Genomic DNA, 61,745 nt, shown 5'->3' with positions numbered 1-61,745 from the left:
ACTAATTATCTAATTAGTTAATAGTTAAACTAATTAACTATTAACTAATTATCTAATTAACTAATTAACTAATTAACTAATTAATTAGTTAACTAGTTAAATAATTATCTAATTAACTAATTAACTAAAGCTGTTGTCTGTCCGAAACTAACAAACTATTTGCATGTTAAACTAATTAACTAATTAACTGGTTAACTAATTAACTAATTAGTTAACTAACTAATTAACAAACTATTTGCATGTTAAACTATATGCAGTACGCATTACCTATTTAAAGTATCGGGTCTTTATAGGTATTTTACTATCAAATATTTAATTTATGATAAAAACATCAATGTTTGTAAGTAAAATTCAAAAAGTGTTACAGTAATATTTTTACAAAAAGGGAGGGGCATAGGGCCATAAATTAAATGTTTGAAAGTAAAAATATTGATATTACTGTAACACTTTTTGAATTTTACTTACAAACATTGATTTTCTTATCATAAATTAAATGTTTGAAAGTAAAATACCCATAAAGAGCCGATACTTTAAATAAATAATGCGTACTGCATATAGTTTAACATGCAAATAGTTTGTTAATTAGTTAGTTAGTTAATTAGTTAATTAGTTTAACATGCAAATAGTTTGTTAGTTTCGGATAGACAACAGTTTTAGTTAATTAGTTAATTATATAAACAAAAATTAGTTAATTAGTTAATTAATTAGATAATTAGTTAGTTAATTAGTTACTTAGTTTAACATGCAAATAGTTTGTTAGTTTCGGATAGACAACAGCTTTAGTTAATTAGTTAAGCAGTTAATTAGTTAATTAGTTTAACATGCAAATAGTTTGTTAGTTTCGGATAGACAACAATTTTAGTTAATTAGATAATTAGTTAATTAGTTAATTAGATAAACAAAAATTAGTTAATTAGTTAATTAATTAGATAATTAGGTAGTTAATTAGTTAAGCAGTTAATTAGTTAATTAGTTTAACATACAAATAGTTTGTTAGTTTCGGACAGACAACAGCTTTAATTAATTAGATAAATAGAAATTAGTTAATTAGATAAATAGAAATTAATTAATTAGTTAATTAGTTAATAGTTAATTAGATAATTAGTTAATAGTTAATTAGTTTAACTATGCAGAAATAGTTTGATTAGTTAATAACTATTAACAATTAGATGATTAGTTAATTAGTTAATAGTTAATTAGATAATTAGTTATTAATTAATTAGATTATTAGTTATTCAGTTAATTAGTTAAACTATGCAGAAATAGTTAATTTAGTGTAATTTTTATTAACAAATGTTTTGTTGGGTTTGATGAAAGTACTCATCACATTCATTTGGTAAAATTAAATCATGTCAGGGGTATTTTAGTAAATTGAAGCACTTTTGCCTATTAAATTGCCTCCAACTTTTGATAGGGGAGGTCAGTGCTATTTCAAAATTGATAGGGGAGGTCAATGCTATTACTATAAAAGTCAGGGGAGGTTTCTGCAATTATCCCTTGAGTTAATGGATAAGATTTATTATCCCATCAATTCAATAGCTCATAATATTGTACAAGTCCGGCATCCCTCGACGAGGTTCCAACAATTTCACGGAACAAATCAACCACCTTGATCATACATGAATGGAGTTCTGTAGCTGAGATTTGATTCACATTCGATGGTTGTAGTTTCCGGAATTGAGTATCTATGCATATGATCATGATTGTGTGGATGATGAAGTACGTTAGAAAGATCCCAGAACCTTTTTTTTTCTAAAAAAAAACTGTATATTTTTCTTGAATAGATTTTTAAATTACTTTTTTACTTTACATATATCAAAATCGTTGCAATGTTTATTTTTTTTATAAAGGCTCCAAAAAATAACAATGCAAATGGGCTAAGCAGGTAAACCCATGAATAATCCAAAAGGTTTTGTTGAATTGTAGCCTGTATGATCCGGCATACAACGTGCGTGAATACCCAATTTGATAGTAATTTTGTATTTTGCATGTTTCGTTTATTATTGTAAGTTTTGTCTAATTTTTCAAGTATTTATCACACCAAATGTGATTTGGCTGTAATTGATGAGTCGTAAGTTGTTGTATTACTCAATCATCATGACATCTAATTTTATCAAAAAAAAATTTCTTTTTGTTTAATTGCATTTTTAACCGTCGATCTATATGAGTAACAACACTTCATAGGATTACTAAAAAGTTTATTCCGAGGCATGATTGTATCACATGTTTATGAATATTTACAATTTATTTAATTTCTCACATTTCATGTGAGATAAAAAAAAAAAGTAGTTTCTCTGGTAACCATAAACAGAAGAATTAGAAGAAGATGGTCCAATTAGTTACCAAATTTTTGTTTGGCGATGGAATGCAATTTGGATTCGTCTACTTGACATTTTAATACCATCTTGAACACTTCCGGAATTTTATTGCTTTCCACGCCCCAACTGCAAAAGACCTTATTGTTGACCTTATTGTTAGGTTTCTTTGTTTTTTCCTTCTTTTGTCAATATTTTGCGAAGATGGCTTTCTAAAGTTCAATGTTTCTGCAAAAGAAAAGTATACAATATTATCCTTTTTGACCCCTTCATGCACAATATTTGAAAAAAAGTAGTCTACTTTGAGGATTATCCAAAAAAAAAGAAAAGAATGAATAACGTATTGTTGTAAAGGGTAATCAAAACTATTACCGATGAGAAGGAATTATAAGTAGGAAGTGTTAGATTCAAGACTAACACTTATAAAAAGGGTTTGGGCGGTGCGGCGGCAGTTGGAATCCTCTATGCCATTACTCGATGCTAAATTCAGTATCAATCTCACTTATCATTTGATGGCAGAAGAAATTTAAATAAATAACACATGACAAGTTAAATAAACAGGATATTTGACATAAATATAGAAGTGGTACTGAATTGTCATTAAAAATGTGCCATTGAGGATTCCATGTGACACGGTGGGCGGGGCCAGGGGGTGCTGCCTACCTATCGGACGACCTAAAAAGGAGGAGCTGCTCTTTTTTGGCATGGTGGCAACTGGGAAGCACTAGTGTACTGTAAGGAAATGAATCTGAGCAAAGATCCAGTACCACTGCCCTAGACAAGTGACCCATCATTTTATGTGCATCACTTTGCAGGACAATTGATAGGTCATAATTTGTTGCTAAATTTATAATTATTTTTTCCTAGATTTTAGCCAAATATTATTTTAATTGATTGATTCTACTTATATTTGGTATTTGGTACTAATTGCAGGAAGGTGGAGCAAAAAGAGATAAAAAATGTGATTTTTCAAGAGTTTTCTAATTCAAAATGGAGTCTACGTGGATTATTGACGGAAGATTAGGAGGAAGTCTAATTGGTTTCAAAAAGCTAAAATTAGGAGAATCAATTCCTTCAATTTCGTGGCTACTAAAAGGAAAAAGAGGGAAGTATTAGACTCCTAGTAGGTCTGCTTGGCTTGGCATGAATTTCTGTTTGGCTTTGCTATGTGGGGACCATCGAGAGAAAGCCACGGTCGTGGACCTTTGTATTTGGGCTTTGGCTAATTTGGGAGGAAACAAAGCAAATAAGAGAAAAAGCCGGATCCCGGGTGATTAAGACTTCAACCAGCAACAAATTCGGAGTGATCTTCTTTCACGGGAGAATAAAAAGAGCACAATTGCTTTGTTCTTAGGGAAAAGTCTGAAGTAACGATAGTTATGGTAACGAAACTATTTTTACCTGATATAACAGGTAAAAATACTTTTAGCGACCATTTGATGACCTGTTGTACTGGTCATCTAAATGAAATAGTACCTAAAATGGTGGTTAGTAAGTTTTCCATAAAGAATAGTAAGTTAACTCGATATATTAGTAACTTTTATGTCTCAAAAAGTAAACTTGAATAAATATGGAACTAACTTTGTTTTTTATGAAGTAAAATATTACTCTATATCTGAAACTTAGTTTTTGGAGGGTAAGTTTAGTTCAAGTAATAGTAAGTTTTTATAGATTAATAGTAAATATTGTTGATAGATTAGTAAATTTGGTTAATCATCAAAACTTAATTGTTTGTGGCATAAATTTACTATTTTACTTAAAGAAACTTACAATTGTACCTATCATTTATAAATGTTATATGTTCGAAACATTTTAAATATACTATGAAAACTTTTTTTTTTGCATATGACCTTATAAAATATGTAAGAATAATTTGTCATATTTTAAATTTTTTATTACGGGAAAATAAACAACTAAGTTCCCAAAATATTTCACTTTTATTGTTTAAAAAATCTCAACTTGTTGGTTAAATTCACAATAATTCGATTGTCAAAAATAGTTTTTCTCAAATTAACTTTAATGATTGGATGTGAGATACAAAAATGGTAAAATATCCCTCATACATATGTCATGGATACTTCCGAATTTTAGTAAAAAAAAAATTTTGTTGTTAAAATAACATTTATCATAGTGTACTAATTATTTTAGAACCATTTTATAGGTGAACTAAATATAATTTAAATTATACAATAGATTATACATGCATGTGATTTTCATTTATAATTATTGGATCCTATTCTTATGAACAATCTCCCAAGGAAAAAAATCAAGATCATACTGATTTTCTTATATTAATTGTTATACTAATTTTGTCATTTTTATTATTATATTATTTCTCATTTTGTTTTGGCCTTAACTCTTATTATTTCTTGTGTCTCAGATGTAAATTTATTAAAACTTTATCATCTTACTATTACTTTATCAAGAGTTAATATTTATGTATAAAAACTTACTATTACTTGAATTAAGCTTACTCTCTAAAAAGTAAGTTTGGGAAATAAAGTAGTAATTTATCTATTTAAAAAGTAAGTTTAATATTTATTCCAACTTACCTTTTGAAGTATAAAAGTTACTAATTTTTTACTGTTAACTTATTATTTGAGATAGAAAACTTACTTTCTTATTTTTAAGTGTTATCCTATTTAGGTGGATAGACCGATCAAATAATCAAATGGTCGCTAAAAGCAAATAAAAAATAAATCGAAAATGGTAACGAAATTTGTTGTCCTATTTATGTCTTAAAAAGTAAAATGAAATAAAATTGAAAGTTACTTTTTAAAAAAATAAATAAATTACTGCCTTTATTCGAAACTTTCTTTTTGGAGAGTAAGTTTAGTTCAAGTAATAGTAAGTTTTCACGGATTAATAGTAAATCCTGTTGATAGAATAGTAAATTTGGTTAATCATCAAGACTTACTAGTTTGTGGCATAAATTTAATATTTTACTTAAAAAAACTTATATGAAACAAGTATTAGAAAGTTTATTTAAAATAATGCTAAGATTTTTTTGTTAAGGATTGAAAATTTATATGGTTGTATGTATCATTCATCAATGTTATGTGTTTTAAGCATTTTAATAAATGTATGTATCATTTACAAAGGTTATGTGTTCTAATAAATTTATTTTCTAGGTCACAAGCATAAAAGTTAAATTTGTACTACTGTGGCATAATCTTTGAAAACTATAGTAAATTTACCCATAGATTAAGTTTCGTGAGATTCAAATATATTTTGTATCATTTACAATATGGATTTATATGCATATATATTTTTTTTATCAAACTTACTTTTAATTGGCAAATAGTATGTAAATTATTATAAAATGTCATTTTATAATAATCATATTTTTTATTGGTGAATGGTATATAAACTGCTAAAATGGCCAATTTATAAATGCTAAAATCTAGTTACTTTATGGCATATATTAGTTTGATCAACTAAAAAATTAGCGTAATTAAGTGTACGTTGGTTGTTGATTTGAAATTTGCACCCTTGTCACTATTTCGTTATTTCTACCACAAGTTTTTGTGATCAAAGTAAAACAAAGTCAAATATTTTTACCTGATATAAGTTGTATTTATATTTAGTAAAAAATTAATAAACCATGATTACATTTCATAATTTCTAATGAAATTAGTAACATTTTGTAAATAAATTGGAATAATTTGTAAAATATGTTATTTTTTTGACAATATAATTAGGGGTGGCAATCGGATCCAAATCGGAGTGACGGGTCGAGTTGAGACCCAGGTATAATAGATAACTGGCTGACCCGAACTTTGACCCCCCAACCCGAAACGGGCCAGGATATCCGACCCGAATCTGAAAATTCCAGGTTGTCAGGTTGGCGGGACGACCCGAATGACCCAAAACTTAATTTTAATTTATTAATTTACCACTGTAATTTGTAATTCACACAAGACTAATTACATAATCAAGTAATAAAAATTTAAATAAATAATCCCAAACCAAATCTAAAATAAATTAAAAACATCGTAAAAGTGTTTTGTTCCAAACCAAATATAAAATAAATATAAGCAGTATAAAAGTAAAAAATAATATAATACATTATTTGTCCAAATATAATAATTTCAACTTCAAATAAGTTAAATAAATTCATTTAGGATTAAGTGATTAATGCCTTTGAAACAAAAAGAATAACGTAGGTTAGTTAGGTAAAAAAAATTTTCATTCATAAACAGGTGATCGGGTCGTATCGGATCACACATGGTTTGACCCGAATTCGACCCATTTTCATTTCGGGTTCGTCGCATGCGACTCGATTCTGACCCAAACCCGCGAAACCTCAATCCGAATCAATTAATTTCGTGCTAGGTTCATATCATTTTTTCAGGTCGACATTTTATAATTGCGACCCCTAAATATAATCAAAAGAAATTTGCAGCATAAAGAAAGGATGATGGCATACGTATAAATGTGAGCAACTATATACATATCACACCATAAGTTTTCGTTTGATTTGTTCAAAACATAGGTAATATATTCGTTAGTAGATATAAAATGCATATTAATTTTCTACAAATGGAAAATACAATTTCATATATACTAACTATTAACAGAATGTGTAGTTTGAACACGATCAATTGAACGCATATTTCGTTTGTTTAGCTATTATTTATTTTGTTACTTAGGTTGAATATTTACATTTGAATAGAGTATTGATATTTACATATTTCAATTATTCTTAATGAACTTCAATTAAGTGTCAATGACAACAATTATTAAAATATAGTTTTCTTAAATTTTTTGATGCTGTTAATCATTTGATGCTGTTAATGTTAATATGTTGGATTACTTCTGTTAAATTTGTAGGGGGGTGGACGAGGTCTTGATTTCGTTTATACAGAGCTAAAAGAGCTATTTCTAAAGAACGATGGGATCAGGAAACCAGAAATCGTCTGGTTTGTTCTGGGATTAGGCGATAATCCTCTCTCTTGTAGGATTTTAGTTTTGAAAGTTTCCAAATTATCCATTCGATAACAGAAGAAGCGGAGTCGGTGAGGATCCTTCCTGGAACGCGGATAAACATAACCCAAAGCAGGGTTTGGAGAGGATACCCCCGCAATAAGGATCTCACTGGTCTTTTGTCGTCTATCTATTTTAAATTGGAGAGTTGGTTACAATTTCTGGTTAATATCATGACCCGATCGAAAATTAGCTATGAAAATAACAAGTCAACAACACCACACCACCAATGCATAGCAGGACCAAAGTGGAAACCTTGGCCTGGGAATTCGATCGAATCGTTGGAACTGAGAACTAAATAAGAAGAAGGCAGATGACTCTAAAGAGATAGGTGATATCCGAAAGTGTTTCAGGAACCCAAAACCGTTTTCAGGAACCGGTAATTTTTTTTTACTTAGATATGTACATTTTTTACTTTTAGTATTAGTAAGTTTGATTTAAACATAAGTAAATTTTGTCAAACAATAAGTAAATTAAATTACTCACAGTGTAAATTTGTATTTCTGACTAAAACTTATCTTTCAGGCATATACTTACTAGTTTTAATTAAAAACTTACTAAAGTTAATATTAATTATTTTAATATAATATTTCAAAAGAGGCCGCTGAAAAATTTGATCTATCACTAAAGGTAATGGAAACCTATAATAGCAGGTTTCCCTAATATCGTTACCATAACTATAGGCACTGTAGCATTGTCAAGATCAAATGCTAAACTTCACAAAATGATGAATGGAAACTGATTTATTATGATTAAATGACAAAATTAGCTAAAATATTAATCAAATGAAAATCAAAACTATAAATTCTTCAAAATTATTAAACCTTCCCTATTTCATCCTAAAATTCACGAAAAATCTGTCCAAAAAACATATTAAAGCATGCCAACAACAATTCAGATTTTGAAGTGACAAAATTGATTGTATTTTCCTAATTGTTATGGGCCTTAGTAACATTAAGCCAAAATTCGAGGGTTAAACATGCAATTTCTGAAATTTGTTGCATGCATGTTACGAAGCTTTCTTATGCTTTTGCAATTTCTTATCCGCAAGGTTCTGCAAGTTTCCATACCGCAACTTTCTTTCCATTTCAGCATGCAGACATGTTCACCAACTACCAGGATCTTAACTCTCAATTATCAACTAAATCAAAAGCTACATTTTGTTGCAGGATTAAAGCAAAAATCTGAGCTGACTGTCAGGGACAAAGGGAACTAATCAGCAAAAGAAAAAAAATGCAGCAGGACCTTTCTCTGCAAAATCACATTTACAAGCTTTCCGTAGCTCTCGGCTATTCATCACCTAAATCTATCGCACAACAATGAACGAAAAGGGAACTACAACATGCCATTTTGATAAGAAAAACAATTCCATCCCTCTAGCATCAAGAACATGAACTAAACTACCCAACCTGATAAACCCTCTTTCTGAAACAAGAACATACAACGCAGGAGCAAAGAATCTGGCTTGACTGAGATAGAAAGAGGGAGGCCTCAACAACTCGAGCGTATAAAACACAAAAGAAAGACCAATGCAACATCAAAACCTTAGGTTTCCTTTTAAAATTCTGGTTGAAGACTTTTTGCGAGAAAATTATTTCAATCAGTACCAACCTACCCCATTACCGATCACTGGATTGAGAGCAAGAGGAAAGGAAAGAGGATATACAAACGGATACTTATGCATATTTTAATAGAAAATAAGTACAGAATTCATTCATCAAAGCTGTCAACGGATACTTAGGCATATTTTAATAGAAAATAATTGCGGTAATTTTTATACATACCGAAAATTAATAGAAAAGAAAAATCAAAGTCTGATTTATGACTTCTAATTTTTAAAATTTAAGGGGCAGCCAACCAGAGACAATATGATAACTAACAATTAATGGGTTCCATTTTTCAAGTGGGAATACAAAATGAAAGATCAAAAAATATCTAGAGAAAAAGGACAAAACCGTTTTCCAGGAAATAGGTAGTTATTGTCTGCAAGTCATTTCTACTGATTTTCATTTCTTAGTATTGAATTGCACCGGCCAAACCCACCCTTGAGGGGGCCTTAACTTCCACGTTTTGCAAAACAGCCACAACAATAAAGGACAAAAAAATTAAAATCAAAGAAAACAGCAAGGACCTCTGTTTTGTCGGTTGGAGGAAGAATCAGGACGCAGCAAATTCACAACCTTAGATTCAAGAACTTAAAGCTTAAAAAATATATATATATATATATATTGGAACACCAGAAATTAAAAAGGCAAAAAATTCAGAATCAAGCAAAAAAGGAAGATAGGAAAACATCCCTTTATGCAAAATTGAAGGAGGTATATTAATATCTTTTCCTCTCTGCAAAATTTCAAGTTATATTATAAGAAACTGATGAAGCTGCACTCATCCCATCACCACAAACAAGACTGGAAAGAGAGTATTAGTGCTTCTCATCTAAATATGTACATCTGATTAAACCCAACAACAAAAAAAAAAAGAAAAGCTACAAAAACCCATAAGACAAAAGGGGGGGAAAACAGAAGAAGAAGAAGAGGAAGAAAGCAGGTACAAGGAAGATGAAATCACTGTCTCTAATATGATTATTTAGTTTCCAACAGAAGTAGGTCTATTTTCAGCCAATCCCAAGGGTGATCTTGAGCGCTGTTGTCGACTGACGAGGGTGATTTCTTTAAGAGCTGGTCTCATCTCTGGCTGCTGAAGAGCACAGAGTAGCAATCATAACACACAGATTTCTCTTTGACATTTCACCAAACATCTTATATGCATTCACAAATTAATCACATTTAACTTAAACGTCTAGTCAAGTCCTAGATGCTTCATATGGCTATTAAGCATGTTTTACCAGTAGACAATCCAAACTACAACCAAATCAAGGCTAGATGTTTCAGTGGACATTTTCAGCCCCAAAATTGCAATAAAATCTTCAAATTCTCAGCCTTGATTTCGCAAGAAAATCTTGACAAACAAAACAAATGAAATATAAATAAATTACAGCAATATAATCAAACGATTTCAAGAGGACATGATGGGCTAACCTCGTCACTGCTATCTTTGATTGGCTACCACCGTCGAAAAACCCTTTTGTTGTGTCTGCATTTGGCAGCACCCAAAAACAATCTATCGATGAGAAAGGATAGAGGGAAAGTGGGATCTGAAGATGAAAATTTGAAGTGGAAAAATTTATTCGCTTGTAACCAAGAGAAAGTGTGGACCAAAGTGGAAATCTTTGCCTTCAATCGTATGTTGGAACTGAGAACTAAGTAATAAGAAGGGAGATGACTTTGACAAGATGATATCCGAAAGTGTTTCAGAACCCAAAACCGTTTTTAGAAACTGGTAATTTTTTTACTTAAATATGAACATTTTTTACTTGTAGTATTAGTAAGTTTAATTCAAAAATAAGTAATTTTCGTCAAAAAATAAGTAAATTAAATTACTCAAAGTGTAAATTTTTATTTCTGACAAAAACTTATCTTTCAGGCATAAATTTACTTGTTTTAATTAAAAACTTACTAAATTTAATATTAATTATTTTAATATAATATTTCAAAAGTCGCTAAAAAATTGGATCTGTCACTAAAGGTAATAGAAACCTGTAATAGTAGGTTTCTCTAATATCGTTACCATAACTATAGGCACTGTAGCATTGTCCTGTTCTTAGTATTGATTATTACTTTTCCTTGGCTAGTTGGCCGATTTGGCTAGGAACAATCTTGTAAACTTCAGGTAGTTCTTTCGTATGGTTGTTCTCCATTAATGGAGGACTAACCTCCTAATTCTAATCAAGGGGACAACTGAAGACTTGGTTCAGCATTTACTGTGAGATCGAAATTATTTTAATCGTTTCCTCATTTATTGGTATTTATGTGTTTCCTGTTTTTAATTGTTATAGTCCTTATGTATGATTGATTAGTGCGCAATAATTAATTATTCATATAGGCTATTTTGCTAAATAGAGGTAATTGAATCCGTAATTGTTCGTTATCTCTATTTTAGTAGCAACTGGCGTAATTGGGTTTATGTCAGGGGAGAATACGATCTAATTTAAACAAACCCTCGTAGCGTATTTGTTAGTTAGGATTGGGCCTTTCTAATTATTAATGCAATCTAGAAATTAAATCCTACGATCGTACCTAGGGTTGTTTCCGGGTTAGAAAAATAGTTAACGGTCGTACCTTAACTATCGAAAAATTAAGAAAAGGTTGGTTGTTTATCGCGTGCATGACAACTATAACTAATCTATTGATAGATGTTGGAATTATCTGTGAATCGATGATCAGTGCATGAACCATTTCTGAAGTGTACCCTTGGCTAGAGCTCTCCCAATTATTTCTGTTAATTAAATTATTTTTCGCATTTGAGTTATTTAGTTTATTAGCATTTAATTCTAAAACCCCCTATTTATCTTGACTCTAAAGGAAGCAAATTTCTCCCCAATCCCTGTGGATTCGACCCTACTCACCACTTTATACAAAATATGTATTTTTCTTGGGTAGGTAATTATTATTGTACAGGTTCGGCACCTGTCAATTTTTGTGCATCATTTTATGTGCATCACTTTGCAGGACAATTTTTTACTTAATCGAACAAGATATCAGATACCCAAATTTCCAAAGAACTGGGATGGTACATTGAGCATTGCATGCACAATTATGGATATACAACATGCTGGAGTCAGTTGCAGAAATAATCAAAGGCAATTCTTGGAGTAGAATAATCAGTGGAAAGTATTTTTGAGGCTATGATGCTGTTTGCAGCTTCAGTATAATGGATTCCATCCCAACTTACGTATTTTGAGTCTTCATCGCAGACCTGGTGGCCTGGATGACCACATGTCACCCTAATATCATAGTTATATGGAGGTCCTCCAAATCCACAACACGCCATGAGGGGAGATGAAAATCCTGCAATGATGGGAAAATGTGATCAATCTGGAGTGGGGCTGTCAAGGGCTGAAGGATTCTAGATACTGTTTAAGCATAAAAGCATTTTCAAGATGTACATGCATAAAGCTCGTGTAGATGAAAAATGCAGATAATTCCTGAAATTGATAGATACTCTTAAATTAAGAACAAGAGGACTTGCATGACAAAATATGAAATAATCACTACCATGCAACAAAGACGATCCTAAAAATTGGGTTTGGAGTATCTGTTTCAACGCTATCCCCAGTTTCGTTTTACACTGACAAGGCAACGTCTTCGCATATATAAATATTTTGGAGAGATATATCAAGCATATGATCTGGTTCTTTCGGAAAAACTAGCACTTTCATGCAAGGTTTTCCTACATTGCGATAATTAAAGCCTTTTACGAGTATCTCCATGCTTGGTAGGAACAAGAGAAAGAATTTCTATATGTCTTGCGGCTTACCATATTTGGTGGAGTTGGCTATCAGGTCATATTTGATAGTGTATACATCTACATAAACAATAGTAGCATCCTTCTTTTCATATCTCAATTCTTCGCACAGAAGAAGAAGAGCTTCATTGAAAACTCTTGCAGCATCATTATAGCTCGAAATACAACCATATGGATCGAGGTCATCTGGAGCTTTTTGAACTGTTGACAGTTTTTGAGGAAGACATCCCAGTGGCCCTGTATTATGGACCCAAAATTTCCTGCCACCTTGAGCATATATGTCCTGCATTTCCAGAGAAACAGTTGTGGTTGTTGATCTTCGCCTGATAACTGCTCACATGAGCTAATAATAGGTGCTCGATATAGAAAGGTAAATAAGTTTTACATCGGCCAACATCAGAAGGCAAGGAGTATTCCACAAGTCAAGATTTTTATTGGTATTGATTTATCTAGACAATTTCTCAATAAAACACAAGTGAGCTTCCAAGTAAGATCTTAGGAAACTTGTGTACAGGTCATGGCATCTTGATCTAGGGTCTCTAAAACACAACTACTTGTCATTTTTGTGAGCTGGCCTAAGCAAATAAAGGATCAATTTACTCTTCACATAAGTTTTGTATTTGGCATCATTTTCAATGTATTTATATTTTCTTCATCAACTTGGAAAAGCAGCATCATACTGGAAATCTGACAGCTTCACATCATGATATCTATTGATTGTGGGCTAATCTTGCTGCAGTTAGATGTTTCCTTCACAAATCCAAGAACCTGGAAAGTGAGGAGGGGGATGGTGGAGTGTGCAAAGATTTCTAAACTCACCTCCACAGCATATTTAATCTCCAATATAACTGAGGGAATCTTCTTCACAACTTCCTTGTAGGATAGATTCTTAGCAAATGAATCAGCCAGGTCGTTTTGTCCTATATCAATCACATAAAGCCCGTTGCGGAAACCTGCATCACCTATGAAGTGCAATGAACCTAAAAGAAGAATCTTTTAGTTGGTTTGCTAGTCTACTGCAGTTTTTAGATGCAGAAAGCATTCAAATGAAAGAAAATTAATGGCTTTGGCCAAAAGCTGCACTAAACTGATAATTTCCACTTTACACCAGCTACACTAGAGACATGAAAGCAGAATCATGCAGTATAACTTGACATAATATTCATGGACAGAAAAAGTTTTCCGAATCAAATGAGAAGGAAAGAACTACGTCAGCTAGTGACAGCAAACTAAATCTCTGTCATTTATTTTCATGGACCATGAAAACTTAATAAGCTAGAGGCAACCCTTTGCTTTTCTACCAAAATAACAGTCAAAAGCCTGAGAATGAATCGACAAGGATAATCTATGCTATAGGTCAAATTAAGTTTTTAGGGTCATTCAGTAATTTTTATAGGACTTAACAGTGGCATGGAGCTACATGAATCTCAAAGAATTCTATTTTGCACTCAAAGTTGAGTCCTTGTGCAATGAAAATCAACCGTTCCGGTTTGTACACATCAGCGAGTAGGATGGTTAAGAAAAATTTAAATGTTTTCCATCTCATGTGATGATTATCTTTTTGTTTCTAATTCTTTGCACCGAAGGGGCTTTTTGAATCATATTTTCAACCATTACAGCATGTTTAATTTCTACTTAGATTGTGCAAGAAAAATATGCTACACTAGCTTAGCTACTGCGTTATATAACCTATAATAGCTTCATGTTACGTTACTATGAGCTCCCCTGTCTCAACCCTTATGTGCAGATACAGTAGAGCCAGCCAGAAAGAGGAGAATTTTTGCAAGCCAAAACAACTGTCAGAATGTTAATTAATACTGTCTTTCACACATTTGCTCATCGATAATTTTCGAAACTCAGAAAACCAAGTCATTGCAAGGCTAAATTATCACGTTTAAAAAAGAAAAAGGAAGTTGAATTTACCTGCAGCAACCAGTTGAATAGAGCGATCCTTGAAATGAACAAACTGCATGACCTGTATATTTAATGAGAAAGGTACATTTTTAGGTAATGTGGAAGAACCTGCAATTGCAAAATTGGCACCATTTAAGAAAGTGGATCCCATTGAGTCCAGGTATGGGCTCAAGAAAGTTGTGTCTACACTTTGGCCTGCAAAAGCAGAAGCATGTGAACACCATAACTAAGGAAAGAAGAGAAGATGAAAAGCAAGCAATGGATGTAATTCAGAGGAACACCCAAGAATTAAAAATAAGTTGTTTTCCATGATGGATTTATCCATATTGCCATCTTTCTTATACCAAGAACAGTGCAGGCCAGCGGAACTGTCCTTTTTCATGCATTCAACAAGTCTGCAACTTCGTTGCAGCCCAATTAGTAATAATCTCCATAGTGCCATTTTCTTTTTGTATGGATATTTTCTGGATTCCTTTTCAGCCAATTCAACAGTCTCAAAACTGAAACTAAGTTGCATTGTCATATTTGAGTACCTTCCCTTGTGTTCTTAATATCCAATGATAATAGTTATGCACAAAGAAATTATTTGACTGAAATGTTTTACCAGTAATAACCAAACTAACACATCAAGAACGACTAGGAAGAAATTGAGTTCGAAGTTCCAATCTAGCATTGCAATAGAGTTAATTCGAGGACCGTTCGCTCTTTCCTGAAGAATAGTTGCAAAATATGATCTTTCCAACGCCAAGATCTTCATAATTTTTCCGTTGGGTTCGCCTTTGAACAACATCATCATTTAAGTTTTAATTATAGCAATCATTTGAAGCTGCAGAGTTCAAAACATAATAGAAAAAGAAAAAGAGAAAAAAGCATTCCTGAAAGGATTGACTGGTAAATCTAGAGTGGCAGATGGGCCTCGCCAGCTCTCCCCCCCAAAAAAAGAAAAAAGAAGCTAATGGTGAATTCAAATTTGAAACAAACCAGTGCTTATCTTTTTCTTTTGATTAATTGAAATTGCCCTGTCTCTTATCAGCTCGAGAAGGTACATGTCCGTTTGGGCATGCATCTTCTGGATATTACATAAAGAGTAAATAACCTTTTACCCTTCTCTAGTTTGATATTTTACCACACAACCCCTTATGATATAAAAATCTATATATAACTTTCTTATAATTTGGGTTAAATCGTCACCATTAGTTTTTCCATTAAAACTAACAGTAAACAGTAAAAAGTCAAAGTTAAACTAATAAATTAACAAATTTACCATTTCACTACTTTTTTTCTTTTTTCTTTATTCCTTCTCTCTTTCTCTCTCTCTCTCTCTGGAAGAGAAGAGATAATTTTGAAAACCGATACTTTGGCCTACAAAATCTTAAATTTTCTCCAAATACAAAAGAGATGAAAGGGAAATAAAAAATAAATAAATAAGAAACAAAAAAGATGGAAGGGAACTATAAAAAAAATAAATAAGAAACAAAAAATACCTAATCTTTTTTTACTGCAAATATCATTATAGGTTTTTTAACCAATCTTTAATGGTACTTTTTGTTTCTTATTTATCTATTTTATTTCAATTTCTTCTTTTTTATTTTTGGAGGAAAAAAAGAAGTAATGAAAAGGTAAATTTGTCAAATAATTAGTTTGATTTTGATTTTTTACTATTGACCATTAGTTTTAATAGAAAAACTAACGGTGACACTTTAACCTATATTATAAAAGTGCTATATTTAGGGTTTTAAATCATAGGAAGGTTATGCGGTAAAATACCAAACTATAAGAGGATAAAAGATAATTTATCCTTACATAAATCTGATTATAATTTTCTGCTATTACACCGTCAAGCAAATATTAACCTGATATTATATTATTCATGGAGGGCTTTACGACTAGCATATGACAAGTGACATTACTATTAACATTGTGGGGTGGCAACTCTAATTTCTTTAATATATACTAGTTTAATTGATTTATAGATGACAATTGAATCGAGTGCCCACCTCGCAAGGGGTTAATGGGGCGAGGCATAGGTTGGAGCGAGAGGTCATTTTCTCCCTCAATTAAAAAACGGGACGGGGCCAGGGGAGTATACCCCCGCCCTGTCACTAGCCTTTATATATATATATATATATTAGTTATAAGTATTAGATTATATATATTTAATATAATTAATATTATTAATTATACTAATAATTATATATTTATACTAATATAAATTATTGATTAGTTGTACTAATACATATATATACTAAATTACTAATTACACTTTCTTTTCCTTGTGGAGGCGGGGGCGAGGCGGGGAGAGCGGCTGACGGTGGGCAAGGGACAGGGGGATCCACCCTTATTGCGACTCCTAATTTTGTGTAGGAACATGAGGGAAATTGACAAAAGAAAAAAAAAAAAAAAAAAGCTCAATCATCAACTAATTATGTACCACTCGACAGAAGTTATCACCAACATAAAAAATTTCTGATCATCGGCATACTGATTTAATTGACCTATGTAGGGACTTGAGGGAAATTGACAAAAAAGCTCAATAATCAACTAATCATCTACGATTTGACAGAAATTATCACCAACATTAAAAAATTCTCATCATCACCAACATTACATAGGAGGTTGCTTTCTCCTAGGGTTTTTTATTGAGAAATTCTTCTCCCATAGATTTTTTTAGTGGGAGTTTTATTCTCTCTTAAGATATTCTTGTATGAGTATTTTTATTTTTTTGTCTCTTTTTTCAGTGGATGAGATAAAAAATTCGTTAGATCCCAGAAACCAAACCTAGAAGTTAGATCTAAATTTTTTCTTTGGACTTGAGTAGTTTTTATCAAATTTGACTATTGGAAGACATGAACACAGTTGTATTGGGTTCTGGTGATATTCATTTGATGGAAGAAACTCTTAGAGTTTCTCGGAATTTCAATATTATGATCAATTTCAGATCTGTGTATCTGTGCCATGTTTTGATGCAAATATTGCTATTAGTGCAGAAATTGGAATGCAATTATCCTCTTTATCAAAAAAAGGAAAAAGAAAAAGAAACACATTTCATACTCCGTAGCCAGCTAAGCTAACAGAACATTTCCCAGACAAAATTTAATTACTAACAGATGCATGCATCAGAGCAGACTGAGCAGTCAGAAAATCAAAAAAAGTCAAGCAATATTGGACCCCACCGAGCCTGTGAAACATCCATCAATTTAAGAATTAAGATTCAAGTGTACTAAACTAAAGAGTATGCTTCCAAATAAAAATCTAAAATACTCTTTTCCACTCTATTTTCTTGCCAAAAAAAGACCCATCGATGGGTTCGACTGCTGTTGATCCACTTTTCTGTTTTCTCCACCTCCCTCCGTTTTCTCCTCCTTTTTTATCCTTTCTTTTTTACCCCCCTCTAAACAGGGAACCTTTCCTTGTAGATAAGTCCAGTTGCAGAATTTAACGTGGTACAAAAACAACACTAAATATTTTCTCCTAACTTTCAATCGAGTTCTGCATGCAATGAGTATATGAACTTTCTAGGAACAAAAAAGTGAAATATTTCTTTTTTTTTTTTTGAGTACAATGAACACAAACTTAATAGTTTGCTGAGCAGAAAAAATGTTGCAGAGCAGAATATTGGTGATCAATGTGGATGAGAAAATGGAGCATTAAGAGAGAACATACAAAGAAAATCAATGATGAGGCGGCCATCAGAGAGCCGGCCGGTCGATCGGCGGAAGAAAGTGCGACCATTTGGGAAGTTGATGGAGTAACCGAGTCCGGCCACAAGTCCACCAGTGTCCGAGTTGGAATCTCCAAAGTTGAATATGACTGGCGGGTTCTTGCACTCGCCAAGAACTGAGTTTGGTAAAGAGCCCAAAAATGTAGAAAGGAGAAGAAGATAGAGAAGAACTTCATGAATTGTTTTGGAGGAGGAGAAAGTAAAGCGGCCGTGACAGAAAGAGCAAAGCGGAGGAGAGGCCATAATGACCACCACCAACGATCAAAGTTGCAGCTGTGTCTTTTCTTTTGCTTTTTAACCGAACTGTGTTAAAATTATTTTCTAAGTGGGTTGTCTACTCCGTTTATTTATTGTAGCTGTGTTTAGATAAAAAGGTAAAATATACTGTTCTCCCTGATCTTTGCCTTTTTTGCGCTTTGCCCACTTATGTTCAGTTTCATAACATCCCACCCCCTCTATAATTCGTTGCAAAATGCACACTGTATGTGCGTGCAAATTTTAAAAAAATTTACAAGAAAAAAATAATAAGTAGCTATTAATTAAAAAGTTTTATTAAGCTGTATAATGTGATTTTTTTTGTGTTACTAAATAATAATAAGTAATTATTGGTAATTATTAGAGGGTTTTAATAGTAAACTTTTTAGTGGTACGATAAATAAGATAAAAGAAAAATTGATAAAAAAAAAATTACGTCATATTTCTTCCTCTCCCTTTATATATACTAACTTAAGGATCATAAGACGTTTTTAGATAAGGATCTCCATCCATTCTACTGGCTCTAAGTTTTTTTTTTCCCTTTATTTCTTTTGCTTTTCTCTCTATTCTTTCACTTTTTATTTTTCAATATTTTTACCGAATTCATATCTTTTTTCCCCTTTATTTCTTTTGCTTTTCTCTCTATTCTTTCTCCTTTTATTTTTCAATATTTTTTCTGAATTTGTATTTATGTAGTAAACTCAACCTGACATAAATTAATCGTAAGGATAGCTTGAAATCACAAAACCCACACTTTCACGATGAACATTTGTGTCACAATGGTTCCCGCTGACAACGGAGTAATGTTTATGTTCATGGGTGAACAACACTCTTAACTTCTAGAGTTCGTTGCTTTTTCCAAGCTCGTGGTTACCAAAATGTAATTTAATTTTTTTTTATGCATAAAGAAAACAGAAAAGAAAATCATCTAACTTGCCTTTCTTTCCATTCACAAGTTACTCCACATTTGATGCCTGTTAGTTTGTAGTATAACTGTCAAGAGTTCGTCAATGAAAAACGATTCTGAATCACCACATTCTTAAACGATAGATACAAATATAAGAATTCCTGAAATCAATGACGTATGTTATTGATTAATTTATTTATGTCGTTTAAGTCATTTATATATCCCTTAGTATAGGATTTTCCTAGTATAAATGAGCGGAAACATTGGCATAGAAATTTGTACATAGTGTGAATTTAGAATAGAGATATGAAGTTAATATCACAATTTTATGTTTAAGAAATACAAATCATGCCACCAATTTCCATTTTCCAATCATCACTTTCGTGCGGGATTCGTTCTATTATTTTCATTCTAAGTACAAACATTACAAATGGCCAGAAGACTTTAAAATAATTTATTTTGTATGGTCCCCAAAGGCATTAACCAATGCCTTTGGATACTATCCTTCATGCTGTGTTTTCTGGAATTAATTGTAGCCACAACTGATGCACTCAGAGATTTTTTTTTTTTTTTTCTAAATGGCAAATAAGAAATTCTGAAGAATGTTAACTAAACCCCTGTATTGGATTCACTTCATTGTATTGAGCATATGGGACTGAATGAATTGGGAACTTATCTAATGAAGTCCTTCTTTCAGGTTTTTTCTAGTTGGCATTACTACAAAGCATCAAGAAATATTTTCAATCAATTTCAATTATTACTACTCATTCTCCTAGTTCATAAACCTGCAGTGAGATGCAAATCAGGGAAGCCTGAATTTCTGGTTACCAATTGGATTCAAGTTACACAAAAATCTTTGACTTTGATTGTGGAGCTATTACAGTGAACTGTAGGTAGTGATACTGCTAATTCTCTCCATTTGTGCCTGCAGAAGTATTTGACTTCTTGAACAATTGTAATTCCAAATCCTCCATGGTAAACTGCTTCCCAGAATCTACCTCCTGATCAGGAGTTTTAGTTGGCTTCATCTCTTCATTCTTTCCCCAGAGGACGCAGTAAAGTCCCATAACAATCAGGGTAGATCCTATTACCCTGCAACAACCACAACAACTACTACATCAATGAATGCTCACACAATTATGTTCTGATTTTCCATGAAATTTTGTTTTGGCCTAAATAAGATTCGCGACAAATGGTTTAGTTGCAGTAAATGAGGGGGATATCAAACTGAAAAATTAGTACTCCTGTCTGAGTAGTTAGTTTACTTACATTCCAATGTATAGTTTCTCCTGAAGTATTGCCCAACTGAGAATAGCCACAATGACAAGCAGCAAAGGGCTGAAAACCGAGACATATAAGGGTCCTTTTCGTTCGATGCACCATGACATGAGGCAAAATGCTAATGCGGTACAGACAATTCCCTGAAAAGCAAAGTCCCATCCTGCATTAGTCCTTTCCTATCAGCTGAATGTTTTTAACAAGAACAATCATAACACAAATCGTTGCCTAACAAGCGGATCAATTGGTCTAAGCTAGGGAAGCGGGAAAAAAGAAGTAAAATGACTAAGCAAGCAAATTCTAAATAGGGGCAATCTGTAGTCAGAAAGTAAAAGGACCAGCTTGACTGAATCATAAATTGTAGCAAGTCATTTGTTCATATGTTCTCCCATTGATGTGCCTTTTAAGCTCCAATGTGTGCATGTTGCAGTGGTTCATACCGCATAGATACTTGAGACTGCTCGGATGGCAGGATATAACGACCATGCAGATAAGTGGTGATCGAAACAAAAGCCAATAATCGCACACTGGATGCTGGCCATGAAACATGTCAATGCTGAGCTAGAATAGGGAGCAGCATACATCTTGCCCACCCTGGCCTGATAGAATAATAGGAAGCCATCATTAGTTCATCTGGTGACAGCATATGAAGGTTACAGATAAGCTTAAGGTGCAGACCCGAAAGAATTTGCTTATGCTTACTTGGATAATTAGCCATACTGCCCAGGAAACAGAACTAACTATCAGCATAAATGGCCCCAGTACAAAATTTACATGGTTGCTAACAGTTTTATTCCTCAAGTTGTCCGCAAATTTCCAATGAATTCTTGACTGCCCCACACCGACAACTGGCCCGTGGTAAAATGACAATAGAATGGCACCACCAACACATACAACAGTCCCTAATACCTTGGCCTGTCCTGCCTTAGCCCTCAGTCCTGCACTTTCTAATCTGTCAAACACGTATTAGCAAGACGTAAACTCCTTTGAACCAAGTGTGCCTTTTTTGGCAAAAAGAAAGGAGTAGAATTTGCATTCTGTAGAGGGAAGAAGAAAAATTACCCTAAAGGCACAGCCAGGATAAATGTGACTGCTGGGCTTAGGTTTGACAAGGCACAAGCAATAGTTGGAGTAGAATTCTTTAGCCCCACAAAATATGTGATTTGGTTCACGGTTGCCCTGTATTTTCAGCCTAAGTTAGAAGATTCTAGCTTCAGAACTAACTATCCTTGATGGAATACCTTCCAATATTGCATAAATCTACCTATGCAAAGTGATGGTACCAAATATAGCATCTTAACCCAAGAAAGATAAGAGTTTAGCCGCGTACTTACCCAAAAACAGAACACATGAAAATGTGGAAAATGATCGAGAATGTTAACCGGGGTCTTGTTTCCCTGCATTTATACATCAAGATTCTTGAGTTTCAGTTAAATAGCTATTCGTTTTACAATAACAGAAATGGCTACATATCCTTACAAGAAATATATGCTAAAGTATGTATTACTGCTTAGAGTTAGGCTTTTGCTCGGAGATGGCTCTATAGTTTACAGACAGATTCTCTCATTGGTTCTGGTTCATCACCTTTTCAGTTTTGTTTGAGCTATTCATCAACTACTCGGATATGTGCTTAGTAAGATCAGATTGCATGAACTACCAATAGTACAGGATATAAACCAGGACAAAAAAATTTTAAGTACAGAGAGTATCGCTCTTTCATCACGTTCTTTTGGAGAGTTAATGGTTAAACTCTCAAAAGTCGCCATGCTTTCTGAAGCAGGAAAAAATAACACGTATCTTTCGAAACCGGAAGAAGGCAGGATAAAATAGAAGGTGGAAAAAGAAGAAGAAAAGGGCTGCTGCAGCTATCGAGAAAAGGGCGACAAAGCAAGAAAGAACAGGCAGAAATCAGATTTCGGGCGGTACTGCTCTGCTTGGCTGCTTGACTTGTGTGAGAAACAGCACGATCAAACCGTGAAACATCCATCATCAAGCATGCGTTGCAATTTCTTTATATTATTTCCAGGTTTTTAAGAATTTGATATTTTTTCAAGTCCATAACCGTAGTATAGTAGTCTAAAGCATTTGGTGCCTTTCATGTGAACAGACCACACTTGAAAAGAGAATCCTTCTCTATCTTGATTCTTGATTGTTGGACGAGAAAAATCAAATGATCAAAGAAATTTTACCGCAAGGATCATGCACTACAATCGATATGAACATGCACACAGGAAAAATCAGTGTTATCTTAATCAAGCGAGGAGATTCATCATTAAATTTCACTTTGATAGTCCAAGTAAATCTGCAGAGTCCATGAAAAAATGGTTGTATGTTGAGTGAATTAGCTTTTAATGTTTGACACTCAATCCAGTTTCATTGGAAAACCACATTTCGACTCTAATGAAGTTCAAGAAACTCCTGCCTGGATTATCAAATGTTGATTCTACATGCAAAATCAACTTAAATCCGCAGCTACTAGCAACGTACCTCTCCAAGAAATAAGCAAATGGGGCGATGGATAAGGTGGCAAAGAGTTGCCTGTAAGCAACATGAACAAAAGGGTTCATGCCTGAATCCATGGCAAGTTTTGATACAATGTTCATTCCAGCATAGCCTAGCTGAAGAATAACCATCGTCAGGAAAGGCAAGAAACCACCAGCCATTTTCTTCTTTCTCCAATTCTCAACTTCTTGGATGAATAATGGAGGCCAAACGAAATAAGGAAGAGGTGAAAGAAAAAAAATCAAGAATTACTTTACCAAAGAAGAGGAAAAAAGAAAGGAACTTGCTTTCTTCTTCTTCTTCGTGATGAAAGAAAATTATGGGATATATATAAAGTTTGTAGTACTAGAGGACAATTATAGAAGGTCATACAAAAACAGAAAGCTTAGAAAGAAATTATTTCCACTAGGAAAGGAGGGAAAAAAAGAATTGGTGAATAACGGAAAAGGATTTCTTGTTGGGCTTTGGGATTCATGCAATGCATGGAACGCTAGCTTTAATTTGTCTTTCTTGAATAAAGGCACTTTCAGTTAATCCCTATTATCGGGCCAAGTGTTTGCCAGCTTCTTTACAAAAACTTGTAGAATAAAAATTGCCCGTTTGCCTTTGGGATCCATCCACACTAGGAATACAAGGATGCATACAAAAATCGAAAAAAAGAAAAGAAAAAGGGATCAAATTGAATGAAATCGGACGTTTTATTGGATCATTTTGATCACTTGTACATTGGGTGTAATCGACTTGATTCGAGCTCCGGCTCAACTCGAATTCAATCAATTGAATTATTGCATTACTTAAACTCGACCAACATTTCATTGTATCATTTTAGTTTAATTGCACTGCTCCAAATCAACCAACTGAATTATTTCGAGCCGAGAGAAAACAAAAAATATTTTTTGGTTACTAAATAGCTTGCAAAAGATCAATCCAGTGGGACATAAAAGAGATTCCATGATTAATTATCTTCCACTATATTCTAGTTTGTGTTACACCGTACAAACTGAAAAGAATTGCGGAGACAGTAGGATAAATATGATAACAGCTTTGAATCACGAAAAAACATTCAAGAGCATCACCATGGACTCCGAATGTAGCGTTGTCCATACATGGATGGAAGAGAACTATAGTGCAGACTGGTTACCAAAGCAGAGACGAAGTCAATTCCATAAATTGAAGATTTTAGACAAACCCCCGTAGCTACTGAAATAAGTTCTGGCACCAGACCTGATCTAGGTTGCAATCCGAAGATTTTTCGCATCCATTGGACTGATAGTCCTTCAAAGCACAATAAATAAATAAATAAATATATATACACACACCACGAACTATATACCCAATTGAAGTTTACCCCGTAAACTATAATAATAGACATTTGACCTCCTCGAATGATATGTTTGGACAATAAATAAATACACACACACCACAAACTATATATCCAATTGCAGTTTACTCCATGAACTATAATAATAGACATTTTACCTCCCCGAATGATATGTTTGGACAATAAATAAATAAATAAATACACACACACACACACACACACCACAAACTATATATCCAATTGCAGTTTATCCCATGAACTATAATAATAGGCATTTTACCCCCTCGAATGATATATTTGGACAACACTACCCCTACTATCTTAATTTTTTTCTTTTTTCTCTATTCTTTTTTTTCATTTTTTTCCTTTTCTCCCTTTTCTTTTTCCTTTTCTTTTCTTCTTTTTTCCCTATCTCTCATGGAACTAGCCAATATTTGCATAAAAAAATTTAATATTTTTAAACTATTTTTTAATTTGTTTATTTGTTAAATTCATTCTTAATAATTCATCATAAACTCTTTGTTATTAGAAAATATATATAGCTTATAGTGTAAACTGTATTTATCTAGTAATTCAACAATTTAAGTACCTATAAACTAATTAGAGTTCACAATTACTCAACTATTTATAACAAAAATAACATATTATATATCACGTAAGAAAGAAAAGTTAACAATTGTTATGTGTAGTGAAACAAAAAGATAAGAAGAAACAACAATAATAGTTCATTTTAATTTGTTATTGATACTATTAATAATTGATTAATTAATATCTCTTTTGTTCTTATATATCTAAATATTCAATTTCTTAAATGGCATTGATTTCAACATTTGAAAAAAAAAAATCTTGTACACCATAGAATTCTTTTATAGAATATTGACATGCGAATTAAGAAATAATGAAGTTTTGACTGATCTAGTATACTGATCTAAATAATGCTTAAAGAAAATAAAGAGGAAAAATTTAAAAAGAAAATGATATGGAAAAAAGAAAAATAACAATGCTTAAGATAAAAGGGGTAGATTTGTCCAACTATATCACGAAAGTAGGCAAAGGGCTTATAAAAATAGTTTGGAAGATAAATTGCAGCAAGGTATATAGTTCATGGGGGTTTTTCAGCATTTAACAATAATTACATATCGCTTCCCTATAATTAGCAGTCAATAGCATATCACTCACAAAGCCTGTAAATCGCCCCCTAATTAGCGACGAAGAGCCGAATGTTTATGAGTATGAAAAGACAATTATGCCCTTATCATAGAAAATTTTTCTCATGCCTCTTTTCCATTTTTCTTTTTCTTTTCTAATTTAGATCTCTATTTACATTTGTGCGCTAGTTATCTTTTTTATGAGAAATATTTGCTTTCATTTTCTTATAACAAAGTTTAGTTATCCTAAATCGTCATATGAAATCTAAAATGAGTGTACATCTGATTTTAAAGAGAATTTTTAAGTACTTTCTGATTTTATAAAAATATTTCTCAACAAGCATCAAAAGAGTTGTTACATATTTAGTATTAAGTATTTCACTTTTATCTTTATTTTGTCTTCAAAATGATCTGCTGGCTATTGTTAACCACATCAACATGCCAGCAATAGTTTCTACTTTATTGATGTTTAATCCAGCAATCACATGTATCTTGCAGGTACGTTTTTAATTCAGTAACCATCATCATATTGCTGATGAAAACTTTCTTTGTTCTAATTTATTCATTGATGCTTGTTTGTATCCTTTCAGTAACCTTGACAGCATCATCATCATGAGCGAAGGAATTTACTTTCATCACGACCCGCGAGTAGTCATGACTTTTGTATAGCCACATAAATGGGTAGCAATGTGATCAATCAGATTAGAGGCTTTTCAACAAGCTGCAGCTTTTGCGTAGAATGTATCAGGAAATTCATCATGGGTAGTAACGGCTTTGGTAAAATGTGATTTGATTTGATTAAATTAGAATATTGTCAACACTCAAGAAGTTCACGCAATCGGATGGAAAAACAGAAAAACACAACTTTAAAAAAAAAAAAAAAAAAAACGTACTACTAGTAGAGTAATCCAAAATAATTAAGTCAAGTTTTTAGCAAGTTAGCATCAGTAGATCGAGCTGGAGCAATGGAAAGATTCAAATTCAAGATCCCAGCCGCCCTTTCATTTTTGTTGCCCCTTTTGCTCTCTTCTTTCTGCTCCATTGTCTGTAAGTAAGGCCTTCCTTTTCAATTTTTTTTTACTCTTTATGTGAACTATTAATTGTGGACTATAAAGACAGGAAAGCGGTTGAAGGGCTTGGAATTGGCTTGGTGAAAATGAAACCACTCTGACATAATGTCGTTGGTTAATGGGATAGATATTTCTTCCTTTTGATTCAAATGGTCTTATTGGTGCTAACTCTTTCTGATTTGTTTGCTTGATCAAAGCTATAACAATAGGTTTAGTATGAAGAGTTATTGTAATTGCCGTAAAAAGCTTTGACTTTGCACTTTTGGGATCAAAGATTTTGTCCCAACCCCTGAGAAGGAATTTCATTGAGAACACAACGTTTCATCAGATAGAATTTCATTGAGGAGACAAACACAAGATGATGGAGAAAACATACTTTTTCAAAAAGATGCAGCTAATTGATTTAGAAGCAAAGGACATAATAATGGTACTGGGGATGAGAACTAGAATGTGAATTCTGTCAATTTGGAAGATAACGTAGTTCATACTTCATAGCCTTGAGAAAAATTTGCCAACAAAAAGATTTAGGCCATGAGGACACAGATCATGCAATGAAATGGCCTATGCCCCTCTATTGAAAGTTGTATATGGTCTTGTTCCTGGTGTTCCTAAAGTATGTTAAAGTTTTCTTCTTCTTCTTTTTTTTTTATAACTTCTTGTAGAATTTTTATTTTTTTTTAATAATCCTATGCAATTAAAAAATTATATATCAAATGCAATAGGCGTGAGAAGGATGCCAGATTGAATGAATTAATTGCATCCTTTGACATAGGAGCACATGTTATCTAAGATGTCAGAAAATTAGTAACAATTTCCTTAATGCGTGTGGACTACTAACTTGAATTTGCTGTAGATTAAACCAAGTTGTGTGTGTGTGTGTGTTATGTGTCCAAAATTGATTGGTAGGTTTTGTTGGCACCAAGTTGTCTTGGGTTGTGAGAACTAGCTAGTTTATTTAGTGATTATTGGCTGAGCAAATGATTTGATTGGCTAGATTGAGGTTGCATGCTAGTGGGTTTGACTTTGACCGTTGGTGTTCTCCTTGTAGCTAAGAAAGCTCAATTGATGGTGAAACCCCCTTAATCATCCATCATCAGTAGCATATATATATGTTGTAATGAAACAATAGGATGCACAGACTTTGAGTGATAAAATCATTTGATTGCCTCATTCCTCCTTTTATCGTTTCCGCTGCCAACCTTTTTCCTCCAATTGAGAGATTGATACATTTACTTGGAGTGAATTTATTTCCTCCAATTACTTGTGAATTATTTATATTATTCCATGAGAATTGCGGATATTGAGAGCTTTGGTTCAAGGGCTTGGTATTGACTTGGTGAAAGTGAAATCAAGCAGAATTAGCGTTGTTGGTTAAGTGGGCTTTAAAGGCTTCCTCTTGAAGGTGCTAGATTTTTCTTCCTTTGAATCTAACTTGTCTGACAGCAGTGTCATTGCTGTTAACAGTTTCAGAATCATGTGTTTTAATCTAAAAATCATCTTTTTGCCTGATCAAAGCTATTACACAGGATCTACTGCGAAGAACTAGCGTAATTGTAATATGTAACAGGAGGACTCGTATCCCTGATTCCCGTCAATAAACCCTCGAAACTGAAGCCTTAATTTTCGGATTTTAGACTCGAGTTATTTTGATGTAAACTCGCTGAGTTCTTTCATGAAGTCTCAGTGGCTCCTGTTAATGTCATCAGCTCACTGCAATGGTTTCCAAATCTTTGTATCCTGATTTGGCTTATTTTTGTTTCTGGTTGCTGCAGACATAACAAGGAAACATTATGGGTTTGTCATTCACCAAGCTTTCCGGAAGGAAGGAGATTGGCATACTAATGGTTGGCCTTGATATGGCTGGTAGAACTACTATCTTGTACAAGCTCAAGAGAGGGGAAGTTGTAGCTACGGGTGCTACGATTGGTATGTTCTGTTAATTCATTGACAGTCCTGTTTCAATTGCTATATATGCTGGTTGACTGCTAGTGAGTGAAGTATTTTGCTTTATACCAGGATATAATTTGGAGACCCTGGAGCACAAGAACATGAGCTTTACTTTCTGGGACATTGGAGGCCAGAACAATGTAAGTGATATAACTTGCCTTTGATGTGTAATTTAATACCTCAGTTTTCAAATCGAGATGGGGCATTTGTATAAACCCTGTTTGTGCTTCGTGAAAATTGAGTATTCTCTACATTTTACTTTTATGAATTGGCACCACAAAGAGTAAGCCCCATGATGATTCTCATCTTCAGAGACTACCATTGCCAAGATATTACTTCCAAAACATTGAAGCAGTGATCCTTGTTGTTGATAGCAATGACCAAGATCGTGATGCTCGGGAGTACCTGCAAAAGCTGTTGAGTCAGGTATTGATCCGGTATACTAATCCATTGCTTTGAAATGAATGTACTTTTATTAAGCTGCATTTGTTTTTTTTTTTTTTTTATGGAAGAAGTCAGAAACATGCATGCAACATGGATGAACTCTTCTTGTAGTTCTTGCTTTGATTTGCTTATTTCCATGTCATGATGGTGATTAGATGCTTGATTGAGGGTGCACCCCTCCTGTTGAAATCAGTTTACCAGGATTCCAAAATGCAGGGAAGATCAGTGACATGCGCTGATCCTTGTAAAAATGATCTGAACTGATGCATGTGTGTAGGATGAACTTAAGCACGCACTCCTCCTGGTGTTTGCAAACAAGCAAGATCTTCCAAATGCATTGACGGCTGCAGAAATTGCAGACAAGCTTGGTCTTCACTCCCTCCATCGGCGTAACTGGTAACCTCTCTCTCCAACTCTGCTGTCTCCTAAGTGCAAACATGTGCACGAACGAGCTGATTTCCTGCACTGAATACTGATTTCTTGCCTTTCTCAGGTTTATCCAAAGCACATGTGCCATCTCTGGGGAAGGGCTTTATGAGGGGCTGGACTGGATCTGCAACAACATAGTTAACAAGGTAGAGAGATTCTCTGATTGCTCTAATTTGAAGCTCTGATACCTTCTTGTGTAGACATCTCTCCTGACTACCATTTCTATATATTTTTTGCAGGCGTAGATGACTCCTAAACCTTTTTGCCTACCAGTACCATATAATGAATGACCTTTCAGTTCAGTGTATATTGCCGTTTCTTCTACCATAAAAGATGATGTATTACAACACGAATTAAAAATGTTTCGTCCAACAAAAAAGTGGTTGTTGCACAAATTTGTTATCAGAATTGTTCCACAGGGGTCAATGGTTTTTTGCCTGTACAAAATTTCATTTCAGCCTCGATAATACCAAATAGTACCATATTCCTTTTCTTTGGGCTGAATCTTGGTACTGAAGTATCTTGTTTTAGTCCCATGATTTAATGTGGAAAGTGGAGTGTTTGAAGAAAAAATGTGAAAAGTGGAGACCCAGAGTCCACGGGATCAGCAGCTTCTTCAATTGATTGTGTCCAACTGTTGTGATTCTTACAATGTTTTACATACAAATCTGGTATAATTATGAATTAGTCATACGAGTTGACAAAATTTATATTTACATCTAAGTTGTAATAGTTTATACCAAATATTGTATGAATTATACAACTGGATAAAACTGAACAAAATTTCCACTAGACAGACCCTTGATCTAAATCTAAGTATATGACCTTTAGTGTCTGGGACACTGGTAGGGGTGCAAACGAGCCGAGCCGAGTCGAGTTTTAAAATTATCGAGTCGAGTTAGACTAATTTATATGCAAGCTCGAGTTCGAGCTCGTAAAATGAAGCTCGAGCTCGGCTCGATTTAAGAAAAGGCAAGTTCGAGATCGACTCGCTTATGACTCGCGAGCTTAGCTCGAATTATGGCTCGCGAGCAGCTCGATTTTCTGGCTCGCATTTCGCTCGAATTTAGCTCGATTTCTAGTTCGAACTCGAGCTCAAAATTAGCTCGAGTTTTTGGAAATTTAGGCAAGAAAATAGCATTTTTATCCGTGTGGAGTTTTAGTCCTTAAAATATCAACAAACGCAATTCTAATCCCCAAATATCCAATTTGAAACAATTTAGGATAATTGAAGGATTTTTTTCCAATTTTTTTTTATGGAATTTAGTCATCAACAATTAGAAATGGCAATTTGAATCCATATCCACTTATCCATCCTAATAAACAAGTTTAAATAGATATGGATGACCATTTAAATAAATTATATTTATAGATTTGAGTTGTTTATCTATATCCATATAAATCAATTTATCAGAAATGGAATGCAACCAACCAAGGTGGAAGAGAGACTCGTCTTGATTTGACACAAATGATCACAATTTTCGGCCATTTCACCTTTGCACCATAGTTTAAAAAGCTCAAGTCTAATGTTTGTTTCTGGATTTAAAAAATAAATAAATAAAACTTACATACTCCGTTCTCACTAGAACCCCCAAATTAAGCACATTCCAATCAAGAACGGCTCTCTCTTTCAGTTAAATCATGATTAGAAATATAATCCAAAGTCCTTTATTAACATTACACTACTGCAAATAACACACAAATTTTAGTACAAAATCCACGAAAAGAAAGCAGAATTTGCGCTAACAAGGAATTCACACTTTACCGTCACTGTGATATCATTAATGCTGTTCTCTGTGGCAGATCTAGCACTGATTGTGCTGAAAGATGAAGACTTTAACAGAATCCCTGAAAGAATAGGAGATAGAAGAGAAAATCCATATCGGAAAAATGCTGATTTTGATGATCCAAAGTTGGTTCAGAGTTTGAAGTGCATTTCAGCTTATTAGCTTGAGAAAGAAAGTCTCTGTAAAAGGGCCGAATAAAGCTCAAACTTTGCTGGAAAAAAACACTAACCAGGTAAGCTCTGAAAGCCGACTGAATCCTAATAGCCGCCACTTCTTGCCGCCAGTCTCTGCCACTGCTGCCCGGAGGAGTAAAGGAAACAGTTCCAGCCTGATGACCTCTGCAGCTGCCTGAGCGGCAGCAAGAGCAGCCTCGGCGACGGCGGCGGTGGCAGCCGCACGGCTATGGCGTGTTCGTCGTAGGACCATCTAAGGCCACCGCCACCAGCATTTAAGGTCTTGTTGTCATAGTTGGAGGAAATGGAAGATTTGATGAGACACGGCGGCGGAGGAGGAAGTTCAATTGGAGGAAGTGAGGAAGGAAAATTATGTAACCTAATAGAAGAAGTGAGAAACAGAATAAGTTGTAAATTTTAATTGATTCAGGGGTATTTTTATAATTTCACATTTACTCGAGCCTAACGAGCAGCTCGTCGAGCTATCGAGCCTAAGAAACGAAGGCTCGATCTCGCCTCGTTTGTATTAACAAACGGCTCGAGCTCGGCTCGAGCTCGTGTTGACCGAGCTCGAGCCGAGCTTTGACTCGAGCTGCTCGCGAGCTGCTTGCGAGCAGCTCGAGTCGTCAGCAGGCCTAGACACTGGTGATCAAAACAATGCGAGTGAAGTGAGCTTTATATGCTTGTAGCCTGACTGGACTTTTTTTTTTTTTTTTTTTCCTCAGTAGAAGGTGGTATCTGAACTTAACCAGACTAATCCACCTCCTAACTTACAAAGCCTTAGATTTGATTTAAAACACCAAGTCTTGAATTTTGAGTGATTTGATTTTAATTCTATTCATTGGACCCCAACAACCCATTGTTGGATCTTGAAATAGCGTACGAACAGCTCATAGGATTCGTATTATTGAGAACATGTAGGAGTTGGGACGACACAAATGATCTTATTCATTTCAAACATAATCGTGCAAAGTTTTTTTTTTTTTTTAACAAAATAAGAATTTTATTGGGATTTAGTTGATCAAATGTGTCAAGTGTTGAACTATGAACGACTTAGATTATTTCTGCCCTTCTCCCAAGAATTGAAGAAAAGGAATAGTTAATATTTTAAGACTTTTTCAAGTTTTGACTAACTTTCCTAAGCATTGAAAATATTTTCTAACATATTTTTGGACGAGTAGAACTTGTTTCTATTCGCAATGGGGAAACATTCCCCTCGTCTAAACCTTCTTCTACCCAAAAATTAATTTGTCTAGGAAATTTACCATCCGCAAGTTATTTTGACAGACTCAATTTATTTCAATTTTCAAGCCAATGACCTAATTTTGATCTTCTTTTCAAAATTTTCGCCTTCCACCTTTTGTTTATATTTATATTCACAATTTGTTTAACGGGTGCCCATCGAGTATTCATCCAAAGATGTCTACTCGTGAATTGTTTGAAAACTTGAAAAGAAATATGGAATGTGTCCAACCAATGAAAAGACAGAAAATAAATGGAATAGGTGCACGAAGGAGGTCTAGACGGGCATGTTTTGGCAAAACTGAGTAATATATAACAGCAACCTGGTTTCAAAGGCGTGAAACAAAATGCTCTTTAGATCACGCCATCCGCCCAAATGAAGGCTTCCATCTCTCATCTTTCTCTCTCTTGTGCGAGCAATATACTATCACAAGAATCCCAAGTAGATAAAAACTGAAGTCAACACGCTTTATTTAAAAAAATGTTGTTCATCTTCTTAAGAATCAGCAATGGTGGAAGTTGGAGAGGTGCAAGATTGGGTTTCTTTCCCGGGGTGCAGAGTCTCACAAGATCCCTGGCCCCTCTCTCATTGCCATTTCCTCATTCCGTCCATTTTTTCTGCTCCAGTAAGACCATGCTTTCCAAATATCTTCGACTATGTATCCATGTATTTGTTTCTTTTAACTAGCTTTATTGCATTTTTCTTTGTGATTTAGTTGAATCATTATGCATGTAAATTAAACTGCAAATTGTGGTTGAAGGGCTTGCAGTGTGACTTGTTCAAATTGAAATCAGTCTAAACTAGTAGCAATATTATTGGTTTAATGGGATTTTAAGGCTTCTGTCTCATGGTGTTAGATTTTTCCTTCTAATTCAATTTGTTGCTTGTTGTCATTGCTGGTAAAAGTTTCTGGATCAAATTTCTCCTATTTGTGGTGATTTTCACTTCATCAATGCTAAACAACACTAGGTTTAGCATGAAGAAATAGTGTAACTGGAATTCGTAATAATCCTCGTAAACCGAAGCCACAAAATTGGGATTTTTGGGCTAAAGTTTCATGAGGTGTCTGAAAAAGCTTTTTAAGGTTTTATTCTAGCTCCACTGGGATCTTATATTCAAGTCCTTTTGATTGTAAACTCACTGAATTTCTTTCATAAAGTCTGAGCATTACAGCCTGCAGGTTAATGTCAGCTCACTCGGATGATTTTGAAATCTTTCAGTTTCTGTATAACTTATCCTGATTTGGCTTGTATTTGTTTGTGGCTGCTGCAGTCAAGCAAGGAGACAATATGGGACTGTCATTTACCAAGCTTTTCGAAACTAAGGAGAATCGCATACTGATGTTGGGCCTAGATGCGGCAGGAAAAACTACTATTTTGTACAAGCTCAAGCAGGGAATAGATGTCGATGACATCCCCACAATTGGTATACTGTTAATTTGTTGACTAGTTTAATCCAGGAAGAAGATATGTTCATTCTTATCAAAATGTTGCATCTTTTTTAAGCAACTGTTTGTCGTTCTAGAGTGTAAATCAATGCCATCAGGCTCAGTGGACTAATTTGATTACCCAATGCTGCTACTTGCTGACTCAAAGATCTTTTCTTATGGTAGTTTATTTTTTTTTCCTGTATATATCTACCATACAGATCTACAGATGAACAGAAACTATTCATACTAACTTGATTATCAGGCCGCTGATATGTTCTATTCAGCTCTGTTCCTTGTGATCTGTTTGATTAGCATAGCCTATTGGTTGCATATGTGGAGTCATCCCAACATTTGTTGAATTCTGATAGTGATTTCTTCTTCTTCTTTTTTTCCAATAAAATATCAGGATTTAATGTGGAGACCCTGGAGCACAAGAACATGAGGCTTACTATATGGGACTTCGGTGGTCAAAACGTTGTAGGTGATATGGTTTTGCCAGAAATTGCATCATATTCCCCATTTGCTTCAATTAAGTATTGATGATCTCCTGATGAAAACTTGTGGAAAGTAGATGAATGAGGCCTGAACTGCCTGATTTCTTGTAAATGAATTCCATGATAACTGAAAATTTCTCTGTCCGTATTTCCTTTTTCTTCTTGCTTTTCATTTGTCCCGGGGTTAAGTTCAATGGAGGTTCTGGTCTATGGTTGTAGAAATAATCTGTGCTATATTTCCATCTCTCGCCGATTTTGCCTTGACGGTGTCATTCAACACTTCTTTTCCAGATCGAGATAGGTTTTTTTTTAGCTCTCTGTGTTTTTTGAATTAGTTATTTTCCTAAATCTTGAGTTTTATGAAAATTGAGAATTGACTTTTATGAAGTGACACCACATACAGTGACCTCCATGACTATTCTTATTTGCAGAAACGACCATTGCCAATATATTACTACCAAAACGTTGAAGGAGTGATCTTTGTTGTTGATAGCAATGACCAAGATCGTGTAGTTAATGCTCGGGATGATCTGCGAATGCTGTTGAGTGAGGTACTGATTCTGATGTATCGATGTAACCAGATTGAAACAACCATGCTAAAATCCAGTTGCATTTGCTTTTACAAAAGAAGTCAGCAACAATTGTATAACATATGGATGAGCTTTCTGTAATTCTTGCTTTCAACTGCTCATTTCCGCGTCACTTACCATGAAAGTTAGATATTTGATTTAGATGCATTTATATATCAAAATCAGTTTCCAAGGAAGGAAGATGGGTAACATGACTATAGTTGAAGCAAATGCTGATCCTTGTAAAAAAAAAAAAAGGATTCTAACTGATGCCATATACAGGAAGGACTGAAGGAGGATGCAGCCCTACTTGTGTTTGCAAACAAGAAAGATCTTCCAAATGCATTGACTGCTGCAGAGATTGCAGACAAGCTTGGCCTTCACTCCATTCGTCCGCGTAACTGGTAATCTTTCTCCCCTGTGTGCAAAGATGTCTGTGTAGCAACTGGTATCTTACACTTGAGTACATATTGCTCAAAACTGATTTCTTGCCTTTCTCAGGTTTATCCAAAGCTCATGTGCCACCTCTGGAGAAGGGCTTTATGAGGGATTGGACTGGCTCTACAACAACATAGTTAACAAGGCAGAGAATCTCTGATTGCTCTCATTTGAAGCTAATTCCTTCTGTAGACATCTCTCCTATGTTTCTCTATACCATTGCAGGCATAGCTGATTCCTAATTCCACTGCTTCTTCTGATGCTTTTTATGAGTTTAAATGCGAGTTAGACTCTCTGATTACATACACCCTTTCATCTTCCCCTCCCCCGGGCCGCGCCCCGCCCCTTTGTATATTGTAATAGTAGTGGTTGTGTTTGGATTACACATTATTCTTCCTACCTTATTTACACACTGACTTGCTTGCATCATCAACATATTTTTCGATCACTTTTTTATCTCATATACATCATATTAAAAAAAGTGTTATAATATTTTTTTACAAAATTATCTCAAATAATTTATTATCCAAACACGTTCAGTAGTGTCTCGGATCTCTTGAATGCTCATTACCAAAAGAATCAAATACTTCGACCAACAAAACGACAGTTCGAAACGTTAAAATTTCTTAAGTCACCAATATGGCCGCACAAATATGTGATAAAAAAATACTACCATATAGTTCCACAGAGGTCACCAGTCAAAAATGGTGTTCAAAGTTCAAACAAGAAAGTGATCATGACGCTACTTACAGCCAGCCAGATGTGACATATCAGCCATCAGTTAATTAAGGGAAAAAAACCTGGGGAGCCCTTAAACTATTGTCGTTGTTTACTTTTGGCCCCTCATCTAAAATTTGTTTTCGATTGATCCTTAAACAATTAAAAATGCATACTTTGAGGACTTCCGATGACTTTGAGCACAAATCTAACCGGAATTAAAGGAGAACTGAAGATGAAAAGAAACCATCCAAAACTACAGCAGCCATCAGCAGCAGCAGCACGAGTGCAAGTCCAGGAAAGTAGCTATTCAGGTAGGGGTGGAAGTTCAACGAGAAGTGGCAGCTATTACAGCACCATGGCGAGTTGCAGGCTGTTGCAGCACTGCAGGAGGAGGAAGCCAAAGCAAAGGGAAGATGTGGGTTGATGAGTCTGAGGACAGTGCCAGCTGCCTTCACTCTTCGCTTTTCGGGGGCCTCCGTTTCCTCCCCTCCTACACGGACGCGGCCCCTGACCCCCCGCACCTTGACTCCATCTTTTTTCTCTTTCTTTCTTTCTTCCTTCCACTTTCCTCCTCCCATTTCTCCCACCCCACCCCGTATAAATTCCCAACCCCTCCTCTCTCCTTCAAACCTCCTACGCCGCTCCCGCAAGTCGCTAAATCGGGCCCATTTCTGTGGGGATCAAGATTATGCAGACCGAAGGCGTAGCCGCCTTGTTTTCCGGCGTCTCCGCCTTGTTTTCCGACGTCTCCGCCACTGTCCTTAGATCTTTCATCCTGGCTTGGATCTATGATTTCTGAACTCTACCCAGATATGTCTTCCATCGCTGATTCTTCTGCAATTTCCGATGAATTTAAGCACAAATCTGCAAAACATGAACAGACAAAAATGCCCTTTAATTCCGGTCAGATTTGTGCTCAAAGTCATCGGAAGTCCTCAAAGTATGCATTTTTAATTGTTTAATGATCAATCGGAAACAAATTTTAGATGAGGGGCCAAAAGTTGACAACGACAATAGTTTAAGGGCTCCCAGGTTTTTTCCTCGTTAATTAAAAACATAAAAGGTCCAATTGATAAACCATGAACGACCTTTGGTCATATTTTCAGATGGAATAGTTAACAAGTACCTTGCCTATGGAGTCAACAAATTCCACAAGTTCCTTAGTTAAGGAGCAAGACACCAAGACAGCCACGTTTCGATCTCTGCCTAAAATGTACTACTACTGTTTTATTTTAGGCAAACGCTCCATGTTATTTTGAGTTTAAATTTTCCTCCTTTTTAAAAAAAAAAAAAAAAATCTTTGTATGGGAATGCGTCGAAATCCAACAAGATAGCCGTAATACTACTGGATCATACCCACATGAAAATTTATTCACCACCTCTATCAAAATAGAAGTGTGAATATTTAAATAGTAGCAATAGGAATTTAGTTACAAATAAATATAATTATAGGAATGTTAAAATGTCGCCCGACGCTCTTCTAGGTTTCAAAAATAACACTTGAAATTTCAACTACGAGGTTTGTGTTTACCAAAAAAAAAAAAAAAAGCTACAAGATTTCCGGTTTCACCAAAAAATAAAATAAAATTCATTTTTTCCTTAAAGAGGAAACCTTTTACATGAATTGGATTAGACATTTGTGATCTACAATTTTCAATTAAGGCAAACGCATATTCCCTTCGTCCTTATTTTTTTTTTTCATCTATTTCAAATTATAGTCTATTTTTTAATTGAAGAATGTAATTGACTTATAAGTTCTTTAAAATACTCTTATTTAAGGTAAGTTATCATTGAGTATAACCTAACTTATTTAATGTAAAACTACTTAGTCATACTCTATTTAATATAAAAGTAATTTAAAAAGATAGCAAGTTAGATTTGTTTGTTCAACAAAATTAAATTACTTTTCTTAAACTGTGTTAAAAAAAACAAACAAACCTATTAAAGAGTGTTTTAGGTTGAATATTTTAAGTCAGAATCTATGTGAAATCAAAGAGTTGACTAGAAACCTCAATGTTATCTCAACTAATATACAGACACACGTACATTCCGTTGGATTGCGATTTTTCTCAAAAAAATTACTACGTTTTCCATAAACATATTTTCCTATCACCTTTTTACCTCACATATATCAAATCGCTACAGTAATTTTTCTACAAAAAATTCAGAAAAATGCAATCCAAACGGGTATGTATTATTGGCAAATCACTGGGTACGTTTGGATTGGTGTTTTTGAGCCTGTTTTTGAAAAACTGTTTTTCACATTCCAAATGCTACAGTAAATGTGTATTTCAAAAACAACTTCAAAAACACCAATCCAAACAATATATCAAAAACAACTCCAAATATATTTCAATTATGCATATTTAATTTGTATATTTTAATAAGTATATTTCAATTTGTATATTTTAATTATGTATTTTATATGTATATTTCAATTATATTTTAATATATTTTAATTATATATTTTAATATGTATATTTCAATTATGTATTTTAGTATGTATATTCAATTATGTATATTATATATAAATATATTTATTTCAATTATGTATAATATTATATATATTATGTCAATTGAAATAAATATTATATATTTATATAAATACATTTATTTATGTATAAATTTATACATATATTTATGCAATTTTGTTTTATAATATATATTAATATGTATATTTCAATTATGTATATTATATATAAATTATATTAATATTAATGTATATTATATATATTATACATTTCTAATATTATATATTTACATATACATATCATAAATATTTTATTTTATTTAAAATATATTTTTATATATTTATAATATATTTACATAAATATTATATGTTATATAAATTATATATAATATAATATATTATATATTATACATTTATATAAATGTACATTTATACATAATTTATAAATATTTATGTATATTTATAATATACATTTATATTATATATTATATATTATATAATACATTTATACATTTATATTAATATACATAATATTAATTTTACATTTATACATAATATTAATACATGTATACATTTATATTAATTATATTAATACATTTCAACATAATATTAAAACATATTTATAATATATTAATTTATACATTTATATAATATTCATTTATAATTTATACATTTTTAATAACATACACTTATACATTTAAATATATATTTATATTATGTATTATATATAATATAATACATTTATACATTTATATTAATATACATAATATTAATTTTACATTTATACATAATATTAATGCATATATACATTTATATTAATTATATAAATACATTTCTACATAATATTAATATATATTTATAATATATTAATTTATACATTTATAATAATATACACTTATAATTTATAATATATTTATAATATTCATTTATAATTTATACATTTATAATAATATACACTTATACATTTATAAATATATTTATATTATGTATTATATAGAATATAATACATTTATATATTTTTATATGAATATATAAATATATTTATTTATAAATGTATTATAAATGCATAAATGTATATTTATATAAAAAATTATAATTTATACATTTATACATTTATAATTTATAATTTATAATAATATACATTTATACATTTGTAAATATAAATGTATTATAAATGCATAAATGTATATTTATATAAAAATATAAAAATCATAATATTCTAAAAATACTCAAAAATATGTTTCAAAAATACCTCTAAAAATAATCCAAAAAAATCTACAGTAAAAGTTTTTCATATAGTTTTTGAAAAACAACCCCAAAAACAACTAATCCAAATGGACTTGTTTTTCAGATTCGAAATGCTACAGTGGTGTTTTTGAAAAACAACCCCAAAAACAGCTAATCCAAACGGAGCCACTAGTTTTTTTTTTTTTGTCAAAATATTGGCAAATCACCAGTTATTACATTAGCTTTGTGGGCAAAAATAGTTACTAGTCGTAGTAAATTTCCCCCACTTGTTTAATATCGCAATAATTTGAAAAACAGTAAAATAATCATTTAGGCAACACGTTTCAAATGCATATAAAAATGCAGGTGTATTCACATTCGGCCGGTAACCAACGCGATATTTGGGCTCTCTCTTCTCTGCTCTTCTCCTCGTCAAGGGCAGACCCTCTCAAGATCTGCCCCTCCCCCATCGCTCAAAACATTGCCCTCTGCTCTCTCTAGAGTCTCTCTCGCTCCACATCTTTCTACTCAATTGTAAGATCTTTAGCTATTCATCAATCTTTCTCTTATTCATTTCCTGTGTTCGTGCATCTGCGTGATCTTTCTACTACTTTTATGTGTTAATCGTGTTATGTGTCATCTCATGTAGTTGTAGATCTGACTTTAATTAGATCTGATCTCTTGCTTTAGATCTTAGTTCTTTGATTTCATTATTTTATTTCTTCGTTGTTGAATTTTGATTTGATCCCATGTCTTGATTTCATCTGTGCCGTGCTGCGTTAAAGAAAGAAGAGAAAAAAATTGGGTAAAATGGAAAATAATTTTCTTCGATCTGTTTAATTTATGAGTCGGTGTGATTTTGGAAATGGCTCATATACGAGTTTCTGAGCTTTGTGAGTTAAGGCTTGGAATTGCCTTTTTCGTGATTAGAAACGGTACCCCTTAATTTTATTGTGTGTTAATTGGGATCTTTTAGGACAAAAGAATTAAGGAATTTTGGTTGCTACTGTAAAGCTTTAACCTTTTCTGTGTTATTTTGCCTTTTGATTTGTTATGTCTGATGGTGTTGTTGCTGTTATTAGTTTCTGGATCATAGCATAGGAACTTTGTAAATGGTAATCATTGATCGCTGTTTATTTAATAGTTTTTGTCCCATAAAGAAAGAGCTTAAAAGCAGAAAGCTTTAGGATTAGTTTAGTAGTTCGCTTGAAATATTGTGATTTTAAAAGTGAAGTTTTGTAAAATGTGAACTCACAGAAAATCTTCAATTAATTTTGTGATTCACTGGTTGATATTACTCTTCTGAGCTCAGTTTCTGGTTTGGGTGCTTCTGAATTGGTATGGTGATCGAAAGTTGAGCACAGGCATCTTACTCTTCTTTCTGGCTGTTTCAGGTTTTGAAAAGAAAACAGGATGGGTTTGTCATTTACCAAGCTTTTCAGCCGCCTATTTGCCAAGAAGGAGATGCGCATACTGATGGTGGGTCTTGATGCTGCTGGTAAGACTACCATATTGTACAAGCTCAAGCTCGGAGAAATTGTTACAACCATTCCCACCATTGGTATGTTCTATTGGTTCTATTGACTTTTCCAACCTATTGGGTAGATGTTTTCCTTGTTAGAAAATGTATATCCTTTAGTGGTCGCACCCTTTTGTTGTTCTAGAAATCATTTTATTTTGGGTTGCTTAGCCCGGGCTAAATGCTAACACAGATTATTGAGAATGGTAACAGCCATCATTCTCACAACAACTTCCATATCTGCTCACAAGCAAACATGGATAGATTCGGACAGACACTCAACACACACACACACACTCTCTCTCTCTCTTTCTCTCCCTCTCTCTCTCTCTCTACACACTCTCTCTCTCAAACAGAGACAGAGAGAGATGTGCTGAGAAGAAATGCTATCCAAATGCCTAGAATTCTACCTTATTATTTACCAATCATGGCATTTAACTTTTTTTTCTGCCAGGATTTAATGTGGAAACTGTAGAGTACAAGAACATCAGCTTTACTGTTTGGGATGTTGGGGGTCAGGACAAGGTATGATATTGCCAATATTAGATATTTCTTTTCAAAGCTAGATGAGCTTATAATCAATTAACAAGAACTTCTGCAAGGTAGAAAATGAGGACATAAACTGGATGATTTGTTGTTTATTAACTTTACAAGAAGCGATTGATGTGCATGATCTTTCCCTTTAAGATTGTGATTGTTCTCACACTTATTGCAATCGCATTTATCTGATGATTGATAAAAGATTCAGCTTTATAGAATTGGTGCCAGTGGATTCCAATTTTCTTTGGGGAGTTGAAAGACATTATTTGTCTTTTGGGAATTTGGCTGTCAGTTTATGAATATTAAGGGTTATATGGCATTCTAGTTTATTATTTCTTCATATGAATTCTGTACTCTGTCTGCTTTCATTTCAGATCCGACCATTGTGGAGACATTATTTTCAAAACACCCAAGGGCTTATATTTGTGGTTGATAGTAATGACCGAGACCGTGTTGTTGAGGCTAGGGATGAGCTGCACAGAATGTTGAATGAGGTAAGAAACATGTGTCGTTTACTGCTTTTGGATTGGGTTTACTACTATTAGGTTGTGTTCTGTTCTGATTACAGAGGTAAGAAACATTTCTAGAACATGGACGAGCTGTTTCTATACGCATCTCCTTGTTGTGTTGCTGCTGCATTAATATGCTTGATGGAGCCCCCCTTTGTTTCTATCTAAATCAGCTTTGTTAGGATACCTAAGTGTCACACGTTTATGTTTTTAGTTACATGCCTTGACCTTTCTGATTATGATTTGAACTGATGCATGTGTAGGATGAACTGAGGGATGCAGTCCTCCTTGTTTTTGCAAATAAGCAAGATCTTCCAAACGCAATGAATGCTGCAGAGATCACCGACAAGCTTGGTCTTCATTCCCTCCGTCAACGTCACTGGTAAATCTCTATCTTTTATGTGTTTGTGAAGGTGTTTGTGGGTTTGAATTGCATTTTTAGTTTGTTGGGGTGTGTGAGAATTAATTTCTTTCATTTTAGTGAATGCTGACGAACTGGTTTCCTGTGATTCTCAGGTACATCCAGAGCACATGTGCCACCTCTGGTGAAGGGCTTTATGAGGGGCTGGACTGGCTGTCTAACAACATTGCTAACAAGGTAGAGATTTTCTGATAGCTCTAGTTCAAGCTGGTATTTGTTGACGTCTTGCCTGATTCCAATATTCTGTTTATAATTGTTGCAGGCATAGACGATGGCAGCATACCCCATGATTTTGCAGATCTATCATTGTCAAAAGTGGAAAATTACATATTACCTTGTCATTTTGTGTTTCATCCATCTTGCATGTGCAAGATCGAACTGCTTTTTTATGTTTAGTTGATTGTTATTTAACATACGGTTTGACATTTTGATCGGGTTAGATTTGAGAATTGCCTGTGATATATAGCTATTGCAGTCCCTATATTCTTGCAACAGTATGGTGTACTACTAAAATTCCATTATTATGTTCAATTTCTTCAAAAAGTATGCAGTTGTATTTTTATCAGTGCTGCTGAAATGGTAATTAAACTATCCTATCTTAAAATTGCAGTAAGATGCGTTTACAGATCAGAGATTGTTTTGCTGGTAATTTGCTTCTAGTATGTGAGGATTTGCTATGATATTACGATTGAAGGCGGTGCCATATCACAGGGTTCTATTTAGCTGTAGGAAAATGTGTGTCCTTTGAAATTGGGTATCAACAATTCATTGAGAAAAAGTGCCTTGCATTTGGCTCCTCTATTGTATTTACAGATCCAATCATCTGAAGTTACACCTAAAGACTTGACCATCCAGGGGTGAGAGCTTGCATATTTAATAATGTTAGCGCGCGATAGGATTAGAGATGAAAGATGAGTGTTGTTATAACTGCGTGCCTGCTGCCGCCGCCTCCACCAGTCCCATAACACACACCACCGCCCTCATCACGGACCACGGTAGCAACAATCAGCATTCTCGCGCGCTACCAGACTGGCACCATTAGGTAAAGGGATGATGAGTGGGTTGCAAGCACAAAAGCCGCACCGGTCCACCTTACACATCACCACCACAATAACCAACATCTACATCAGCGACAGCAGTAGTAAAGGGATAGGAAAGGCCTAGAAAGTCAAGGAGAGAAGATTGGTGGGGAAGGGTGAATCAATGGATCAAATTGGTTGGGAAGAAGGAAGAGTTGACAGTAACTAGTCTGTAGGTAATTTAGCATTCTCTTGTGCTCAAGTTGCTCTATGAGAATAGAGTATTATTCAAAAAATAAGGACACTGGTTGGTTGTAGAGGTAAAAGTAGATATGACAATTGTTGGTAGTGTTGGAGGAGAGGAGGGGTGGTGGTGGTGGTGGTGGGTAGAGCGTCATGTGATGGGTGGTGATGGAAGGTCGTAAGCAGAAGGAGAAAGAGATTGCCAGATTTTTTTTGGGGTAGGCCTGTTTGAGATTGTATAGATTAGGCGTTTTTTAAAGGTGTTTTTGAAATGTGTTACCGACTCCAGCGAAAAAAACAAACAAATCCAAGCAGAGCCAAAGATACTAGTAACGAAAAATAACCACACTCAGGTACGATTATCAGCTAAATACTGCCCCAACAGTGAAGAGACTACTGGTATCCAAAACCCATCTTTTGCTGTAACGACGTATAAATATTTCCCACATTTGCGAAACAAATTATACGGTTCTATAGCTACATTTTCCCCAGAAAAAAGTACTACTACAAGAAGAATAAAGAAATAGATTTCCCTAATGGCTATGTTACACACAGATACCAAAACCATATGTGGAACCATCTATCAATTGTAATCGCAATTTCGTCACAGGCACAATCTTTTATCTTAGGACCCTGTTTGAGCTCAAGAAAAAATTCTCTCCACCAGCAAGGGTGGAATGCATTCTCCCACCAGCCCATCCATTATTCAAAGCGCGCGAAGCCACACGGGCTGGATCCCCCGTCACACGAGTGCCATCGACTTGATTTTCAAATTCTGGGAGACCTTTTGCCTTCCTTTCCTTCCTTCTTCTCCTGTCTTCATCTCTTTCTTTTCTTAGCCAACTCTCCACTGTTCTCTGCAGACAAATTTCGCAGCAGACAAAAAAGGTTAATATATTTGCTATCATTAACCATGACAAAAGGAGAATTTATCATGAGATGGAATGCATGAACCAAGACGGCATTCAACAAATTTGTACCGAGAAAATTGGATTCAGGAGATTAAACATGTTTCACCTACGAACTCCATTAACTATATCATCATATTTGCCAGACCAGAATAGCATTTCTAAGGCTTAATCTACAATTGCGTCCAGTCTAGGATAATTTCAAGTTACAGCATTCACAAGACAGCTAAGAAGCTTATTTCTCTTGAAATGCCAGTATGTTTTAGCTTGTACAAAGTAATATCAGCAACTCTCAGCTCAATCCTATTATCTGAGTTACAGAATACCACCAAAAGATCCTTTCAGAAGCCCGGTTTTCTATCTTGGTGCAGCATAACACGCTTAATCAAGTCTCAGGCTACTTTTTAGGACCAAAAAGAAATCACAGGCTACTTGGTAGTTTAAACTGGAGTTTTCTTTAAAAAAAAAAAAAAAAAAGAATGAGAGAAACCTACCATTAGAGACAGGTTGCTTATCTCTCTAACCTTATCCATTGGCATGGCCAATTGCAACTTGCCATGGGCCACATACACCTAAAAAGAGTAGAACCAATTTCAGATTACACTTGTGAAGAACCACATCAAGATGCCAAAAGAAGTAATTGCAAATAGAATCCTACCATGTAAGATGGCCAATCCTCAAGGCCGTCAAAAATATGTGTAGCATAGATTATTGTAGCACCACGCTCTTGGCATTCCTTCTTCAAAAATCTCATAAGATCAGCCCTTGCAAGAACATCTAAGTCAACTGTGATCTCATCTAGAAGAAGAACCTAGATAAACAGGGGGTCCAAGTGATGTTAAAAGAAAGACAGTGATGTATCAGCTGAGGAAGCAAAAAGATTGACAGAAACAGAGTACAGATAGGGACAGCATTCTCAAGCTCAATGATGTTGTACCTTAAATGGCTTAAGTAGACCCATACAAATCTGTACTCTTCTTCTCTGGCCATCAGATACCTTGTGCATTCGCCATGACAGATCAACACCCAAGACCTACGTCATGAAAGAAAACAAAGTAAAAATAATAGCCATATCTCCAACATACTAACAAGATGGACCCTTGAGATGAGGAAAAGCGTATTAACATGATACAACTGTCTTCAGCAATGATCAGTGGAGTAACAATGGTGGAGGAATATAAATCTCTATCAACGGTTTTACAAGATACCATCTTATTTCGCTATTTGCTTTTGGAACTACCAATGTTTATCTATCAACTTTTACCATTGTCAGGGAACATAGAGTTGAAGATTGTTCTATCACAGGGTCAGATTAACACTTTCATATTTATTGGGAACAAAGTAAAGGTTAATCCAAAGAGACCTTATAGAGGCAGAAATGAAGCCCAAAATAGTGAATGTCACCAAACTAGCACTTACAAATGTTCACAGCAGAACTACAACGAACATTCTTAATTAAAAGCATATTGGGATAATTCAACCTTAAGGTTTCCACTAAATCCAACTCCATTTCTCAAATCAAGTAGGGTTAATTTAAAATAATACTTGGATTAACTCAATGAATAGTCTTAAAAACTTTTCTTCTGCACTTGAACAATAAATGTTGCTTCTATGAAAGCACATTGGTGCATGAACCATTTATTTAGGTTTCCTCCTTAAGAAACACAAGTCAAAGTAGAGAAAGAAATAGGAACACTTGGTAGAAGGACAAAATGAAGAAGATAATTACGAGATAAAAGGAAATATATGGAAAAGATATGAATGCAAATGAAATTTGATACTTCTTTTTTTTTTGTACAGGTTTGGAGATTTATCTTTCTGGTCAAGAGGTTGTTTTTTGCACTATCTTGTGGGGCTGTCTGGAAAGAGATTACAGGAAAGCACTGATTTCAAGCCAGCTTTATGTGGTCAATAATTTGGAAAGTGGGATTGAGGCTTTTTGGGCAAAACCCGAGGTTAAACCTTTCTCTTTTTTCCAAATGAATTAACTGGCTTCACCCTCAGGCAGGACAAATAGAATTGTAAATAAGGCAGTCCAAGGCAACCCTTGTGCCAGATTACAGGGAGCTTTTAGAGATGGAAAAAGGAAAACATAGATAGAGCTATCATGGTTCATTGGTAGAACATCAAGAGTGACAACTTGATTATGGAGTATAAGAGAGAAAATATCTGTACCAGGTTAGTTGTTTCACAGACTCATGAAACTGGCTCTCTTCTTGCAGAAGAGAGCTTATGAACAATTTTTTTTCTCCAATCAAAGCAACTCTCATTTGGAAAATTGCAGAAATTAATGATTGCCATGAAATCAATTTCATTCCTGGGTACAGCAAGAATTGAAAGAAAACAGTGTGTTGATTTCCTAGCAAAACTTGGTCTAAGCCAAAGGAAAGGGTCCTCATGAATTTTTAACCATCCACCGCCAATGCTTAAATAGGTTCTTATGTGGAGATACTACAGGGTTTGAAAGAATCACAAAGCATTTAAGTGTATTACCAGTTAAATTTTCTTTCTTCTACCTCAGCCGACCAAAAAATAAAATATTAAAAAATAAAGCATAAACTTCCACTGTAACAGGACAATCTGCGACTTTATCTGAAGGATGCTAGCTCCTTACTAGCAAGAGAAATATAACCCCTCCCATTTCAGCATAAGAAATGAAATAGAAGAGTGTAGCATCATACCTTTATCAGCTCCTCTCGTCTTTGGGGATTGACACCTGCTACACCAAATATCATCTTTTCAGCAGAGACATCCATTTGAATGGAAACCTCAAATCCAGCAAATGCAACGTCTCTTCTCCACTGTACCAAAAAAAAAAAAGTGTAAACACTAGTTCAGAAAATGACATATCGAAAAGTTTCCACTTTCCAACATGCATAATTACTGGCAAAATGAAAAAGGTAAATCATTTCTCAGACAAGCACCACTCAATGATCAATCAAAAATGGAAACAAATTGCAGTAATCCATATCCAACTCATTTCAGAAGCTACTCAGATCAAAATCCTCAATGACAAATCCAAGAAGATAAATGATTTCCGCTCCCTGTCTCACAAAACAGCAGAAATTAAATTCCTACCCCAACCAAAAAAAAAAAAAAAAAGAAAAAGCCCCCACAAATACTACTCCTGACTATTTAGATATCAGAGACTACCAGCTAAGAACTATATTAAACATTGTCAAACACATGTACTAACAATTCCACATAAACTTAAAAAACAGCTTAAAACCTCAATTCGACAACAAAAAAGAATGAAAAACGGAGATGACAAAAAGGAAAGAGAAAGACCTCTCCACCAAGATAACAGAGGTCTCCAGAAACAGTCAAAGCAGTGTCATGAAATGCTGATCTCCCCAGCACCCTAACCATGTCAGGCTCCACCAGATGCTTCCCTCCCAATATCTTCAAAATAGTGGTTTTCCCTGAAAACCCAAATCACAGAAACAAATATATAATCACACTCCGCTTATTGCCCGACTCCTAGAATCCACTGTCTTGAACTCAAAATGATCGTTCAAAATTTAAAAATTTCAACTCCTCTTCCAATCTACATATCATGATATTGACCAGAAAATTACTAGAATTAATAAAGCAAGCTCTCAGCTAATGGGATTAAGTAGTAGTTTCTGTAACGAAATGCATTTCTGAAACAAGCCCATGTACCATAAAAGGGCCCTTCTTTCTTGATTAATTGAGAAGGAAACAGCAAAAAAAAAAAAAAATAAATAAATAAATAAATAAAAGGAAAAGTAGGAAAGAACCTGCGCCATTCGATCCGACGAGAAGGCAACGATCTCCAGGATAGAGGGAGAGGAAGAAATCTTGGATGAGGGGAGTGGAGCCAGGGGGAGGATGGCCGTCGATTCCTGGGTAAGTAAATCTGAGGTTATTGATCTCCAGCGCGGGCTTTGGACCCTCACCTTCCACCTCCTTCAGCGCCATTTTCTTTCCTTTTTTTGGTTCCTACGGAATTTGCTTTAATTTTGAGCAGTGGTGCTGTAGGTTAGGTGACTGTAATGTACACATATATTTCCGTGTGTGGAATAGTGCGTGGCTACGTTTTCCTTGTAACACTCTCACTAGTTTTTCCCTCGACACTTTCTATCCTTGGGTTTGGTCATTGGTGAGGCTGTTTTCGGGTTAAAAATTAGACCCTCTCAAGATCTGCCCTCCCCCATCGCTCAAAACATCGTCTAATGGAGTAGACAAACTAACTAAAGATGAAAGCAAGACTTAGGAAGCATGAACCAAGAAGGCGTGAATGTCAAGAGTGAAAGGCGCAATCACTAGATAAAACAACTACAAAAAAGCGTGAGTAAGCAGAAACCAGGAAGCAAGAACATGAAGGCGTGGATGCTAAGAAGCCGAAGACGTGGACATTGGATAGAGTCGTTGTCAAAAGCGTGACCAACGGATCACGCCTTTCCTGGGTTTCAGTTGTTCTAACAGAACCTCAGGCGCGGCAACTTATAGATGCAACTTACAGATGCGATTAGACACGTGTATTGCTTTTATTGGCCTAGTTAGTAATCTGTTAGGATTAGTTAGCTTTATAAGCAGGCTTCTCTGCTCAAGGAGAGGCAGCTTTTGAATTCATTTGTCCAGATTCATCAGAATTTGCTTGAGGAGCAATCCTCAGTTTCCCTCCCAATTTTTCCTTCGATTCTTACCCCTTCTTAGCTAGAATCATCATTTCTGTTCTTGTAATTTATTTTCCAAGATTCAATTAAGGAAGGATCATATTCATACGTTTACTGTTCCATTGATTCATTGATAATTAGTCTCTTACTTGAATTTGTTCCTTTTGATTCCTGCAAAAGCTCTGGCTTCTCTGGTTTCTGATCCATAACAGTGGTATCAGAGCTAGCTACGAGCCATTGGGAAATGACTAAGAGCCAAGACAAAACGAGGAAGGAGATCACTGAGCTAGGAAATGTAGTTAGAACTTTTGCTAACAGGAGTGATGGACTGGAGCAAGCTGTCAGGATCATGGAGCACAGGCAGGAGAGTACTGAGAAGGCACTCAAAAACGTGGATCAGAAATATGAAGGCATGATTAACATGATGGCGCAAATGTTAGCAAGATTAAATGACAAGGGGAAGGATATAGAAGGCAGCAGCTTAGAGTCCGGATTAGTACATAAGGAGGATAACAGGAGGAAGGAAGAGCAGAAATGAGCTATGGATAGATCTGAACACCAGGGAAACAAGACTTTCACCAGGCTACCTAAGGTGGACCTGCCATCATTCACTGGGGAGAATCCCAGGGAATGGATCAGGAAGGCCAACAAGTACTTCAAAATCAATGGAGTAGAGGAGGAAATGAAGTCTGAAGTTGCAGAACTCTATTTCAGGGATAAGGCAGATATCTGGTTTCATGGTGTATTCAATGGAATGGAGGATATTCCATGGGAAGAACTCTGCAATGCGCTATGTGAAAGGTTTGGAGATGGCTCTCCTGAGGAAGCCATAGAAGAGTTCAACAAATTGATGCAGACAGGTTCAGTAGCTGACTACTTGGAGAAATTCGAAATGCTCAAAGCCCTGGTAATGCCTTCCCTCCCTCATCAGCAAGATTGCTATTACAAAACATGCTTTCTAAGTTGATTAAAAGAAGAAATAGTAACTATGGTAAAACTAGCCAAACCTAAAACACTGGCGGATGCTGTGGAAACTGCCAAACTGCAGGAGAGGAACCTGAGAGCCTTGCAGAAAATCCACAAGGCTCCCTCCTATAGCCCCAGTTACCAGAAACCTCTGCTTAAAATCCCAAACTATCCCAAACTTCCTGACAAAACTCCAAGCTACCCCAAATTACCTGACAAACAGATCCCCAAAGCCTACAATAACCACCTCAATACTCAGAGTCAGTTCAAAAAACTCACCCCAACAGAACTCAACCATAGGAGGGAAAAGGGACTTTGCTTCAAATGTGCTGAACCATATACATTAGGACATGTATGTAAACAATCTCATTTAAACCTGTTGATTATGGAGGAGGAGGAGATGCCAGGAACTGTGGGAGAGGGGGAGAAAAATGATGAGGCTGATATATTCTGCGACTGTATTGGAGGAGAGTTAGAGAATGAACTCATGGAAGTATCTATCCATGCCTTGGCTGGGGGGAATTAACACAAGACCATCAGGATTAAGGGGATGATTTAGGGAAGGGTCATTACTGCACTAGTTGACAGTGGTAGTACACATTATTTTATTGATGAACAATTGGCTAGAAGCTTGAAACTGATAACAAAGAGGGAGACTCTGTCAGTTAGAGTGGCAAACGGGGAGAAACTGCAGTCCAGAAACATTGCCAAGCCTATAGCATGGCGGATGCAGGGATATGAATTCCTACATCAGTTCAATACACTGAGGCTGGGAGGATGTGACATGATACTAGGAGTAGATTGGTTAGCCAGGAACAGTCCAATGGAATTTGACTTTAGAAGACTAAGTATGAAGTTCAGAAAAGGGAAACAACAGGTAGAGCTAAAGGGAGGGGACAATACCATACAATTAAAGCTTATAAGAGGAAGTAGACTGCATAAGTGGACCAGGAAGCAAACGTATGGAATTCTGGCACAGGTAAATGCAGTGGAGGATAGGGAACCAGTCCAGGAGCCAACTCTACCAATTATGGAGAAGCTACTGTAGGACTTTGCATATATATTCCAGGAACCACAGGGATTACCCCCTGCAAGGAGCCAGGATCACTGCATCACTCTCAAGGAGGGAGCAAAGCCATTCCAAATTAGGCCATACAGGTGTCCCTATATTCAGAAGACAGAGATTGAGAAACTAGTGCAGGAGATGCTACACTCAGGGATCATCCAGCTCAGTAGCAGCCCTTTTGCCCCACCAGTGCTGCTGGTCAAGAAGAAGGATGGATCATGGAGGTTTTGTGTGAACTACAGACAGTTAAATGACCTGACAGTAAAAAATAAGTTCCCTATGCCCCTTATTGATGAACTGTTGGATGAATTGCATGGTTCCAAATATTTCACCAAAATTGACCTCAGAACAGGGTACTTCCAGATAAGGGTAAGGGAAGAAGATATCCCTAAAACAGTTTTCAGAACACACCAAGGACTATACGAATTCAAGGTCATGCCATTTGGACTGACCAATGCACTTGCAACTTTTCAAGGATTGATGAACCAGGTATTCCAGAAGCAACTCAGGAAGCATGTATTAGTATTTTTTGATGATATACTAATCTACAGCCCTACACTGGAGGAACATGTCCAGCATGTTACTGAAGTCTTAGAAATTCTAAGGCAACACCAACTCTATGCTAAGGAGAGCAAGTGCTCATTTGCTCAGAAGCAGGTAAAATATCTAGGCCATATCATTTCAGCAGATGGAGTGAGAGCTAACCCCAAGAAGATTGACAACATGATGCAGTGGCCAAGACCAGGGAACACCAAATAGCTAAAGGGATTCTTAGGACTGACAGGTTACTACAGGAAATTTGTCAAGAGATATGGTGCTATTGCCAAACCCCTAACCACCCTCCTCAAGAAGGATGGCTTCCACTGGGGAGAGGAGGCTGAGGATGCTTTTCAGAAGCTCAAATTAGCTATGTGCAGCACCCCTGTACTAGTTCTTCCAGACTTCACTCAACCCTTTATAGTAGAAACTGATGCCTATTATGGGGGAATAGGAGCTGTACTAATGCAGAACAGGAGACCGTTGGCTTTTCTTAGTCAAAGCTTGGGGTAGAAGAATTTGGGACTTTCAATTTATGAAAAAGAACTACTGGCCTTAGTCACAGCAGTCACTAAGTGGAGGCATTACCTGGAGGGTCACCATTTTATCATCAACACTGACCACCGAAGTCTAAAATACCTGTTGGAACAGAGGATCACCACCCCCCTCCAACAGAAGTGGCTAACTAAACTGATGGGGCTAAGCTATGAGATATGCTACAAGAAAGGAAAGGAGAATGTGGTAGCTGATGCCCTCTCCAGAATAGGAAAAGAGGAAGCCAAGTGTGCAATAACCACCACAGTTATACTTGAATGGATGAAAGAGGTGATGGAAAGCTATCTGGGAGATGTCTGGGCTCAGGACCTTATCAGGGGAATCTTAGCATTTCCAGGACAGGCTTCAGATTATAGCTATCAGAACGAAATTTTGAGGCATAAAGGGAGAGTTGTGGTTGGGAAGGGGGGAGAAATAAGGAAGACACTCATCACTGCCCTTCATGACTCACAGCTAGGTGGACATTCAGGCATACAAGCCAGCTGGATGAGAGCTAAACAGTTATTCTTTTGGCCAGGTATGTTCAAAGAGATCAAGACAGCAATATTGCAATGTGATACCTACAGGAAATGTAAAGATGAACGTGTGGCCTACCCAAGTCTACTCCAATCACTCTATACTCCACAGCATTCTTGGAGTCATGTTACCATGGATTTCATAAAAGGGTTACCCAAATCTGAAGGGAAGGACACTGTCCTGGTTGTAGTAGACAGGTTTACTAAGTATGCAAACTTCATAAGTTTGGCTCACCCCTTTGAGGCCACAAAGGTAGCTAGGATTTTTCTGGACCATGTCTGTAAGCTACATGGCATCCCTCAGAGCATGATCTCAGACAGAGACAAGATCTTCATCAGCCAGTTCTGGACAGAGCTGTTCACACTGCTGGGGGTGGGATTAAACCTGAGTACAGCCTACCACCCTCAAACAGATGGCCAAACAGAGAAAGTCAATCAAGTACTAGAAATGTATCTCAGGTGTATGACACACCTGGAACCTAAGAGATGGAACACATGGCTTTCCTTGGGCGAGTGGTGGTACAAAACTACCCACCACACTGCTATACAGATGACCCCCTTTGAAGCTTTGTATGGATCCAAGCCTTCACAGCTAGCCCTTGGCCCCTATGAACAAACCAAGGTAGCCACAATGGGCGACTATATAAGGAACAGGAGACAGATGGATGAGCTATTGCAGCATAACCTGAAGACTGCTCAAGAGAGGATGAAAAGATATGCTGATGAACACAGGAGTGAGAGGGAATTCCAAGTAGGTGATTGGGTGTACTTAAGACTACAGCCTTACAGACAATCCACTATGATGGTCAGGAACAATACCAAGTTATCTGCCAAGTACTTTGGCCCCTACCTCATAGAAGAGAAGATTGGAAAGGTCGCTTACAAGCTTAAGCTGCCTTCTACATCCAGGATACACCCTGTCTTTCATGTGTCCTTGCTAAAGAGGTAACTAGGAGATAAGACTACCCCTATCCTACAACTGCCAGACACGGATGAAAGAGGGCTCATTAGAGTGGAACCAGAGACCTTACTGTGCAGGAGAATTATCAAGAGGGGGAACGCTGCTGTAGCACAATGGTTAATCCAATGGTGGGGAACTGAACCAGCAGACGCAACCTGGGAGGATGCAGTGAAGATTAGGGAGAAATTCCCTCAATTCCAACCTTGAGGACAAGGTTTGCTGCGAGGGGGAGGTATTGTAATGGAGTAGACAAAGTAACTAAAGATGAAAGCAAGACTTAGGAAGCAGGAACCAAGAAGGCGTGAATGTCAAGAGTAGAAAGGCGCGATCACTAGGCAAAACAACTACAAAAAAGCGTGAGTAAGCAGAAACCAGGAAGCAAGAACATGAAGGCGTGGATGCTAAGAAGCCGAAGACGTGGACATTGGATAGAGAGGTTGTCAAAAGCGTGACCAACGGATCACGCCTTTCCTGGGTTTCAATTGTTCTAACAGAACCTCAGGCGCGGCAACTTGTAGATGCAACTTGCAGATGCGATTAGACACGTGTATTGCTTTTATTGGCCTAGTTAGTAATCTGTTAGGATTAGTTAGCTTTATAAGCAGGCTTCTCTGCTCAAGGAGAGGCAGCTTTTGAATTCATTTGTCCAGATTCATCAGAATTTGCTTGAGGAGCAATCCTCAGTTTCCCTCCCAATTTTTCCTTCGATTCTTACCCCTTCTTAGCTAGAATTATCATTTCTGTTCTTGTAATTTGTTTTCCAAGATTCAATTAAGGAAGGATCAGATTCATACATTTACTGTTCCATTGATTCATTGATAATTAGTCTCTTGCTTGAATTTGTTCCTTGTGATTCCTGCAAAAGCTCTGGCTTCTCTGGTTTCTGGTCCATAACACATCGCCCTCTGCAGCTCTGCTCTCTCTAGAGTCTCTCTCGCTCCACAACTTTCTACTCGATTGTAAGATCTTTAGCTATTCATCAATCTTTCTCTTATTCATTTCTTGTGTTCGTGCATCTGCGTGATCTTTCTACTACTTTTTATGTGTCAATCGTGTTATGTGTCATCTTATGTAGTTGTAGATCTGACTTTGATTAGATCTGATCTCTTGCTTTAGATCTTAGTTCTTTTATTTTATTATTTTGTTTCTTTGTTGTTGAATTTTGATTTGATCCCATGTCTTGATTTAGAAAAAAGATAAAGATGAAAGAAAAAGTTTCTTCTTGATTTCATCTGTGCCATGCTGCGTTAAAGAAAGAAGAAATGAAAAAAATTGGGGAAAATGGAAAATATTTGTTTTCGATCTGTTTAATTTATGAGTCGGTGTGATTTTGGCAATGGCTTATATACGAGTTTCTGAGCTTTGTGAGTTAAGGCTTGGAATTACCTTTTTCGTGATTAGAAACGGTACCCCTTAATTTGATTGTGTGTTGATTGGGATCTTTTAGGACAAAAGAATTAAGGAATTTTGGTTGCTACTGTAAAGCTTTAACCTTTTCTGTGTTATTTTGCCTTTTGATTTGTTATGTCTGCTGGTGTTGTTGCTGTTATTAGTTTCTGGATCATAGCATAGGAACTTTGTAATACATTATTAGTAGGTATAAGATTTATTCAAAACAAAAAATAGGTAATATTTTTAGAGCAGTATTACAACTTATATTGAGTACGTTTACAATAGGAATAAGATGTGCTAGTATTGGGTGATTTTTGAAGTTTTGATGCGGAGTATAATGAAGTTAATACTTGGAGTTAAAGATTTAGTTTTATTAGCTAACTAAACTTGAGTGCCATGTTATTTATATTCATTCCATTTGTGATTGTCTCCCATCGATTCAAAGGCAACCGTATTTGAATTGCAATTTTTTGGAGTTTTTGTAAAAAAATGTATTGTAACGATTTGACATATATAAGGTAAAAAAATAATTGAAAAATATGTTCACGAAAAATATAGAGATTTTTTGATAGAAAATTTCTTTCCAAACAAGGTTATACCAAGTGTTCCTGCGATAGGTTTGTAAAAATAAGTTGTCGTTTTCGTACTCAAGCGTGTACCATTCCACAAGATATTGTATTAGTGATAATTTGTTTCTCATTTCAAATTTGTATGTACTAACCTAAGTACTTATGTTAGATTTCTTTTTATTACTAAAAGAAAATCCAAAGCATAGCGATTAATATTCCAATGGTCATCAAGCGAATTATTGAAACAAGAGGAAGGTGCTAATATAAAGTTTTTTTTTTTAAAAAAAAAAACAATGCAAATATTGTTGGTCTAAAGAAAGAACAAAGGAAGTACATTCGAGCAAATATAGATAAACATTGATGCATGATATTGAAAGAAGTAATTTTGAAATCTTACTCACAATTATAAGTATATACTATATAATATATATACAATGTGACATAAATCTTAGAAGGATTTACTGTAATTTCAAAAATTACAAGGGAGATTTTAACAATTATGGAGACGTGTATTAGTTAGCATTACCAATCCATGGGATTTTTTTTTTTTTTTTTTTTTCGACACTGGGGTGTCCGGGTCAAGACCCGAAGGCGGCCCGACTAATCCCCAGCAGCCCGAGAGGAGAGGCCCCATCCCCCCAAGCACGGTAACCCTGCACGACTCGAACCCCTGGCAAGCGCTCCTAAGGAGGCGTGCGCTGCCAGACGAGCTGCCCAGGAGGGGCAATCCATGGGATTGAAAGATGAATCATTCGATATTCGAATCGAGTTTGGTTCAGTAAAAATTTATTGGAATTTGGTTAGTTAGATAGCCATAACACATTTAGAATAGCATTTTATGTTCGATACCTTTTAAATTCGACAAAAAATTCGTTCAAGTTTGACTTGGTAAATAAACCTACCCGATTTAAATAAAATTTATAATTTCTTAAAATAATCAAACAAGTTTGAGCATTAGAATGTTCAATTTGATTAAATTCGTTTATATCCCTATCAACCCAAAAAATGTAAATGGTTGTGGGCTAGAAAATTGACCCGACCCCATAACCCATATGCTTTTCGATTACGGGTTACCTTACGAGTAGCACCAAATCCAGTCTGTAGTCTGTAGTGTACCAAGTTTTCAGTCTTTGGGGTGGCTTTCTTCTTCAGAGTCGAGAGAGAATTGAGAGGATCAGTTGAAGTTTGGATTGGATAGAATTGGGAAGATGGCAGCGATTTACAGCCTATACATCATCAATAAATCAGGGGGCCTAATTTTCTACAAAGACTATGGATCGGCAGGACGAATGGACACCAACGACAGCTTGAGATTGGCCAGTCTATGGCATTCGATGCATGCCATCTCTCAGCAGCTTTCCCCTGTTCCTTCTTGCTCTGGGATTGAACTTCTTCAAGCTGACACTTTCGATCTCCACTGCTTCCAATCCCTCACTGGTTTTCTCCTTATTCCTCCACATTTTTGCCTTTAAGTTAAAGTTTTCATTTTTTTGCTTAATTTTTATGACTAAAGATTCGATGTAGATGGGTTCTTTTCGTTTGAATTGCGCTTCAAAATCTATTTTCTCGATGTAGGTTTTCCCTTACATGCTTTTTGTCATTTTCTTTTTTGCTCGCATGAGAAAAGTTTCTCTATTTTCCTATGTGGTTAACGCTGCTGAATAAGTTGTTCCTATTTCTGAATCAAGATTATTGGGGGAATGGTCTTCATGTTCGGATTTGCTTTACCTGGGCTAGAATTAAGCAAAATCTAGATTAAAATAATTATATTTGCCTTCTAAACTTTGTCAAGGGAAAACTTTTTTTTTTTTTTAATGTCTGGTAATGTTGTCTGTAAACTCATCAAACTAGCTATTCTTCCTTTTCTGAATTTTTCTGTAGTTATTGTATGAATTACATGCACGGGAACATAATTTAGATTGAAGTTATTTGAAACGTACGAGTCACATGCATTATAAGCTTAAGGTTTAATTTAGATATCAGAAAGAAATTGTTGGAAAGCCAACACATCAATAGGGACAGTTTAAATTTGGGCCTTTATGGTTGGGGCCTAGATTGTTTTGAGACATTTCATGGTCTGAATTTGGCCTTAAGCTTAAGAACTGTCATAGTTAGGACGAGTATTTGAAGAGTTATACATACAAGAAACTACTGCATCCTAAAAAACAAGAATGTATAGATTTTCCCAGATGGTTGAGGCCTAAACTATCAAGGGCCAAATTAAGAAAATTGTATTCGTTTGATCAGGCAACGCCATGAAATATGGAAATTTAGATTTTATACTGAATGGATGATAGAGGATGTTTGGATTGGATAGATCGTACCACTTTAGTCAACATTGAGTGGATGTTAAACAGGCATGCCTATGCACTCACTGCTGAAATATGAAACTCTTTCCATTGTTTAGTATGCCCCAAAAAAGAAAAATATAAATTTTTGTTATGGGCATTTTTTTCTGCAAATTTTTCATTTTCTAATGCAGAGCAGTTGAATCTTACATGCGAACTCAAGCTTGTAAAAGCAGTTTACAGGTTTGTGGGGTAGAGCTAGTGCATAGAGTCGTACATTGCTGCATGTAATGCTTGGTTTGTGTTTGATTAAGTCGGAACTGTTAAGTTGCCGGCCATATAGCTCACCCGAGAGACTGGGTTTCTGGACGTGACAGCTTCCACTATAGTTACTTATTTTTCTTGCAATGAAATATATAATGATATGATGAGTTTCTTTACAATAATGAAGATATTGTATTAAATACTGTTTCTTGACAGAAACAGGACTCCTGAACTTCCGTTCTAGTTAGGTGGGTAAATATAACTACTCCTAAAACCAAGGAAATGAGTTATATTCTAGGTTGTAGATGCTCCCCAAAATTTTGATAAGGTATCGGCTAAAGACTCAGGAACAGAGCACTTTGAACATGTCCAACTGGGATGGGAAATTGGGACTTGGGTCTCACCAATTGAGGTCGCAATTGTTTGGGGTAATTTATGGTTCAAATTAAGCCTTAATTTTCACATTTCTAGTCTAGGATAAGAATATAGCATGTAAATATTTGTAATTATTTACCAATACTAGAAATATGTTTAGTTGTCCAACCTACTTATGTTAACACATGAAGAGGAACCCAGAAGTATGACAATCCTTGCCAGCTTCTTCTTGCATTAAGCTAAATGACTGTTAGTGGATTTCAGACTACATTATCTTCATGACAGAAGCACTGCTGTGCTATTGACAGCTCATTTTATCAACTTTCCAAGCTACAATAATTTTTGCCATTCCTGTGACATTCGGTTGTTCTGTACAGGTTTTAGATAGATTGCAAGTCTGACCAACTCTTTTTTTTTTGGGGGTGGGGGTGGGTGTTTGGTTGGGGGAGGCATTCTTGTGTGCTCTTCCAAGTCTTGTTCTGGAGATGAAAGTCCAACTTGAAGATCTAAAGTTTTGCTCTAGTATTACAAAATGAGAGATTTAAAGATGGATAAGAATATAAATGGAAAGGAGGTGATTGCATTACATACATATGTTGGGTATGAAGGTCTGTTCCGGGTAATTTTTTTTATTTTTTTAAAATGTGGCTGTCTTTCTTACATTTTGCTTTTCCATGTTGGCGTTGCACAAGGAAATGATACTTCCAGTGGCCTGGCTGTTTTCCCAGTGAGCTTCACTCCTAAGTTTTGTTCTACCCTTTATCATATTGAGTGTTGCACTTAAAGAACATAGCTGATAAAAAGGCGGAAAGGAGGTGATTGCATCACATAAATATGGAAAGGAGGTGATTGCATTACATACATATGTTGGGTATGAAGTTCTGTTCAGGGTAATTGTTTGATTTTTCTAATGTGGCTGTCTTTCTTACATTTTGCTATTCCACATTGGCATTGCACAAGCAAAAAGATACTTTTGACTGGCCTGGCTGTTTTCCTAGTGAGCTTTAATCCCAAGTGGAATAAACTCTGTTCTACCCTTGCATCATATTGAGTGTTGCACCTAAGAACAAAGCTAATACAAAGGATGATTGTATTCTTTGAATTTGTACAGTTTGATCTTTCTTTATCACATTAGAAATTACTTAACTAGTGTAAGTAAATGCTTGCAGGGACAAAATTTTTTGTGGTCTGTGAACCTGGAACACTACACACGGAAGCTCTTTTGAAGCACGTCTATGAATTATACACTGATTTTGTTTTGAAGAACCCTTTCTATGAAATGGAAATGCCAATTCGGTGTGAACTTTTTGACATCAGCCTGGCTCTGGCTGTGCAGAAGGATCGTGTTGCTCTGTTGGGGAGATAAGCGCCTGTTTATGTGGCAGTGTAGGATAGATATCTAGAGTCTGGTTTGACCCTTTTTCTGTTTCGATAGTAATTTGTGGTGCCAAATTGACAGAGGATTTGCTGCCGGACTGCCGATCTGATCAGCTTTGCATGCATTTGATTCCATTAATTTATGAGAAAGCATGGATGGATATTATCCCCTCTTATTAGAGCTTCTAGTCATCTGTGAAGAGTCTATTGTTAATTCTGTGAATTGTGATGGCTGTGATGAAATCCTGTGGCCTACTGGCATGGTTCATGTTACTGTTGACACTCCAGTTTGGTTGGATGATTTGGGAAGTTATTATCATAGCGGACAGTTAGGGGCAAGAAAAAGGTTAAGCTTGTAATCTTTGAATTGGTAACTTGCTCGGTTGCATGCCATTTCTAACTCTGCAGCAACCGTCTTGCAGAAATAGGATGTTTGCATCTTCTCACTTTCCATTCATTTTCATTAAGCTATTTCTGTTTCAAAAGAGTATATGTTCTTTTATCTACTGCATCCTATCCTAAACTACATAAAGTGCCGAGTGACCAGCTACAGTTGATTGTCCCGGTTTCGATGTGATTCTGCGGCTGATTTTGCCCTTTTGTCTTTCAGCATTACATCTAAACACTGCATAAAGCAGCTTTGTCTGCCGTTGCCTTTTTTCTCCTTTTAGCTTTTGTCCCTTGTTCGGATTGTGGCCTTTTGTCTTGGTTTCTTTGCAGTTTAGGTGTCAAATTTGTCCTTTTGTTTCTTGTACCTTGCACCGTTGCAGGTGCTGCCTTCAACCGCTTTCTTTGTGGGCCTTTGTATGTTTATTATATAATTTTCTGCCAAATATATGTGTCTATGTATGTGTGCACAGAAATTTATCAAAATTTATCAAAATTTATTTGTTGACATCATCATTACAATTTTCAATATACCTTTTTATC

The 61,745-nt window shown here is 35.2% G+C and overlaps 7 protein-coding genes and 2 long non-coding RNA genes across 15 annotated transcripts; 4 read left to right on the top strand and 5 right to left on the bottom strand.

Annotated features, from left to right (window-relative positions):
• Positions 1–9,599: 9,599 nt before the first annotated feature.
• LOC140037375 (uncharacterized) lies at positions 9,600–10,615 on the bottom strand. Its single transcript, XR_011841302.1, has 2 exons — positions 10,340–10,615; positions 9,600–9,998 (listed from the first exon to the last, which is right to left on the bottom strand). It is a non-coding gene; the product is annotated as an uncharacterized lncRNA (long non-coding RNA).
• A 1,278-nt stretch (positions 10,616–11,893) lies between these two features.
• On the bottom strand, positions 11,894–18,627 carry LOC113733007 (GDSL esterase/lipase At1g09390-like). Of its 4 annotated transcripts, none has more exons than XM_027259104.2 (5): positions 18,243–18,627; positions 14,589–14,774; positions 13,485–13,627; positions 12,678–12,948; positions 11,894–12,208 (listed from the first exon to the last, which is right to left on the bottom strand). In XM_027259104.2, exons 1-5 carry the CDS (start codon positions 18,541–18,543, stop codon positions 11,979–11,981), a joined length of 1,131 nt encoding a protein of 376 aa, XP_027114905.1. In that variant the 5' UTR covers positions 18,544–18,627; the 3' UTR covers positions 11,894–11,978. The 4 variants fall into 4 exon arrangements, with proteins under 4 accessions (XP_027114905.1, XP_027114906.1, XP_027114904.1 ...); XM_027259105.2 differs by having other exon boundaries at positions 13,485–13,618; XM_027259103.2 differs by having other exon boundaries at positions 13,485–13,645; positions 18,243–18,626.
• A 1,613-nt stretch (positions 18,628–20,240) lies between these two features.
• On the bottom strand, positions 20,241–23,526 carry LOC113729670 (WAT1-related protein At1g09380). The gene is made up of 7 exons (XM_027253924.2): positions 23,228–23,526; positions 22,075–22,137; positions 21,803–21,919; positions 21,443–21,692; positions 21,181–21,339; positions 20,732–20,883; positions 20,241–20,554 (listed from the first exon to the last, which is right to left on the bottom strand). The coding sequence occupies exons 1-7, from the start codon at positions 23,401–23,403 to the stop codon at positions 20,368–20,370; spliced, it is 1,104 nt and encodes a 367-aa protein (XP_027109725.1). The 5' UTR covers positions 23,404–23,526; the 3' UTR covers positions 20,241–20,367.
• A 4,378-nt stretch (positions 23,527–27,904) lies between these two features.
• LOC140037068 (ADP-ribosylation factor 1-like) lies at positions 27,905–30,093 on the top strand. 2 transcript variants are annotated; one of them, XM_072080983.1, is made up of 7 exons: positions 27,905–28,183; positions 28,554–28,707; positions 28,798–28,868; positions 29,041–29,154; positions 29,450–29,568; positions 29,666–29,747; positions 29,841–30,093. In XM_072080983.1, the coding sequence occupies exons 2-7, from the start codon at positions 28,572–28,574 to the stop codon at positions 29,844–29,846; spliced, it is 528 nt and encodes a 175-aa protein (XP_071937084.1). In that variant the 5' UTR covers positions 27,905–28,183; positions 28,554–28,571; the 3' UTR covers positions 29,847–30,093. The 2 variants fall into 2 exon arrangements, with proteins under 2 accessions (XP_071937084.1, XP_071937083.1); XM_072080982.1 differs by having other exon boundaries at positions 27,908–28,183; positions 29,666–30,093.
• Positions 30,094–33,299: 3,206 nt separating this feature from the next.
• Positions 33,300–36,182, top strand: LOC113733004 (ADP-ribosylation factor 2). Its single transcript, XM_027259099.2, has 6 exons — positions 33,300–33,429; positions 34,077–34,229; positions 34,640–34,710; positions 35,159–35,278; positions 35,579–35,700; positions 35,798–36,182. The coding sequence occupies exons 2-6, from the start codon at positions 34,094–34,096 to the stop codon at positions 35,892–35,894; spliced, it is 546 nt and encodes a 181-aa protein (XP_027114900.2). The 5' UTR covers positions 33,300–33,429; positions 34,077–34,093; the 3' UTR covers positions 35,895–36,182.
• A 158-nt stretch (positions 36,183–36,340) lies between these two features.
• On the bottom strand, positions 36,341–37,690 carry LOC140037067 (uncharacterized). Its single transcript, XR_011840987.1, has 2 exons — positions 37,581–37,690; positions 36,341–37,318 (listed from the first exon to the last, which is right to left on the bottom strand). It is a non-coding gene; the product is annotated as an uncharacterized lncRNA (long non-coding RNA).
• A 2,840-nt stretch (positions 37,691–40,530) lies between these two features.
• Positions 40,531–43,632, top strand: LOC113733005 (ADP-ribosylation factor). 2 transcript variants are annotated; one of them, XM_027259101.2, is made up of 7 exons: positions 40,531–40,685; positions 41,546–41,712; positions 42,125–42,195; positions 42,585–42,704; positions 42,983–43,101; positions 43,236–43,317; positions 43,403–43,632. In XM_027259101.2, exons 2-7 carry the CDS (start codon positions 41,565–41,567, stop codon positions 43,406–43,408), a joined length of 546 nt encoding a protein of 181 aa, XP_027114902.1. In that variant the 5' UTR covers positions 40,531–40,685; positions 41,546–41,564; the 3' UTR covers positions 43,409–43,632. The 2 variants fall into 2 exon arrangements, with proteins under 2 accessions (XP_027114902.1, XP_071937082.1); XM_072080981.1 differs by lacking the exon at positions 43,403–43,632 and having other exon boundaries at positions 40,535–40,685; positions 43,236–43,332.
• Positions 43,633–44,799: 1,167 nt separating this feature from the next.
• LOC113733003 (ABC transporter I family member 20) lies at positions 44,800–49,375 on the bottom strand. The gene is made up of 7 exons (XM_027259097.2): positions 49,072–49,375; positions 48,599–48,732; positions 47,992–48,111; positions 46,248–46,343; positions 45,969–46,121; positions 45,805–45,882; positions 44,800–45,259 (listed from the first exon to the last, which is right to left on the bottom strand). Exons 1-7 carry the CDS (start codon positions 49,250–49,252, stop codon positions 45,023–45,025), a joined length of 999 nt encoding a protein of 332 aa, XP_027114898.2. The 5' UTR covers positions 49,253–49,375; the 3' UTR covers positions 44,800–45,022.
• A 5,797-nt stretch (positions 49,376–55,172) lies between these two features.
• Positions 55,173–61,300, top strand: LOC113733002 (uncharacterized). Of its 2 annotated transcripts, XM_072080980.1 has the most exons (3): positions 55,173–55,509; positions 57,664–57,948; positions 60,608–61,300. In XM_072080980.1, the coding sequence occupies exons 2-3, from the start codon at positions 57,720–57,722 to the stop codon at positions 60,802–60,804; spliced, it is 426 nt and encodes a 141-aa protein (XP_071937081.1). In that variant the 5' UTR covers positions 55,173–55,509; positions 57,664–57,719; the 3' UTR covers positions 60,805–61,300. The 2 variants fall into 2 exon arrangements, with proteins under 2 accessions (XP_071937081.1, XP_027114897.1); XM_027259096.2 differs by having other exon boundaries at positions 55,174–57,948.
• Positions 61,301–61,745: the final 445 nt, after the last annotated feature.

This window comes from Coffea arabica, chromosome 2e, assembly GCF_036785885.1.
Source record: "Coffea arabica cultivar ET-39 chromosome 2e, Coffea Arabica ET-39 HiFi, whole genome shotgun sequence".
Classification (NCBI taxonomy): Eukaryota; Viridiplantae; Streptophyta; class Magnoliopsida; order Gentianales; family Rubiaceae; genus Coffea; species Coffea arabica.
The sequence above is the reverse complement of the archived record's forward strand: the minus strand, read 5'-3'. Positions and strand labels throughout refer to the sequence as shown.

Bases quoted from the DNA above. Each gene is read 5' to 3' on its own strand.
- LOC113733007 (XM_027259103.2), bottom strand. From the start codon at position 18,543: ATGGCCTCTCCTCCGCTTTGCTCTTTCTGTCACGGCCGCTTTACTTTC. The intron at 14,775-18,242 runs GTATGTTCTCTC...CTGCTTTTGCAG, and splicing joins CCTCATCATTGATTTTCTTT to GCCAAAGTGTAGACACAACT. The intron at 13,646-14,588 runs GTAAATTCAACT...TTCTTCTTTTAG, and splicing joins TATTCAACTGGTTGCTGCAG to GTTCATTGCACTTCATAGGT.
- LOC113729670 (XM_027253924.2), bottom strand. From the start codon at position 23,403: ATGGCTGGTGGTTTCTTGCCTTTCCTGACGATGGTTATTCTTCAGCTA. The intron at 21,693-21,802 runs GTAATTTTTCTT...CGTGTTTGACAG, and splicing joins ATCCTGGCTGTGCCTTTAGG to ATTAGAAAGTGCAGGACTGA. The intron at 20,884-21,180 runs GTATGAACCACT...TTTGCTTTTCAG, and splicing joins CAGTCTCAAGTATCTATGCG to GGAATTGTCTGTACCGCATT.
- LOC140037068 (XM_072080982.1), top strand. From the start codon at position 28,572: ATGGGTTTGTCATTCACCAAGCTTTCCGGAAGGAAGGAGATTGGCATA. The intron at 28,708-28,797 runs GTATGTTCTGTT...GCTTTATACCAG, and splicing joins AGCTACGGGTGCTACGATTG to GATATAATTTGGAGACCCTG. The intron at 29,155-29,449 runs GTATTGATCCGG...GCATGTGTGTAG, and splicing joins TGCAAAAGCTGTTGAGTCAG to GATGAACTTAAGCACGCACT.
- LOC113733004 (XM_027259099.2), top strand. From the start codon at position 34,094: ATGGGACTGTCATTTACCAAGCTTTTCGAAACTAAGGAGAATCGCATA. The intron at 34,230-34,639 runs GTATACTGTTAA...ATAAAATATCAG, and splicing joins CGATGACATCCCCACAATTG to GATTTAATGTGGAGACCCTG. The intron at 34,711-35,158 runs GTAGGTGATATG...TCTTATTTGCAG, and splicing joins ACTTCGGTGGTCAAAACGTT to AAACGACCATTGCCAATATA.
- LOC113733005 (XM_072080981.1), top strand. From the start codon at position 41,565: ATGGGTTTGTCATTTACCAAGCTTTTCAGCCGCCTATTTGCCAAGAAG. The intron at 41,713-42,124 runs GTATGTTCTATT...TTTTTCTGCCAG, and splicing joins TACAACCATTCCCACCATTG to GATTTAATGTGGAAACTGTA. The intron at 42,705-42,982 runs GTAAGAAACATG...ATGCATGTGTAG, and splicing joins TGCACAGAATGTTGAATGAG to GATGAACTGAGGGATGCAGT.
- LOC113733003 (XM_027259097.2), bottom strand. From the start codon at position 49,252: ATGGCGCTGAAGGAGGTGGAAGGTGAGGGTCCAAAGCCCGCGCTGGAG. The intron at 48,733-49,071 runs GTTCTTTCCTAC...TTGGGTTTTCAG, and splicing joins CGTCGGATCGAATGGCGCAG to GGAAAACCACTATTTTGAAG. The intron at 45,883-45,968 runs GTAGGATTCTAT...TACTCTTTTTAG, and splicing joins AGGATTGGCCATCTTACATG to GTGTATGTGGCCCATGGCAA.
- LOC113733002 (XM_072080980.1), top strand. From the start codon at position 57,720: ATGGCAGCGATTTACAGCCTATACATCATCAATAAATCAGGGGGCCTA. The intron at 57,949-60,607 runs GTTTTCTCCTTA...AAATGCTTGCAG, and splicing joins CTGCTTCCAATCCCTCACTG to GGACAAAATTTTTTGTGGTC.